A 72,089-nucleotide genomic window follows, 5' to 3' on the forward strand; every position below is an offset into this window, starting at 1 on the left:
ATCTGTTTCAATTCCACAGTTTTATTATTCTACATATCTTCTATGTTATATTTATTTATAGAATTATACGCATAACAGCTCTTTAGTTATGCTTCCATATCTGTTTACAAAAACAAAGCATGCCTCCAAGGGAAAAATGACATCATATACTGTTGTTCTGTGCCTTCAAAGCACTTCTGACTTATGGTGACCCTAAGGTGAATCTATCATGGAGTTTTCTTGGCAAGATTTGTTCTGAGGAGGTTTGCCATTGCTTTCCCCTGAGGATGAGAGCATGTGACTTTCCCAAAGTCACCCAGTGGGTTATATGGCTAAGCAGAGAATTGAACCTTAATCTTCAGAGTTGTAGTTGAAGATTCAAACCATTACACCATACTATATTTGTATAAAAATGGGAAAATAAAAATGATTTTGCCATGCCAGAAAGCTAACAATGTTGCAAGGCAGATTTGGGGAGTAGTTCCATAAACTGGACACCAGCTGCCTTATAGATGATGGAGCACTCTGAAAATGAAGTGGAAGGAGAGAAGAGGAAAACAGTACCAAACAAGCAAAAATAGAGTTGCTTAAAATGTTCATATTCTTCAAGTTGTCAGTAGAAAGTGTGATTGCTCAAAACACTTGAGGCATTAGTTTGTACTTCATACCAGTGACAGCTGGCAACTCCCATCTCTATGGAACATTGAATCACTCCAGATTTTAAGCCAAGCTTTAAATGAGACATCCAAGGTGCTTAATCCAGTTACTAAACCATTTCAGCACATTGGACAGCTCTTCTAAAGCGAACAAAAACTTGTAATTGACACACCACCTCACTGCCGTGGAAACCATCAGGCCCCACTGCTTCATGCAATTGTGTAAACCTATATACTTGCAGCCCCTAAAACTCTGGAGGAGATTTTCCGCAGGTGGAACTAGACACTCTTATTATTGGCCAAAGAAGGAATAGTCTCACAATATCAGTAAGCCTCTGATGAAACAAGGGCAACCACCTACAGAAAGGAGTCCTAATTAAGCAGAGATTCAAAATCATGAAAAGAAAAAGCTCTCTGTTGCAGAAGTTACCATGAGATGCCTAGAGGAGCTGTACAACTCCTGGATGGGGGTTAAACACAGCCTCCCTTTTACATATTCACTTATGCCCTGGTGTATTCTCGCACCAGAGAATGTTTTTGTGTGACTGTATGTGTGAGAAAGTAAATGAATATGTGTGAGTGTGAAAGAAAGAATAAAAGAGTATGAGTGTGTATTTGCATATCTGAGAGCACTGTCTTAAGTGCGTGTGGCTGTATAAGAGACATTATGTGTAAAATTTACATATGAGTTAAGTACTGAATTTATTTAAATAAAACTGTTCTAATTTGAACAATATTATTTCTTTATAAAATGTTAAAATGTGAACACAGATGAATGTACAAATGAAAATATACACACTAAACAAAATACTTTTATTCACATATTACATCAGGGTGTGTGTGTGTGATATCTGCATGTATATGTAAAAGGGTCACAAGGTAAAAAGACTGAGAACTACTACTGGATTAAAGTTGTAGTTTAATGTTTTAAAAATTTCCTCTTGCACTAAAATTATTATGGCAGCCAGGCTTCCCTCAGATTTTCCTCCAGCTCTCTAATTATTGTTAGTTCTCCTTTGAAAAGGATCATTCAGTGTTTGACTATGAGAATCAGATTGATCAGTCTGCACGGTCCATGCCAGAGAGTATCTGAGAGGAGGGAGCGGAGAAAGAGGAGGAAGAGGAGGAGGAAAGAAGAAGTATAAATAAGCCATTATGCTGGGCTTGTACTGCCCCAGTCTGCTCACAGGGGTTATAAAGAAAGAGAAGAAGAAACAGGATATTTACTCCTACGAAAAGATGTGTACAGGTTAATGGAACAATTGATTCAGGCCTCAAATTACAGATGGACAGTAAAATGCAAAACAAGACCCTCAAGTTCATTAGGTAATCGCAACCACAGTATACCCTCAAATATGGGTCAGTATGTATATCTAGCAAGGTGTCTAACCTTCAAATATATTTAAAAACAAGCCACGAAGGGAGGAGCTGAGCAAGTCTGGTTGGTGCCAGCCAAGCACAGCTCAAGGAATGGTGTCAAGAGTCCTATAGAGGAGAAAGGATACAAAACTGAGACTTGTCTCTGACAGAGGGCAGGTAGGGGAAAGATGGCCTTAATAAGGATTGCAGAGAGATAGGGAAGAGATGGCACAGAGATAAAAAAAAATTGTAACAGAGATAGGACAGTCAACCAGGGAGAACTGAGTAGGGCTTTGAGGATCTGTGGATGATTGAAGAATTTTTGGGGTTAATAAATGATCTAATTGTATATTGATGAACATATACTTGTTTAATCTTTTTAACAACTATGACTAGCTGTTCCTGCTAAATTCTGATAGAGAACCTGGTCATGCTTACCACAGTAAACCCATAGAACATCCACCCATTGGCCCATTTAAGGATCACCTTGAGATCCAAAAGGGGCAGGTGAGTGACAGGATTTGGAACTGCTGGGCCAGCCCAGAGAGAGGATCTACCACACAAATCTAAGGAAAGCTTACATTAATTAAGTGACATTTTAGAAGTTATTTCATAGGCTACCCTGCCACTAATCAAGATTCTGTCAGACCCTGGAAGCACAGCACAATGTGGAAAGAAGGCAGGGGTCCCTTGGATCAGGGCATAGGGGCAACACATGAGGCAGAAAAGCAGAAAGCAAGATTCAGAAGACTTTGTTGAATTATCACTGTAAAATTCTACTAAGGATAGATGGAAAATAGACACCTCCCTATCCAGGATCCCTCTAACATCCACTGTGCTATGTCTCCATATTCTAGGTCTCTGAAATAAACAAAGGAGAGCCTGTTGGGTCAAGCATAAATAAAATAAAGACAAGCACTGCATTATTTGAAAATAATACAATAATATATGGGTGGAAAATGAAATGTGACCAGGACTGCAAATCCAAGCTGGGTTGCAAATCTGCTTGTAATAACCTATTACAACCTATTTGAGGGATTGCCTGCTCCCATATAATCCACCCCGCACCCTCAGGTCCTCTGGGAGGAATCTATTGCAGCCTTTAAAAACCAGACTAACTGCTACCTCCCAGAGGGCCTTCTCTGCAATTGCTCCCAAATTATGGAACAGCCTGCCAGACGAGATCCGTCAAATTGCCAGCTTAGACAGCTTTAAAAAAGCTGTCAAGACGGATCTCTTCCGGCAGGCCTTTCCTGAATAAAAGTGCCCGGCCACAGAATTACTGCCCCACACATCATGTTTTAGCCCACCGCTCTGTCCTCATTGTATTTTTTATTGTGTTTTTAATAGATATTTTAATTGTAACATGTTTAATCCTGTTTTAAGGGGGGGAGGAATTTGGGACATGATTTGTAAATGTGGATATTAATGTGTTGTGAGCCGCTTTGATTGTCTTGTCACAGAAAAGCAGGATACAAATAAAGTTTTATTTATTTATTTATTTATTTATTTATTTATTTATTTAATACAGAAGAGAGAAACAGAGGGAGTCGGAAAGTAAGACAGGATAATGAAACTGGAGTTCTATCACTTGGTACCAGGCTGTAGACCTGAGACATAAGGGCATGGTAAGCAGAGAAGGGCAGCTTCTGGCAGTTGGCTCACCTTTAAAATGTCTTCCTTTACACAATAAGGGAGCAGATTCATCAAGGTAAAGTCAACTGTTGTCTCACCTTCAGTGATGTATAGGAAGGTGTCGTGTGGCCAGTGATGTGAGTGGCTGGCCAAATGTGAAGAGAGGATTGGGTCAGGTTCCAAAAGCAGAGATTGTTGATAGCCAAATACACTCACCACCTAGACCACAGAGCACAGATCCAAAGGTTCCTGCATTTAGCTTGGATATTTAATCTTTCATATTTTGCAAGATTGTTAACTGTGGAAGGCATCCTGATCTAGTGACTGTTACTGTAACAATCTTTAAAAGAAAGGTAGAAAGCACGTGGCCTTCTGAATGCAGTTGGACTACAGTTGCCAACAGCTGTACTCAGCAATGGTGAGGAATGATGGCAATTGAAGCCCAATATCACTCTGACAGTGGTATTATTCTCACCTTCACTTTAAAATGTCCCATGACCTTACCTTGATTCTCTTGAATATCACTGATTATTTAATAAGAAAAGGGCTTTTCTTCCTGGGCTGTACTACTTTTATTCTTTTTTCTTTAAATCATTGTTTTAAATAGTTTTAATTCTACAAAGAGTTTAATATTATTTTAGTCATAACATTTCCTATATATTTTATCTAGATGTGTTTTACTGAATTTCTCTCTTTTTTTTCTTATATAGTGTATTGTATAAAGTAATAGAACAGGATGAAACAGAAGAGAATGTTTATCTTTCAACAAAATCATTATGTGTAACTAGTCTTAGTAGAACTAGTTACAGTTGCCTTACAAATGATCTGCGATAGCTTAACACGATAAGAAGAATTTCTTTCTAACCAGTGTTCTGCCACTGTGATCCCCCTAATGGTGAAAACCCAAAACGTTAGTGATGAAGATAAGTATTAATATAATTATTCACGGAAGACTGAAGAATAAAATCAGAAGTCCAATTAGACAATAAACCAAACAAGATTATGCTCCCCTCCCCTTTCCTTGGCTGCCTGCTGGCTAAGCCTCCTTCCTCCAGATGACTGGGAAACAATAATACAAAGATCTTTCAAGAACTGCAGAAGCAGAGAAGGGGCTATGGTGAAGTGATATATTTCAGGCCTCTGACTTGTGCATGGTGTAAGTTACTCTTGCCACTGCTGACTGTTTATTATGTTTGTCTGGTTGCCTGGGGAACCAGCTCACGCCGTTTCACTCATTTTATAACGTTCCTGTAAATGTTAGGTAGGGCCGGGATTTATTATGCACTGTCAACACCTCAAATGGAACGCGCCGTTGAGCTCCACTTACTTGGCAAAGTGCCGTTGCTCAGTCCCTTTTTCTTAAAAAAAGAAAAGAAATGTTCTGGGTGGATTTTCGAATCCAGATTTCTATGCATGCAACCAAATGTTATCTGTGTATGTTTTCTCTTTGTTTGTGTACATCCCACTCCCAATAAACAGAGCCAGTGACCTTCTAAGTGGAGCCATTTGCCAAGGGAGAAATGATGTAGAAATGGGAGGACATTTATATCAAGGGAACAAATGAGTTAGCAAAACAACTAGCTTAGCCGACTGCCACTGGGTGGAATCTGTGACTTATTTGTAATAGGTAAATTTTAGGGGAGGGGGAAGAGAGGTGCGGCATGTTTACTGAGAGTGTTTCTCATCCCCAAGCAGTGTGACCCCATCGTCATAAGTGTAACAGCTTCTGTTCTCTTGGAAGATGAGTAATGAATGCTATTAAGACTGGAGCATGCTGGTTTTTCTTTCCTTCATGTGTTGCAAGCATGACAGAGCATATGTGACTGCAAAATTAGCTGGCACAAGGCACAACAGGCTCCTTTGGTATGGGTTAATTTAGCAGAGAAAAATATTGGAAGAGCAATAGCTATAGGGTAGCAAAAACAAGAGTCACTGTTGCCATACTAAATTTACTCGAAACAGAGCCACAGGTTGCCTTTCTCTCCCACAATTTCTAGAATTCAAAGGGAACTGAGTACAAGAATTTGACATAGCATCCTATGGGTTCCGACAGCACCCTAAATGCATATTTTGCTATCAAAACTGATACACAGACACAGAGACGCACACACATACACATTAAATCAATAAAATGTCTGCTTATAAAAATTTGGCTTCATTAGTTTTTCATTTGATGTGTAAATTAGCACATTCATTACTTCTTTTATTTGGCTACATTTCACTTCCTTTTATACTCACATTAATAAATCTGGTTTGCTTATAAATTCCTTATGAATTCACTTATGAATTCCTTACAATCATGAATGACAGGAATCAGTGGTCCAGTGATATACAGAGCAGTGTTACAACTGATTTTAAACAAAGATACATGCATACCATTTCAAATCCAGTATCCAAAAGGACTGTGGGATCAACTGGAAGAAAGAAGATGGTAGCATGAGCTTTTGTAGACTTGAGTCTACTTCCTTGAGTAAATGGAGAGTCCAGGATCAGACTTATATCCTTTCTGTGCATTTGAGAAAGTAGATTCATGTCTATGAAAGCTCATGCTACCAGCTTCTTCCTTTCTGTTAATCTCAAATGTGCTACAACATCCCTTTGCATACTGATTTTTTTTGACTGACATCACTATGTCATTTGAATACTTTCATATCCAGTAAACAATCTTATGATCATTACTTCTAGTGTAGCCTGTTTGCTGATGGTTAATGGACAGTTGAACATACATGTGCTGCATATTACACAGACATACTTAGTAAAATCTCTAGCCAAACAACATTTTAGTCAGTACAACTTTCAGTATGTGAGGCAACCACAGTGGCAAGACTGTGTCAGCAAAATCCCAGCTGCTCCTTTTAATTGCCTCTTAATTTGCCTCTGGAGTTGGCTAATTTGAACAGTTCACCTCTAGGATCCTGTGAGGTCTCCAATGCTAATTGATTTTGTCTTGCTTAATCAGAGCCGCAAGAAGCAGACCCCATTTATGCTGACTTCTTTCTAAGCTGAGTTCTGGCACTGGGTGATAGAATGGAAAGAAAACACACACATTGAAGTGTTGGAGCACTTGGGGAGGGGGGAGAGTCACCAAAGGACTTCTTGGCCAAAATCTGATTAAAAGTGCAAGAAGCCAAGGCTCTGTGCTGAAAGGTGAGATTCCACTATATATTATATAAATATATAGCTTTATGGCCCTCAAAATGCCTTATGGGGAGACCTCAAATGACTTTGCAAAGCCTAGGTATATTATACACACACATGAAACATTTTAAAAGCAAACTTTCAGGCTTGTACCAGAGTTTTGAAAATGTGGGTTTCAAACATTTTCCTTTCTTTCTTGTACTTGGCATCAAGATAAGATTTAATGTAAAAATAATAAAATGTCCTTTATGTACATAAAGAAAAAGGAGGAATGGGGTATTTCAATTTCTTTTTTTTTTTTAATCCCCCACAATTTACTTTACATACATAATTCAGGGGACATTCTCAGTCCATAAGCTGCATTATTGTTAACATATTTAGAAGATATAGGAAAAGAAACAGGGGAAATTGAGCACATTTGGCTAAGTTATACTATAAACCCAATCAAATAGGTAGATTCTTTTTAGCTGTAGCAGTGCAGAGACTGAGAGGGCTATTTAATCTGTGTCATTTTTCCAAGTAACGCACTTCCTTAACATCAAAGAGCCATGTGCCAATTTTGCTCTAATCTCATTCCCAGCAATGTGCGCACATCGTGTATATATGAACCTCTAACATTATGTATAGTCCATATGTCTAATAAGTGCGACTGTAATCCTTGAAAGTTCATGGTAATATAAATATGGCTGCATCTGCAATGCAATGCAGTTTGACACTGCTTTAACTGACACAACTCAGTGGTATGGAATTCTGGGATTTATAATTTTGTGAGATATTTAACCTTCTCTACCAAAGAGCTCTGGTGCAACAAGAAACTACAGATCCCTGGATTCTATAGCATTGAGCTGTGGCAGTTAAAGTGGTGCCAAACTGTATGATTTCTGTAGTGTAGATGCAGCATATGTTGTAACAGGACAATATCAGGGCTCCCTCTCCCCCATGAGGCTCCAGCAAAACTTTTAGAGAGTGTTATCCTTCTCCATTTTGCTTGTTTCTGATTTGCTGTGAACACAGGCAACCTAGCTTATTCAGCTTTTCCTTAGCAAGGACTATGTGACTGAAGGTGAAAGCAATCCAAGGCTGATAGTTGGTAACCTGACAATACAAGACACTTTGGCACCAGAGCACAGTTGAAATTATTTCCAGCACTGTGCAGGTGCAACAGAGGAAATTGTCTTGCACCTTTTTCGGTCCATCTAAGCAATCTACTCTGACTAGCAACTCTCAACCAAAGATTTCCTGGAGACATCAAGGACTGAACATTCAGCATGCAAATCATCAGCTCTGCCCTGTGCTTTGATCATGCCACTTCACAGCAACAACAGGCCTTTACTTTTGCCTTCCATCCAGGAGCTTCAGGGTGAAACTTACAAGCAAATATCATTGCCTCTGTTAATGGAAACCATGGGGAGGTGAAGTGGTTCCCTCCAGCTCTTGGGTATGTTAGTTGGTAGATAGTTACTGTCCATTAAAGTTTTCTGGAAACTCTGGCCTGTAATTGTTGGGTTCTGTTTACTGGCTTGCAGTACTGGTCAACCATTGGACTCATCTCAGAAAGACATGAAACTTTCCATATACTGTAGGCTAAAACAACAGGATGATTATTATCCCTGAAGTTCAATGCCTGTTTAATTTCAGGATCAGAACCACAGACTAATATTTCTCATACTCTTGATGGTTCCAAATTTCTGCTGTCCATGATCAACTTGCTAAAGATTCCTTTGTTGTTGTTGTGGTTTTTAAAAAGAAAAGCTAGAAATGGGTCATAAGACTGGAAAGATTTATAGGACTATTTAAAAATATTTATCATTTTAAATGCAGCTGTGTTGCCATCAACCACAGATAGACTGGTAAACTACTTAGAAAGAGAAAGACACATTACATAAAACAATATATCCAGATAGGTTTAAAGAGCTTTTGTCATGCATGGCCTAACGTCGAAACATATTTTACCAAATCCCCATTTATTTTCTTTCTAGTTTTTCTTTTTTTACTTCCTTTCCCATCATTTCTACTCACCAAGGCCCTTGTGTAAATAAAAGTATTCCCTCCTCCAAGTAATGACCTCCTAGTGCTGCAATGGGATTGAAATACTGAAACATCAGCAGTTGTCAGATTCTGCTTTATATCATTAGCTGGATTTGTATGACCTTTTTTTAGAGATAAGGAGCTTTCTTAAAACAAAAAAACAAAACAAATATGAAGCAATTGTTATCCAACTGCCAAGTGTAAGTTTACAGTTAGCATAAACAGCATCTACTGAAAGAACTTTGAGAAGATCATCTACATCTTCCGAGATAGGACAGGATATAAATATTTCAAATAAATAAAGAGACCAATGGGGCTCTAACCCCCAAATGTCTAACAATAACTCCCAACATCCACCACCAAAAAGAAAAAGAAAATTGTTGCTGAAATGCTGGAGAGGGGCTTGCTTGCCAAGGTATAGTACAAGTGAAGAAAGGTGACTATGTGCCACTAGGAGGCAGGAGACCAGTTTTTTAAGATTTATGGTTCCCTGGTATATTCCATATTTGAACTGTCTTGTTTCTTCCTTACTTATAGACAGATACTCTCAGTCAAGCCTGATGGTTTGACTTAGCTTCCTTCCACTTTCCTTCCTCTCTCTCTTCAACTTGTAGCTGCAGGCTGCAAACCCTCTATTTTCTCTCTCCTGCATATATAGATCATTGATGTTTATTGATATTTGCAAACACTAACTTGTTTCATGTATACTAACAGTGCATACGTTCCCTCAGCAGAGCTCTTGTTAATTGAAGAAAAGCAGAAAAACAAAAACAAGCAAACAAAAACTCAAAAACATTCAGGATGTAGCTCATTCCTCTTACATCAGGATGATCTGGCCCCAGCTTCATAGCTGGCTTATTATGGATATCAGCAGAAGCCATTAGATTGCTCTGTGGTAGATCAAGAGGATCCTATATGAACAACATGATATAGATGGGGTATATGCAATGTATTCTTAATGCATTGAGCTGAGAGAAACTATGATGTTTATCACACTATACTCTTATAGTGCTACTATTCCACTTTGACTGCTCTAGCTGCCTCCTGTTGCATTTTGGTATTGGCAGTTTTAAGGAAGGGTATTTAGAATTCTCAGGCAGAGATGATAAACATCATTAAAACATAGGACATTGTCATCTACAGAGTCAGATAATTGGTCCACCTATGTCTGTCTGTAGTGATTAGTACCACCTCCTTGGAGTTTCACACAGAAATCTTTACAAACTCTACCTCTACAAGCCATGAACTGATTCACATCTTCTGATTGGTTCATATATTTTAGAGTTGTGGTTTCTGCTATATGATCACATGGCTGACATGAACTGAGCAAGTATAAGTTTGGAAACCATGGTATGATGCTCCATCTAATCACAAAAGGAGTAGTATATACAGTTGCCACTCAGTCCGCAAATTCCCTAATGCTGTTCACTATGTACTTTGGAATCACAAGCATTTCTTGTGCATAAGACAGCATGTGCAACTGGAACATTGTAGGCTCATCACAGAGTACTAACTGTTCCTGGATGTTCTAAATCAGGGGTAGGCAACCTTTTTGAGCCGGGGGCCGGGTTGCTGTCCCTCAGACAACTGGGGGGCCGAAGCCAAAAAACAAATAATTAAATATTTTTTTAAATAAATAAATAAATAAACTGGGACAAATGTAGGACACAAATGTCAAATGGAGGACACTTTTTTAAAAAATGGAGGACACGCAAAAAATTGGCTGATTTTTAAAAAAATGTTAATATAAATGCATGTTTTGGAGGCTTCTATAGACAATTGCCCCCCTTGCCCGCCTCCTCCTGATAGGCCAAAGGCCCCACGCCCTCACGCGAGAGGCCAAAGGCTCCGGCGGCAATCGGCGGCAGGACCGGGCGGGGGCCGGTCCCAAGGCCTTGCCGGGCCGCATCCGGCCCGTGGGCCGCAGGTTGCCTACCCCTGTTCTAAATATAAATCTAAGGAACTGGGTCAATGGCTAAGGCTGGAACAATGCCAGCTGTTCAGAACTTGAAATATGCTTATTGATGTGTCTTTTAGAGTAGATTCAACACTCCTTAACTGCCAAGCTAAGTGTTAAGCAAAGTTGAAATACGAATATTCACCACAGTTGTTGGATCTCAGGGCCTGGCTCCATTTCTTCAACCCTCAAAGTGAAGGGAAGGAATCTCTGAGTGTTGCCTTGAAAAGTCTGTGTGTTTATTCTTCATTTGTTGAGCTTAGGGTTTTTTTTTATTATTTAAATGGCATGCTCTATGCTTGGTGCTTGATATATCATGCTTCATTGCATCACCAGAGGCTGTTCCTTGTGATATCACAAGGCCCTTTGATATCATATGGGGCTATCCTTAGGTCTCAGGGTTTCAGCCTAAAATCATAGAGCCTGGAATAATCCTAACCTGACAACCTTAGGATTCACCAACTGTTCTGAAGAATTTAGCAATATTAACAACAGCATTAACAACAACATTAACAACATTAGTAACAGAACAATATACATGCAAATCACTCCCACCTTTCCAGGTCACACAATATAAATACCTAATTCCTTTCCAGGCAAGCATTCTCTGAAGATGCCAGCTACAGATGCTGGTGAAATATCAGGAAGAAACTCTCCTAGAACATGGCCACATAGCCCAAAAACCCCACAAAAACTATGTTCTGAAGATGTCTGAAAATACAGCTGTCCCAGGCAGAGCCCACAGATCATACTATCTTTCACCATCACCAAAAGCAAATATCAGCTTTAAGTATAAAATGTAGTATCACCACATTCTTCGTCATAGCTCTTTCACATGGTAAAAAAAGAAGAAGAAATATTATTACTTTCATTCACTTTATGATTTAGACAAAAGTTAGGAATCATGTGTCCTGAAAAATTGTGATTTTCCTTCCAAACAAGGTACAGTTTCTTCTGCACTTTCTCCACCAGACTTACTCCAAAGCAAGTTTTCATTGGAGCTAGATTCTATACTTTTGCAGAATTCTCTACACGATTCTGTACTTTCAGGCACCTACTCTTAAGCAAGGATGTATAGAATTGTAGCCTTACATCCCAGGTTTAGTGAGGCCATTTTCACTGAATGGGCATAGAGAACTGGAGAGGCAGGAGGATTAGATAACTGTTCACTATGAAATAGGTTTGACTGAAAGAGAAAGGGGGAGGGATATTTATTTATTTATTATTGGATTTATATCTCATCTTTCTCCCAAAATGGGATTCAAAATTATCATTTGGGAGGTAATACCCTCATTTGGTTCCCATCATTACCCGCCCCCCCCCCCCATGCTTCTAACATCTAAGCAATACTCATTATGCATATTTATTCAGAAGAAAATCCTGCTGAATTCAGTGGGCCTTACCTCTGTGTAGAAATGCTTAGTCAATATCATTTGGAAGGTGGAACAGATGACTTGTGCTTATGATACCAATATTGTATCATATATTGTTGTGTGGAGAGTTGTGTTCATTTCTTTCTTTGCTTTCTCCTTTACGATCAATTCCTCCATGACTCAATATATGCTTTGCTGGCTACCAATTTAAATGTGTACCATCTATATATTGAATCCAATTGTCTGATGCTAAATGCATGCTGTGAAAAGTTACAGTAGATTCTTTTTAGCTTGCAGAAATGTCACAAGCTAAGAAGCAGAAAGAGCAAGCCCCAGGTCTGTGATCACATGCCTCAGAATTGACATTACACTGTAGCTGAAGCGCATGATTAACACATGCTCTTCTTACAGGGACACCAAAGATAAAGGAAAGTCCTGGCCCTTGCACTTTAGGAGGGGCCACCTTGCTTCTCGATTTAGCTGACATGGCAATTTCTTTGGATATCTCAGAAGAAAATGATGCAGGCCTTTACTGAAGACAGCTGATCCTCAACAGCTTTCTCCACTGAAGACAATACAGAAAATCACAGCATGTATGCAGAGTACATCCAGCAGGGTATGTTAGCTGCATACAGTCATCTTTTATTAAGTTTGCCCAGTGAAATAGAAAAGACTTACCATTAGCAGTCCTGGAGTGAGTGGGGACAGGAGAGATCTGCTGATCTGCCAGCCAGAGGCTCAGTAGATACAGATTAGACTTGTAAGAATTAGGCAGCTTCTTTTATTTTCTCCTGTTGTTATGTCTAACCTCTTTTGAAAATTATTATCTCCCCCACCTCCCTTTGATTCTTAAAATGTAGAATCTTCATTCAGCACAACCAGACATCTTTGAAAAAAAGATACAGTCTACAGATGTTTAGATTAGTTATTTTATCAATAAATAGCAATTTTTAACAGACTGTTCTGTTCACTGTTCAAATCTTTTTCTTTTTCCTTTATTGGTTATGTGTTTGTTCATTTACCTTTATTTAAATTCTAGGGATGCCCCCCTCATCTGCCTCCAATGGACTGAATGATAGAGTGTAAAAATATTGACATGAGAAGATAGCACGTAAACACACTCTGATGCTTTAAGAATGAGCTACATCCACAATGAATCAGTCCATATAAAATGGAAAATGCAGGATGGTTATTAACTTCCTTCCTCTATTTGAGTTCTTGTCTCTCCACCCAGCTACATCTGGTCCCTTTCCAGGCAGAATTCAAAGTGCTGGTTATAATATTGAAAAATATGTACAACTTGCAGCCAAACTATCTGAAAGATACTGTTTGCATCTCCCTATATAGGTCTACTCAAGTTTTAAGATCTCTGGGGGAGGGCTTTTGCTTGGTCTCATCACCAACATAGACATGTTTGGTGAGACACAGAAAATATAAAAAATGTGACAGGGTAAATGCCACAAGGGAAGGAGAAACATACAAAGATGAACCCCAGATTTTAGAAAGGTGAAAGATGCACTCAAAGGAATTGAGAAGAAAAAAGCATCAGATGACATACCAATAGAACTGCTACAATCCACGGAATCCAGTTCTAACTAAAATCTGGCAACATATACGGAAAACAAAGCAATGGCCCAAGACTGGAAACAATCAATATACATTCCTATACCCAAAAACAGATACACAAAAGATTACAGTAACTACAGGAAATTGCACTAATATCACACACAAACAAAGGGGCTCTCCAGATCGGCCAATAAGGGTGGGCTGGAGGCACCCAGTTTTCCTCTGGAGGGACGTCGCAGGAGCCAAACCGCACAGCGTACCTCCGGGCCAAAAAAGACACGGAAAAACTGGTTTCTTCTTGGCACACACAGACAATATCATCAGTGCACCATTGGTGCATTGTGACTTGTCCATGATGGAAGTGCAGAGCCCGGAGGTGCGGATGCTGTGCCGCACTTGCATCATGGATGCGCATGTCATATGGACAGCGCTGTGTAAAGATGGTGCTGCCCATACATGCTAGGGTTTTGGAACATGCAGATGCTGCACATTCTGGAACCCTAGACTTGGTCCCAGGTTGCTGCAAACCAGCAGTCTGTACTGGGCCAAAGTCATGCTCAAAGTTCTGCAACAAACACTCCAACCATATATGGAACAACAAATTCCAGAGGTGCAAACTCGTATCAGGATTGGAAAAGCACTAAATATCATACTGCAAACATGCAATTGATAATGGAGTGCACCAAGGAATTCCATAAGAAAATCCGCATGTGTTTTATTCACTACAGTAAAGCCTTTGACTGCACTGACCATTAAAAATTGTGGTGCTGGAAAAGAATGCTGAGGATATCCTGGATGACCAAGAAGAAAAACAACAGGTCATAGAAGAGATCAAGCCCAAATTCTCCCTGGACACCAGGATGACTAAACTGAGGCTGTCATATTTTGGTCACATCACAAGAAAGCATGACTCATTAGAAAAGACAATCATGCAGAAAGAAAGAGCAATCACATGGCATATGGATGGACTCAATCAGAGAATCCACAGGCCTTGACCCTGCAGTACCTGAGTTAGAGTAGTAGAAGATTGAGAGTCCTGCAGATGTCTCACCCACAGAGTCACCATGAGGCAAGGTTGACTTGAGGGCAGTTAAGAACAACCACAGCAGCAAGAATCCCCTCCTTTCGATGGCCTAATTCATGACTACAGCACATGTGGTTACCACAGTACTGGCATGAATGGCACCAGTGCAGCCTCATGCCAGTCTATTCAGCCCATCTGTTTTGGGTCTGTGTTAAATCAGTGCTTTTAATATAACTGGTTGTTTAATTGTTTTTTTAAAAAAATTAAAAATTTTTTAGCTAAACTTTGTTTTAATTTAATTTGTTTTGGGTCCCATCCTGGGACAAGCACAGGATATCAAATAAGTAGTTGTCCTCTTCCTCCTTATTTATATCATTCAAAATAAAGAATGAAATACATAGTGATTTATATCTATATCCCTAATGCAGCCTTTCTCAAATAGTGGGGCGGGCCCCCCGGGGGGGCGCGAGGCTCCGTAAAGGGGGGCGCGAGGCTCTGTTATGCAGAGGTGTACTTATAACAATTTTATAGACAAATGATACTATTTACAGTCGTGCGGGGCGTGCGAAATGTTTTCTTCTTCCTAGGGGGGGCATGACAGAAAATAACTGAGAAGCACTGCCCTAATGTATCCATCTATTCCCTATCTACACTGAATCGACTTACTGTTAGCTATTCAACAGTTTACATTCAAATTATAAGTTTTTAACTGTTAAATATTTATTTTTAGATGTTGTCTAAAACTCATTAGAGATAGAAAGTGCTTTAATAAAAATAATAAATAGTAAGATAAGCCATCAAATCACATCTTATTCTACCATATAACAAATGGTGCAGAGTAAGGAGAGAGAGACTTTTCCAAAGCTAATATCACAGAGCTGAAAGACTTCCCTCTTTAGTGCCATATGGCAACCAAGAATACAAAATGATACTGCTGAAAGTTGTGTGGGTGAACAACATTCACTTCACAAGGTTTCAGATTTACTGACATTTTCCTCACATTGATGGGCCTACGAAATCTGGTAAGGATGATGCTTTTTCCAAATGCTTCTCTCTACCTTACTCTGTTCTCTTGTTCCCATGCTAGAATGGTGTGATGACAAACTTATTCTTATTCCCCAATTATTTTCACTTCCTTGATACCTAGCTATGTTTTATAAAGCCACAGTCTATAGGTTAGGTTTATCTTCATTAGTTCTTATATTTATAAGCAAAAATCTGTGGAAATGTACATAACATTCTACACAAAGGCAATGGAAAATTTATAAACAATATTCTATGCAAGTGTATTTAATGTATATTAATGTAATACATTTAATATACTTGTTTGTGAATTCTGCAAGAAAATGTAATTCAGGGAGACTAACATGCCAGGAAGGAATAAAAAGACAATGGATGCAATACACAGAAGAGCTATATAAAAGAGATGACACAATTAAGGACATATGGAGCGAAGAGCCATATGAAAATGAACCCCAAATTCTAAAAAAAAAAAAAAAAAAAAAAGAGGTAGAAGCTGCAATAAGAAAAATGGTGAAAAGATGATATTCCAGTTGAACTGCTGCAACTACAGTGCTAACTAACATATGTCAACAGATATGGAAAACAGAATAATGGCTGACAGACAGGAAATGCTCAATATACATCCCCATCCACAAAAAAAGAAACAAAAAATTGCAACAACTATAGAACAATAGCACTAATATTATGCTCAAAATTCTACAACATAGACTCCAACCATTCATCTAGAGAGAAATACCAGAAGTCGGGGGGGGGGGTTAGGAAAGGAAGAGGCACTAGGGACCACATTGCAAACATATAATAGATAATGGAGCACACCACGGAGTTCCAAAAGAAAATCAGCATGTGCTTTATAGACTATAGCAAAGCCTTTGACTGCTTGGGTGATAAAAGGCTATGGAACGACCTTAAAGACATGGGAGAGCCAACACATCTGTACTCAGGACAAGAAGCTACTGTCAGAACAGAACATGGAGAAACAGGATGGTTCCCAATTGACAAAGGATTCAGACAAGGCTGCATCTTATCACCCTACTTGTTCAACTTATATGTAGAACATATTGTAAGAAAAGCAGACTTGGACACAGAAGAAGGAGGAGTGAAAATAGGAGGAAGGAATATCAACAATCTGAGATAGGCAGATGATACCATAATACTAGCAGAAAACCTCAAAGACCTGGAACAACTACTAAGAAAGACCAAGGAAGAAAGTGCAAAGGCAGGCCTATTGTTGAACATACAGTATATAAAACAAAAATAACAGCCATAGAGAACCTATACAAAGTTGAATTAGACAACAAAGAAATAGAAATAGTAAAAGCATTCTCAAGCCTGGAATTAAACCTTGGTAGAAATGGAGACTGCAGCCAGGAAATCAGAAGAAGATTAAGAATGGGAAGCTATGAAAGAACTAGAAAAGATCCTAAAATGCAAGGATATACAAATGAGCACAAAAGTTAGAATTGTACAAGCCATTGTATTTCCTATTGCAATATATGAATGTGAGAACTGGTCAGTTAAGAAGGAGGATAGGAGGAAAATCAACTCATTCGAAATGGGGTGCTGGAGAAAAGTGATAAGGATTCCACAGACAGCCAAAAAGACCAACAAATGGGTCCTGGAGCAGATCAAGCAATAAATCTCCCTAGAAGCCAAGATGACAAAACTCAGGTTGTCGTATTTTGGACACATCATGAGAAGACATGAATCATTGGAAAAAACAGTAATGCTAAGAAAGGTAGAGGGAAGTAGAAAGACAAGAAGGCTGCATGCAAGATGGATGGACTTTATTAATGAAATCACAAGTATGAGTTTACAGGTATTGAGCAGAGAAGTGGAGGACAGAGGGTCTTGGAGATGTATCAGCAGCACGGTCGCCATGGATTGAGATCAACTCAAGGGCAGTTAACAACAACAAAACATGCCCTAGTGCATGAAACGGTGTCAATAATGACAGGATAAGCAGGAAATCAGGTTGCATGTAAAGTCACCATTTAGTATCTGTAGCAATAGCAATAGCAAGTGTATTTCTACACCGCTTATCAGAGCACTTAAGCACTCCCTAAGCAGTTTACAAAGTGTAAGCTAAATGCCCCCAACAAGCTGGGTACTCATTTTAGTGACCTCAAAAGGATACAAGCCTGAGTCGAGCTTGAGCCCTTTTGCTGGTATTGAACTCGCAACCTTATGGTTTGTGAGTGAGGGGCTGCAGTACAGGCATTTAACCACTGCGCCACCCGGGCTCTGTAGGCATCATTATGGAGACAGATGATTCTGCCACTGGGGACTTAGGGAACCAGATGGAGATAAGGAACCCCTGTATGCTAGATTAGATCAGGGACCAGTAACAAATTTGTGTCCATTGGGTATAGTGGTTTCTTTCTCCCCCCTCCCCCCCGGAAACTTATCAGGGACAAACTCCCAATGATTCAAACTTCCAGCACTGGCCCAAACATTACCACTTTGGGTAGCAGTGACTTAGATCACACAACCAAAGTCTTTAGGCCGAGCTTTCTGTAACATTAGTGAAGTGGGGTAAAAACAAACAGCATACTGTTGTTGCCTCAGCCTTCATCAAAAATGGGGAGATTGCAAAGTCTTAGCCTGCTCCCACAAAGTAGTGACTACAGGATTAGATGGAATGCTGTTGTTTTGATTGCATTGACTAAAGAATAAAATGTTAGGCATTGCTTGACTTGGAATGAAAATTCCTAAATATGTGTGCAAGCAGGATCCAGGAACTTTGCTCATTTTGACATCAACCAATACATTTCCCAGTAACTTTCATTTGTTAATGGAAAATCACAAAAACAACATTCATTTTCCTAGTTTTCTTCATTTTGTTGGGTGGGCATATGTCATGTAATTAGTATTATGTCAGTTATGTCAATTAGTTTTATAATCAAAGGCCTTGGTTTAGCAATCTCTTGTGTTTATGTAGTATGAATGAATAATTTCCCCACCCTTATCATGCCACAACAAATTAAATTAAAATGAAATAAAAGTTGACATCTTGAGAGTAATGTCAGTTTCTGGGGGGGAAATAGCTGATCTTTTCAGAATTCTGTTTACCTCTTATATTTTGTGTGCAGATCAACCGAACCTAGTTTAAGATTCTCTTAGGCAAAATTCAATAGCAGCCATTGACTGTTGGTCTCTGCTGGAGTCCACGGGCACTTTAGGCAGAATAAAGAGTTCAGCAATGGCACAGGCAACTAGTTCTAGTGCTGTCTGTAGCCTCTTGTTTTGGGAGGACTCTAGGTATATTCACACAATTCTTTACAATGTGCCAAAGTAAGGAATGATGGTCTACTTTAACACAAAAATGCCACATGTTGTCATACATGGTTCTGTGTTGATAAAAAAAAGTTTATGGATGTCATCATTCCTTCAAGCTCCCATGCCTTAATAATACGCTCTGCTCATTGTTAAATGATGATGGCCTGAGCAATCTTGTAAAAAGAAAGGCACACAATGTTGTGATACTGAGGAAATGGGCCTGCACTACCCATTAAAAGTACACCCCCCCACACACACACACACAGTTAGGCATTTGGCCTAGGGATCTAGCTACATATCTTTTGGTCTGGGGGAGGAAGGAACAGGAAAATACTTTAGTTACAGTAAGAGCAATTGCACAGCAAGGTTCTAATCTATGCACTGTGTTATGGGCACAAGCCCCATTGAAAAAAAGTTGGACTCAGGAGAAACTGAAAAATAAAGAGTCCTGAAAACATGGGAATAGCCCAATGAGGACTTAGGATACACAGTGGATATGGGATGTTATGCTGCCTGATTGTTGCAGGATTAAGGGGTGAAGCTAGGATGAGGGCACATCTAGTTTTCTGGAACATGGAGCAGAAGCAGTCCACATTGCAAGCAAGTTCCCAAGATTAAATGGAGCTGGAGATAGCACAACAAAGGCTCAAGGTGAAAGTTACTTGACACAGGAAAAAGGAATGCAGGGGAGGGGAGTGTCACTTGATGAATCATGAAAGTGAAAAACAAATTGTATCTGATTTCAGGAAAACACAAAAGCACTGCTAGGCAGCACTCATGTTTGTGTGGTGAAACATTACGCAGAATTTTTTTTAAAAAAGAAACACTGGCAAAGAAGTTAGCTTTAATCCCGAGAGTGCAAAGCAGAGTGTTGGGGGAAGCCTGACATCCACAGCACAATACTACCCCTACCACCCCTATGAGCTCACATTTTCTGGTCCAATCAGCAAGGCATTGCACAGAAAGGAGAAACTGAAAGATGCCACACAAATTAAACTTAAAGTCACAAATAAGCAGGGAGGCCATCAGACTGACTCTAAAGGTCCAGCAGAAGCAACAACAGCAACCCTTACATAGAAAAGATCAACGGAGATGGGACTGAGAAATAAGAAGAAAAGCATATAGTGAAATGTGAAAATAAATGGGTGAATTAAAATACATTGGAAATAGTTTGATTATAACCCTCTCTTCACACACTCACGCACACGCATACATACACACACCCCTAACCAAATCACCATTTTTAAAAAAATTATTTAGGAAATATACTCCTGAAAGCATAGCTAATATCACTGTGCTCATTCGTGAAGTGCTGCTTCTTTCAAGTTGTATGTGCTTCCACAGAATTTACAGTCCAAAAAGAAAACAGAAGTTCTTGAAAAATAAAACTGCACCTCCCACTCATTGACCCATTTGTTTGAAAAAAGGAGAGAAACATTTTTAAAAAATCACCTCTCTTTCTCTCCTTCCCTCTGCTGTATTATTTATACTACTCAAATAAAAGAAGCAGGACTCTCTTTGCTCTTTCCAGCCCCAGTAAGAGTGAGACATAAAGCAGGAGTAGGCAAAGTATGTGGGTAAATTATGCTCCTCAAGCCCTATGGAGCCATCTAAAGGGGTTTTTGAACTCCCCACCCCTGGCCTTTCCAGACCCCTCACTTCACCCATTTTCTGGCCCAACAAAGAAGAATTCACATGTTGAAGAGTTTAAAGGGTCTCCCTGTACAGTTGGCCCTTCATATCCACAGATTCTTTATCCACAGAGTCAACCATCCAATTTGAAAATATTAAACATATAAATATATAAATATTTCAAAAAGCAAACCTTGATTTTGCCATTTTACATAAGGGAAACCATTTTACTACATCAATGTATATATAATGTCCCTTGAGCATCCACATATTTTGGTCTCCACAGGGAGTCCTGGAACCAATCCCAGTGGCTACTAAGCCCCACTCAGCTTTTTAACATATCCTCTTTTTTCTCAGAAGCAGAAAGTCTGGTTTTCTTTTTGCCCCTCCCTTTTTTTTTTCAAGCCTGTCCATATTTTGAGATCACCAGGGAGTCCTTTTTCTTGGTTGTGCCATCATCAGGGCCATATTTGGTGAGGACAAATGTTTAGGCTGCCTCCCTTTGTTGCTGTCAAGTAAAGACATTTCTTTATTCAAACAGACCTTTGGCATGTAAACTGTATTGCTCCTGGAAAGGCTTGAATGGTTTGAGTGGTATTATTACATTTTATTAATGCATTTTAATCATATCTTTAATCTATTTTTATTTGACTTATTTCTGTTATCTACCTTGAATGCTATTTTTCAAAGAAAGACAAAATATGAACAGAGGAGATCACCATTCCAATACATTGGCATAATATAAATGTCCTGTAATTCAGAGGGTGGAGTGCAGAATCACAGCAACCTTCAAAAGAAAAGCAATCTTCAAACCTCTCATCTATCTAACCTACAGGACTCAGGAATTTAGGAAGCTTTTAATGTTTAATTTGTTACCTGTCTTATGCCTCAGTTACAATCATGCTATAGAAAAGCTAGTGAAAATAAATCTGCCATTAGCAGAAAGCAATAGGGGAAAAACATAACAACAGAAGTGAAAAAATTTGCTGCAAATTTCCTGATCTGTAAGTCATAAATAAGATCTGCTAATGTAGCTTTAATGAAGTTTCTACCCCACTTCACTCCAGTGTTCACTGTTTAAAAAGTAGCAATTATATGATAACTGTAGGCAACATGGACTGCGTCTCATTACCGCTCATTTTGGAGGTGCCAAATCTATGTGGGACGCCGTCATTATTATGGCTTAACGTTGGCTAAGGTCACCCTGGTTCATCTGTTTTTTACATTGGTAGCCTTCTCCTTATTACTTGCCAAACAAACCTTTTTATTTTTGCACACGTTTATGTTGATTTTGTGGTTTCTGAAACTGGATTCTGGCTCCTACAGGCCTGTGTTTCCACAGTAACTACAGGCCTTATCTGCTACTGCTGTTTGGCAGACAGACAACAAGGCCTTTCAGTTTACTTCTCTCTCTCCCCCTTATTTTAATGTACTTTTTCTTCTTCAACTTTTTTTTTATTTTGACTTTTCCTTATGCATGTCATTTTAAAATCACATAATTAATTGAGTACATCCTGTGCCACATAGGGTTGCCATGGCTTTGAAGCCCCAACAGAACGTTTTATGGAACCATGGGTGCCATTTTTTTTTTCAAAACACAACACCTGGCGCCAGTACGAAAGCCTGTGGAATTTAGCATATCCTACTCCAGGTATGATAAAGAAACCCTGGCACTTTCTGTTTGTTTTTACTAATTTCCTTTCCAAACTGTCTTTTCAATATATACGAAAGGAGCAGGGAGGAAAAGTTTCTTATTTTCTATCCAGCGTTCTCTCTGCCCCCCACCCCATTACCCAAACCAGCTTAAACTGCTTCTTCATTTGTGGTAAGTTTTTCTTTCATTCTGGTTCTTTTTTTCCTCCCTCAGTGAAGTGTGGTCTGATTTAGCATCATGTAGCTTGGAGCTGTTACCGATCTTGCTGGAGCAACAGCGGCAGCAAGCAGAAAAACCAACAACAACCCAAAAAATCATTGACAGGCTCCATTAAAAGTTAAGAACAATAAATGATCTCATCACCTTCTTAAATACAGAGAGAAGGAGGGAAAATACAATCCTTTACTTCAGTGAGTGAATGAGTCTATGGGGACAGGTATAGTGGAAGGCATTTCTAATGGCACCAGTAAGGAAGAGCTGTTCTGCTGTGTTGAAATTGTTATATCTCTCAGTAGATAAAAAAAGGGATATTTATTAGATGGAATGACTAGGGCAAAGACAGTTGAGAAAATATCCAGAAAGAATAAAGGATTAGATAGCCTTGTAATCTACATGAAGGATGAGTTACATCTTTTTAATTCTATGGTATACTGACTGTTTTGCAGGGTTTTGTTTTAGTCTCTTAGGACAGAGGCAGTGAGCAAAGTTATCATGTGCTGGCATGAGAGCCAGATGTTGGATTAAGGAGGGAGGTTATTTTACCAGCATGAAACGGCCACACATTTGGAAAGTCCACTACAGGGTCTAAAACTACGGTTCTTGTCCAGCTGTGTGTACTCTTCTCCTCCCTGTTCCCCCTACCTGACCAGTGTAACCCTCTTTACCCCATCATTCACTTACTCATTTATGTAGCTATCGCATGCATGCCCTCACCATTCGCTCGCTCACTTGCATCAAAACTGCAATGTATGTTTGAGTTGGATGGGGAAGAGAATGCATACTATCTCTTCATGACATGACATGCAAACACTAAGGGTGATTGACTACTAGCTTCATGCATGCTGGGAAGGAGAAAAACAGTGCGTTCACCAGGTAAAAATGTGTGGCCAGTTGTGCTAGTGTGGTTTTGAAGTGCTTTGTATTTATGGACTTAATGGGGTTCCTATGGACCAGAAAAGTGCAAGGTAGCTTTGTTGTTTTCATCAGTGTAGAAGTGCCTTCTCTTGATATTTTTGTCCCCACGTCTACTACTTCAGCAACACTATTAGAGGACCTGATGATATAACCTCAAATACCATGGTTTTAATATGCTATATTCCATAATTTGTCAACAATGTCTAACTTGCCCCAGGATGTTGTTAAACTGCAAACTCTAGCATTTGTCACCTTTTGCTATGCTGGTTGGACTGATGGAATTTGCAGTCCAACAACAACTGAAGGTTTCATGATTGCCACCCAGAATTTAACATGAAACAACTGGGGGAGGGAGACAGTATTCTGAAAGGCAAAGGGGCTGCAGAAAATAGCCAAAATGTCATAGAGGAAACAAGGCAAAGAGTGCAAGGACCCAACAGAGGGAGACAAAAAACTTTGCACAGGCAGCATGTAAAGGGGACCCATGGTCTGCGATATCTTTACACTAATGCACAGAGCATGGGAAATAAGCAAGATGAACTCAAACTCCTGGTACAACAAAGCAAATATGATATAATATGCATAACTGAAACCTGGTGGGATGAGTATCATGATTGGAATGTAGAAATAGAGGGGTATAGCGTTTTTAAGAGAAACAGTCCAAATAAGAAAGGAGGAGGAATAGCATTATATGCCAGGGATATTTACACCAGTGAAAAGATCCAGGACATCCAAACTGGAAGCCAGGTGGAGAGCATCTGGATAAAAATTAAAGGGGGGGGGCAACGGGGATGTTATTGTGGGAGTCTACTACAGACCCCCAAGTCAGATGGAGGAATTGGATGATGTCGTTCTAGAACAGATGACCACACACTCAGAAAGGAGAGATGTAGTAGTGATGGGTGACTTCAACTATCATGATATTTGCTGGAATTCAAACTCAGCAAAATCCTCAAGGTCTAGCAAATTCCGCACTTGCCTTGAAGACAATTTCATTGTCCAAAAGGTGGAAGAGGCAACAAGGGGGGCAGCTATTTTGGATCTGATTCTAACCAACAAGGATGACTTGGTTAATGGAGTGCAAGTGGTGGGATCATTAAGTGGAAGTGACCATGTTCTGCTGGAGTTTGTTATACAGTGGAAAGGAGAAGCCAGGCATAGTCAGACATGCATTCTAGACTTTATGAGAGCTGATTTCAATAAACTTAGATAAATACTGGGGGTGATCCCATGGTCAGAAATACTAAAGGAGAAGGGAGTTCTGGATGGATGGGAATTTCTCAAAAGGGAAATACTGAAGGCACAATTTCAAACAGTTCCAGTGAGGAACAAAAAATGGGAAATGCCTCAAGAAACCAGGATGGATGGCTAAGGAACTTTCAACCGAGCTAAGTTTGAAACGGAACATGTATAAGAAATGGAAAAAGGGGGAAATCACGAAAAAGGAATTCAAAGAAATAGCAGGCATGTGCAGGGGTAAAGTCAGAAAAGCTAAAGCGCAGAATGAACTCAGACTTGCTAGAGAGGTTAAAGACAACAAAAAGGACTTGTTTGGATATGTCTGCAGCAAAAGGAGGAAGAAGGAAATGGTAGGGCCACTGCCTGGAGAAGATGGCAAAATGCTAACAGAGAAAAGGCAAAATTACTCAACACCTTCTTTGCCTCTGTGTTCTCAGAAAAGGAAAAGAGTGCTCAACCTGAGGATAATGGAGCAGAGGACAGAACAGGGGAAATTCAGCAGAGAATAAGCAAAGAGATAGTACAAGAATATCTGGTTAATCAACAATATTAAAAGAACTGGCAAATGTAATATTGGAGCCATTGGCAATAATTTTTGAAAACTCATGGAGAACAGGAGAAATCCCAGCAGATTGGAGGAGGGAAAATGTTATCTGCATCTTTGAAAAGGGGGGAAAAGGGGGATCCTAACAATTATTGTCCAATTAGTCTGACATCAATACCAGGAAAGATTCGAGAGCAGATTATTAAACAGAGAGTCTGTGAACATCTAGAAGGCAATGCCATAATCACAAAAAGTCAACATGGGTTTCAGAGAAAGAAGTCATGCCAGACAAATCTAATCTCTTTTTTTGATAACATTATCAGCTTGATAGATGAAGGGAATGCTGTGGATATAGTATATCTTGGTTTCAGTAAGGCCTTTGACAAGGTTCCCCATGACATTCTTGAAAACAACCTTGTAAAAAGTGGGCTAGACAAGGCAACTGTTATGTGGATTTGTAATTGGTTGACCGGCCAAACCCAAAGGGTGCTTAATAATGGCTCCTTTTCATCCTGGAGAGAAGTGACCAGTGGGGTCCCACAGGGCTCTGTCCTGGGCTCAGTGCTATTCAACATCTTTATCAATGACTTGGATGACAGAATTGGGGGCATACTTATCAAATTTGCAGATGCCACCAAATTAGGAGGAGTAGCTAATACCCCAGAGGACAGGATCATGATTCAAATTACCTGAATAGATTAGAAAGCTGGACCAAAGCTAACAAAATAAAATTCTTAGTTTTTTGTGGGTTTTTGGGGGTATGTTGCCGTGTTCTAGAAGAGTTTCTTCCTGATGTTTCACCAGCATCTATGACTGGCATCTTCAGATAATGCTTTCCTGGAAAGGTGTTGGGTATAAATATATACTGTGTGAACCTGGGAAGGCAGGAGTGATTTGCATGTGTATTGTTCTGTTGCTAATGGCAGGCCTCAGAGTAGGAGGGTCTGCCAAAGAGGATTAGTGTCTGCTTGATTAGTGCTCATTGTCTGCTGGGAAACCCCTGACCCTGGGAGATTTTTCATTTGCATTTGTTGAGTCTTCATCTTGCTATTTTTCAGGACTGGTAGCCAGGGGTGTCATATTGAGAAGGGAGCAAGCTTATTTTCTGCTGCTCCAGAGACTAGGACCCGGAACAATGGATACAAGCTGCAAGAGAAGAGATTCCACCTCAACATAAGGAGGAACTTCCTGACAGTAAGGGCTGTTCAACAGTGGAACACTCTTCCTCAGAGTGTAGTGGAATCTCCTTCCTTAGAGGTCTTTACACAGAGGCTGGATGGCCATCTGTCGGATATGCTTTGATTGTGATTTCCTGCATGGCAGGGGTTTAGACTGGATGGCCTTGTGGTCTCTACAACTCTACAATTCTATGATTCTAAATAAGCCTTAATCAGAAGGTTAATCTCTGTTTCATATGCCTTGAGCAGGGAATAAAGCTTTTTGTTAAAAGAAAATCAAGCTGTATTTGTTTGTTGGCATGCCAATGCAAAGTTTTATGTGTTACCGCTCAACTACTGTGCTCTTAATATCATTGTTAGGCTAATGGTAACTGTACCTTTTGCATTCCTTCTGATCTCATTGCTTACATTCCCTTGTCATGTACTCACCAGTCATGTGAATATATTCTTCCTACTGAGAATGTCCCTTCATGCATCTGATAAAGTGGACTATATCCACAAAATTGCCACACATCTCTTTGTTGTTTAATCCTTTCTGGTTTCTGACAGAAGTCTTGCTTTTTTCAGTTCTTATGCTATTTTGCTATTTTTCTCTTTCCCTTTCCCTTTCTATTTTATGTATTATATAAAGCACTATTCTACTATAAATGTGCAGAGTCCAACTGTTCAGACTATCTGGTTTCCATCCCAAAGAAAATTCTGCAGTTTCTCCTAGTTTTTTATCCATGCTTGTCACAACCCCCCTTTTAAAATACTGGAAATATTCATAAAATTAAGTGTTTTTAGGCCCTCTTTATTCAGAAGGACATGTATGTATTTTGGCTTCAAAACTAAATTTATTTTAAAAAATATTAAGCCAAATATTAATTATTTTGAAAACAAAAATATCTATTTTGAATTGTCATTTCAAATTAAGGTGGATGTTGAAGAGCCATTGTTCAGCCAACTGTATATCCAAAATGGCTAAATGCTGGCACTGGAGTAGGTACAACATCCTAAGTAAGAGCGGACGTGGTGAAGCCTGTGACCAGTCTAAGTGTTCTGGAAGTACAGTAAATGGCTGGCAGAGCTATGCACTCTCTACCTCCTATGAAAGGCACTATTCATTTCAAAGGAAGAGGTGGTTTAAAAAAAAAAAAAAAACTATTGAGTTTGGATGATACTGAACACCTAACCTGCTCTTTTTCAGCTACTAGGGCTGGTCAGGCTAACCCACTCTTTCATATTCTAGGGATGAAGTTGTACAGTTATTTTACGATATCTACATCAGAAGATCCCAACTTGATAAGAGACAAAATGTTTGGTGGCTGAAAAAAATGTAGTATTGCTTTATCAGAAACGTTAACTAAGTGACTAACAAGCAATCAAATGAGCTAAGCATTTAGTTTCATCAGTCTCATTCCCTCTCCCTCCAGCCCCCATAAAAAGACGTGCAAGGAAACTGTAACTACCACTGGTATTTTAATTATTGTGCTAAATGCTTCCTGATCATATACTCAGTTTTTTTAAAAATGTGAATGTGTTTTGTCATAATTATTTTATTCAGCCCCAGAATAAACAATATTTCCAATCTGCTCTTGATAAAACCACAAGATACAAGAAATCTAAGTATAAATTTAGCCAAAAATCACAATCTGGCTTTTCAGAACTATGTCATTGATGGTGAAGAGTATAATTATTGGTATGAGTCATACTTTGGAAAAAAAAATTCTACAAGAAAGCACAGAACCTCCTCATACAAAACACTCAAATACCTAGCAACCACAAAGCAAACTCATACCCTTAAGCAGCATCAGGTCACCTGACATTGACACCATTTTCTTCAGATTACAGTTGAGTTAACAGATTCTTCTATTAAGAAGAGAAGCTACTTTTTGCAAGGGTACCTGTGGAGTACCTGTAGTTAGAATGCAATTGGAAAGAACTATACAACATTTTGTACTGAAAATAAGACTTGTTTTACCAAAAAGTTAAAGTTTAATAAAGCAGTGAAAGATATATCTTGTTTTCTATAGTTTTCATCATATTGGCCCCATACAGACTGCCAAAATAAAGCTGCTTCGGGTCACTTTGGAGGTACGCTCTGTAAATGATGCATGTGTCCTAAGATTCTGGAAGCTGTGCCAAAACTACGATCCAGTCCTAAGGACTGGAGTGCAGCTTTAGCATGACTTCTGGGCTCTTAGGATACATGCATCATTTAAACAGCATATCTCCAAAGTGACCCAAAGCGGCTTTATTTTGGTAGTCTGTATGGGGCCATTAGCACAGGATGAAATAGAAAGATGTCTTCAAACCCAAGAGATGTTAAGTTGTTATCACATCACATCCATTGCTTATAGGAGTTAGCTGAGCCTCACCACCTTCACATGGAAAACAGCGATCCATGTTCTGATTGTCTTTGGACCACTTTGTGTTTGTTTTTTTGTCCCTTCATTTTTAACTTACAGGGATTGTAAGATGAACCTATCATGAAGTTTTCTTAGCAAGTTTTTTTTTTGGGGGGGGGGTGCCTTTGCCTTCCTCTGAAGCTGAGAGAGTGTGACTGAGCAAAAAATGTTGTAAATCAAGAGATTGTTTCTTGGATTGTTAAAAGTGAGTAAATTTGTTAAATACTCAAGAGTCAACCGAGCCAAAAATAGTTCACTAATAATTTGTTAAAAGAGAAACAAACCACAGTGATTTTTAACATTTTCTTAAACTACTCAACAAAAAAGTATCACATTAAGTATATAACACAGTGGAAGAAAATTCCCCTGCCTAAGTCTTATCAACAGATTTTAAAGAAACCAGAAAACATTTAATTTTTTGTTTTATAGTTACCATGTGCACAGAATATTTTCAATATATTTCAATATCTCTTGGCTTCAACAGGGAAGAAAAATATAAAGTTTATTTTTGTTTTAGAAATTCTCTCTTTTTCTCTCTCAATACAGAGAGTGAAGGAAGAAAACGAGACGAGATCCAAAGCAAATATTTGCATGCCTGATATATTATTGTCTTTTATATATTTTCACCCTCAGGATACGTTTATGTTGTGATGCCTATCAAGCAACACTTGGAACTGGTTAAGGAGCCAGGGAATAGCTTTTCTTTCAGTTGTCCTTCATTACGATTCCTATTAGATCTTACTCTTTGCTTGTTGTATTTCAATTGTTCAAAAATATATTTTTGGCTGAAACATACCCCCAGTGGCAGAATTATGACTTTATGTTCTGGTTGGGGGGCACCCCATGGTGAAAGAACTTAAAAGACTCCCTATTGTTGTTGTTATTATTATTATTATTATGTGGTTGTGGTTGTGGTTGTTGTTGTTGTTGTTGTTGTTGTTGTCGTTGATGTTTGAAGTGACTGGAACATCACTTCTGGTTGCTGCCAGAAACCACTCTTTGGTCAGTCAAGGGTATGGCAGACCCAAAATTCACCCACTTACCTTCAGCATGTGCCCAGCCCTGACTTAACAGAAAAAGATCAGATGTCTAAAACAGTAAGCTGCATGTACAAAAGATACTCCTCCCCACCTTCTACTGGAGTTAGGGCAAAATGGTGTGTGAATCTGCAACAGACACAGATCCATAACTGAAAAGTCAGGCCCGAAGGACAATGATTTCATTTGTAAGTGTCCATGAGTCCTGGGTTTTGGGAAAAGCCGGTATATAAATGATGATCATGATCATGATTATGATCATGACTGATAATGGCAAACTGAATAATTAAAATCCACCCAACCAGGTCATGATTTGTTTGTATTGTGTTTGATGATGATGGTTTAACTGTAATTGTAACAGTTGAGGTTTTTTAAAAAAGATATTCAGGTTGTGATGGCGTGGTACAGACTGCCCAAAAAGGACGGCCTGCCAGTGCCTGTTTTTTCCCCAGAGGGAAGCCTCAGCCCCTAAACTGAAAGGCTTCCCAACGGTGAAAAAAGTACCCGCGGTGGTGGCGTACCAAGTGTGCCACTGGCGCACTCGTTATGTAAGTGCCATGCGGCACTGTGCAGATGCTGCACGACACTTACATAACAATGGCAGCACCCATGTATACAGAGCACCGCCATTGTTATGCTCTTGTCACATGTAAGGGCTGCAGGGTGTGTGGGCAGTCCGCCCTCAGCCAACCCCTAGCATATGACGAGGGCGCCTAAAGGGCCTGTATGTACCAGGCCTACGACTGTATGATTTAGATCATAATTGCCTTTGTGCAAACAAAAATATTTCTCTTTCTGACTAGAGCACATTTTGGGCAGTAGAAATGGGGCTGAAAGGAGAACTGGTGAATACCATCAGCATTGTTAGTGAATATCAACATCATCAAAGAAAGAAACAAGTAATTGTAACCATTTTCCTGCAGCTGCTAGAAAGTCCTTGAAAACCAATCAGTTTGTAAAGCACATTCACAATTTGGGATTTATTCAAATCAAAATGCAAACATATTGGCTTTGCACAGAAAAAAAGCATTTTCTATGTAGGAAATGGCATTTTCTGCACAAAAAATAATGGTTCTACTGAATACCATATCCATGCAGTATCCAGTGTCATATCTATGCAGATGACATAGATGTGTTTTAAATCAATGGATGCTACTGTCTGGAAGTCCATCATGGACTGCCTATCAAGTATTTCTGTGTGGATGGCCACTCACCATCTTAAGCTGAATATGGGCAAAACAGAGATTCTAGTGTTTCAGCCTGACTACCTGGTAGCCCCACTTTCATGCCCTTCATTGTGTTTATAGGGTTACACTCTGTCTCAGTTGCTAGAGTTCTGCTGGATAATCGTTTCTCCCTACACCCCTTTATTGGGGCAACTATTATGGCATGCAACTTCTATCTTTTGAACATTGGTAGGATCCATAGGTTTTTAACTGCCGAGACTGCCCATTTACTTGTCCAGGCCTTGGTTATTTCATGTCTGAAGTATTGTAATAGCTTACTGGCAGATTTGCCTTCCTGCTCTCTTACTCCTCTGGTTTTAATCCAGAACAGTGCTTTCTCAGTTGTCTTAAATCTCCTCAAATACTCATGTCTCTTCCTCTCATAGATCCTTCCACTGGCTTCCAGTTCAGGCCAGGACTCATTATCAGCTTTTGATCAGAGTATTTAAGGCCCTGGGCTTTAAACTCCCCTCCCCCACCGTATTTGGCAACTTGGCTAGCATGGTATGTACTATCTCAAAATTTAAGATCCGCAGACAAAGGATTATTGGCAGTTCTGCCAATGAGTATGACTTTGGCAAGGCTTCAAGCCTTTCAGGATCTGGCTCCATGTTTCTGGAACGGCCTTCATTTGCACCTCTGGCTAGAGGAGGATCTGATCCACTTTTATAAAGGATTGAAGACCTTTCTCTTCGATGCGCTGGATTAAGTTACTTAGCATACCTAAAGTGGCTGAGATGGATAGTGACTGAGGTGGATTTTGTTTGTTTTTTCTTTTAGCATATTAATATTTTAGTATTTTATCATTTGTTTTTTATTGTATATCTTCTGAAATACTGCCCTTTGGTGGAAAGGGTGATATAAATAAACATTATTGTATTATAACTGGAAAAAGAAATCCTGCTCAGAAATAGCTGTTTTCTAAGCAAATCAATCATGTGTGAATTTTGCATAGAATAAATCCTCAACTGCAAAGATTCTTGTTCATCTAAAATTCTTCACACCACAGTTATGGGGCATTCTACCCCCTCATATTTTCAAATATGATTTCCATTCCAATGAGGGGGAAGCTCTATGAATAGAAGTCTGCTCAGGGGATATCTAGATCTTTTTGTATATGAAATTTTAGAACTTTTTTTAAAAGAAAAACTAGATGAAAGTGTTGCTGATATCAAACATTATACCTTCAGCCCAGGACTTCTTCTGCCCAAGACATAAGATTTTGCTCTTCAATGGCCCCTGCATGGACTTTTTGCTGCATGGCAAGACTAGATCCTCTTTGTGTGAGTATCCCCCTTCTGCAGTATTTTGAAAATGCTTGCCCTTTTTTGAAGGAGGAAAGTGATGGAGGTACAATGGTGGCTATCCATTTGATGGAGGTACAGTGGTGGCTATCTGCTTTTCTCTGAGTAGCCAGTATTTAACAGCACTACAAATATGATACTATCAATGCTTCTGCTTCACAGTGGTTACCCTAACCAGTTGTACACACCACTTCATGAATAATTCGTCAGTAATTGAATTTATTGGGTTTTGTTCTTCCTTGTATGTGTTTTACAATATGAATTCCCTTATGGGTTAGATTATTGCAAAAAGTTGCAATCCTTGGCTCTTTCCCCACTCCCCAAGGCAACTCTTTTATAACTAGGGACCAGTAGGACTCTGAACAGCATCAAGTCTCTGTTTTCTCTGTAAATACAGAGCTACAAAATTTCGACAAGTCAAGCCTTGTGTGCCCCACCAAGAGATTGATAACAAACCACATTATTTTTCTCCTCCATATAACACTCCACAAATATAACTTCGTCTGTCAAAACACTGACATGTTTTGTCCAAGGCAGAGGAGGTCTTTCTACTAAAAGAACTGATCTGAACTGGAATTTATTCTTCTGTTTGGTTCTCACAATAACAGAAAAGAATATAATTGCCAAATTCAGTATTAGTGTCATAAGAAGTAGACTTCTATCTGTTCAGCTCACAGCATTGCTTGAACTAGCTCAGCTCCCTACAAGTTTTTTGTTTGTTTGTTTGTTTGTTTTGGGTGTCCCCTCCTTACCTGAATATACCAGAGATTGAATTAGGCATAGTTTTTTGTGGGGTTTTTGGTCTATATGGTCGTGTTCTGGAAGAGTTTATTCCTGATGTTTTGCCGGCTAAACATCAGGAATAAACTCTTCCAGAACACAGCTACGTAGCCTGCAAACCTCCAAAAAACTATGGATGCTGGCCATGGAAGACTCTGACTACTCATTGAATTAGATATGTTTTGCATCTTTTCTCACAAATTTAAAAATAAAGTTAAACAAATTGTAATTATGGTAATGCTTTTTAATGCTTATTTGATTATCAGAATGCTTTTAAAGTCACTTTATACACAAGAAATCTTGAGATTATCTTAGTCGGAATGCACCTTGCTTGAATGCACACTTTATTCTGAAAAGCCTCTATTGAATAAGAATGGAAAGAATGTTTTAAAAAAAAATTTGAAAAAAGATAGAAAATGATAGAAAGGTTTTTAATTTAAATGCTGGGAAACCCTTGGAAGAAGAATCTTGGACTTACTAGTCACAAAATGTTAAAGTGTGTTTGTTTCTGTTTCTGTTTCTGTTTTTGTTTTTGTTTTGCATATAAAACAGTATTTTTTTTGCACAGGAAACAACATTTTCTGTGTAGAAATTATATCTGTGTTAAAATGTTAAAATATTACTTTCTGTGCAGAAAATGATGTAGTTGTAGACTTCTATTCAAATGTCAGAATCCTTGCACAGAAAAACAGCATTTTTCTGCATAAAATAATGTTTGTGCTGAGAGATACTTTCTGCACAGAAAAAATGATTGCAGACTCTGTGCAGAGTACAGCCCACCTTACTCAGTTTTGCAAGCAGTTAGAAAATCACTAAAATTACCTGATGTATAAAGAAATTGGCATACATATATACAATAATGTGTATAATGTTTTGTGTGAATGTAAAAAATTCTCAGTGTTTGTTGTCAATTAAAGTTTAGATTGGAAAATGAGAAATGATGAAGAACTGAAATTCATGGATTTTCCGATCCCAATGTAGAATTTGTTGATAAATGTAAGTGAACACAGACATGCATTTCATACATTACCTGAATGGACTGGTTACTGTTCTCTGCACCTGTGGTCAGGACAGCAGCATGGCAGCCCATGGTAATCTGGTAATTCGAATTAGGAAAATCAGATGGTAGCAGATCAAGTAAGATATCAATATCTCAGGGCAGCACACCTGTGAGAACCAGTAATGGTGGCAAAGTGACATCTGACGGAATTAACTACAGGAAACTGTAGATTATATGGTAAATTGGGTATATAATAGACAACATCAGCACTAGTCTTACAGTCCTCTGCTTAGATATATTCTTAGCAAAAGGTATGTTTACTGTGCACAGCAGTTGCTAGAAGACTTGTTTTTTCTTGTTGTGTGCTTTTAAGTAATTTCCAACTTATGGCAACTCTAAAGTGAAGCTATCATGGAGTTTTCTTGGCATGTTTCTTCAGAGGGGGGGGGGGGGGTTACTATTGTCATCCTCTGAGGCAAGTGTGACTTGCCTAAGGTCACCTAATGGACTTCATGGCCAAGCAGGGACTTGAACCCCTTTCCCCAGAGTCATAGTCCAATGCTGAAACCACTACACTATGCGGGCTCACATACTGTTAACATTTAATAAATATGAAGAAGTAGCTATTAGGCATACAAACCTTCCATTATTTCATTTTTGTATGCAAAATGTATGTAATCAACCAAAGGAGATTGTCAGAGGTTTGTGTATTTTTATTATTCTTCTCACTCTGTGACCTTTATAATGAAAACATCATTAGTATACAAATTTGAGATTTCTGCACAGAAATGTTTTTGTACAGAGATTTATGCATTTTGCCCCCCTAAGTGCACAAACTGTTGCTTTAAAAAAAAAAGGTTCATAGATGGAGCACACAGAATCTACTATAGAGCACAGAAAGAGGAACTGGAATAGTTGTTGCTGTTTAATAGGCAGTCAGTCATAGTGCAGCAGTTGCATCTGGAGGATGGTTTGCAGGGTGGTTTTGGAGGGCCTCTTGCAAGATGACATAGTTGAAGCTGTGACAGAGCAGAGTATGATGAGTTGGGAAAGCAAGGTGAAAAGGGGGATGAGCCAACATCTTATTTCTTTTTCATAAAACAGAAAGAAAGCAATAAAGCAAAAGGCATTTCCTACAGGTAGCCATTAAATCATTTAGTGTGCAGGTCTCCAGAGAGAGATAGCAGCCCTTCTTTCCTTTCCAGAATGGGCTGTTTCTGATCATTTCTCATGCAATGCTCAGTGTCTTCACTTGAATCTCTCAGGATTGTCTAACTTCAGCTCATGCTACAGTTCCTTTGGAGATGGCCCTTCACCCATGCATCACTTTCAAGGAATTTTGAATGAGTCTCCAGTGACACTGTCCAAGGTTTCTGTTTTTCTCGTGATAATGTGCTAATGGTCTGAGACCCAGAATATATTCTCTCAGCACACCATCATTTGTCAAACACAGTACATGATGCTGAAAATGGGGTGGAAGAAAGTGGGGGAGACAAAGGAGGGTGGATATGGCTCTGCTTTTCTTTTCTCTCTCATTCAACTCTTCCTTAATCTCTTAAACATTTGATTGGACACTGGAAACATGAACAGCATTGAACATTTTTCCCCTCCACTTCCACAGTGGTAGATCACTGATCATCTTTTAAAACAACAATGTAAAATCAGAACATAAAAAAATAAAAATTTCACCACCTATAAGGTAAGAAAATTTGCCATAACGTTTGGGCAGCTACCAGCTGATTCACATTTAGTCATCAGTTTGATTAATAATGTAAAATGTAAAACATCACATTAAGTGTATCTAGTGACAGATCTCTCTTGTGAACAATTCCTGCAGGCTACATTCAGAAACAGTTTACAAATCCTAAGCAAGGATGAATAAGTTGCACAACAGCATGCCTGCATATTTATTGACATTTGAAAAAAAATGTTTTTAGATGCATGGATCTACTCCTACCCTAAATGAGCCTTCTCAGTGGCTGCTCCCACCCTGTGGCACTCCCTTCCACAGGAGACTAGGCTGCTCCCCTCAGTGCTGGCCTTTCACAGGCAGGCAAAGACATTTTTGTTTAAACAGGCCTTTTGAGATCTGGCAGGCTTGGTTTTATTGGGGGATGAGGGTCTTGAATTGTTAATTTTAACTTTGTATGTTTTAAATTTTGTATTTGTAATTTTCATTGCACAAGTTTAACATTTGTGTTTTATGTAAGTTAGCTGCCTTGGGTCCTACTTTGGGAGAAAGGCGAGATAAAAATAAAATAATAAATAAATAAATAAATAAATAAATAAATAAATAAATAAATGTGTAGATTCAGTTGCAGAATGAGAAATTAGAAAAGCAGTGTAGCTGAGGTGCCGTGGCTATCACACTCTTTTCAGGGCGCAAAAAGGACTCGCTTTTTGCGGCTCCTTTTTGTACCCTGGAAAGCCTGGATTGGGGCTGTGGCATGTGATCCAGCTAGGAAAGGGACAGTGTCTTAGGTCACCATTGCTGCTCTCTCCTATTTATGTCTAAATGCTCCTTTTTTGTTCCCTAAAGTGTTTGTGTTATGCTTATGAATGAATTTTAAGCTGCTGTCAGCAATAATTGATGCTGAGAACTCCAAACCTCAATAGGGCAATAAGCTAAGGTTGCATTACCAGTAGTTATGTGCCAACATTACAAGCCAGGATAGAATGTTCAGAAAACAGATTAATTCTGCCCTTCCTGACCTTTTTAATATTCATGAAGCTCATAATTATAGAGCCAATTCAGAATGAAGCGAAGTGGCATTCCCAAGTCACCTGTGCTCATTTTTTACCCACTTGTATAATCTGCCTGTGTCTGAGATCCATTTGGCATATGAACTACTGGATTAATTAAAGCCTTGAGAACTGTTATTCCCCTTTGGCTAAATTTAAAGAAGAAGTATAGCAGTAAAAAGGGAAGGGTGAAAGGGATTAGAAGAGTATTTGGTAGATCTGTTGTGGTGCAAGAAAAAGCTATGGGAGGAGGAAGAGGTCCACACAATTTATTTCTTCTTTGTTGTTTGTTTTCAAAGGATTTGCAGGAGCATGAAGAGCTGGTGTGATAAATGGGAGTCCCTCCATTAATCGGACCTTTTTCCCTGGGGGAGGGATACTGTCATATGAGGAGTGAGGACATCACTGGGGGTATGAGGGCAACCTGCCATTCAGAGGGAAGTTAGAAAAGAACCTTCTGTGCAGGGACCATGCTAATCCTCTCTGTATTGTTTCAATTTCAGTATATGTGCTGACAAGCAAGAACTCGGCCTATGGGCCCACCTCACTACTAGTCAGGGAAGTCGGGTTTGCAGTACGTTAAGATTTAGCTGACATGATTGTGTTTTGAAACTGATACTTCAGGTTTGTGACTGGAAGGCCAGTTGTCCTCCATATTGTTTTCTTTCTTTAATGTTCTTACTTTAGAATAAAATGTTTTCCTTCAGTACTCTGCCTCTTCCTTTATTGCTTTTCATGGTCTCAGCTCAGCTAGTGCTTTTCTGATTGTCAGGTAATAATAATAATAATAATAATAATAATAATAATAATAATACAAATAATAATAGTATTTATTTATACCCTGCCTCTCCCTGTTACCAGTAGAAGGCCCAGCAACGTCCCAATGCATTGCTGGGGTGTAACAGGTTAATCATTGGGGAGTGGCAACAAATTGTTTTTGGGGTTAAGGTCATCTCAAGGGTCCCATCCAGCTCAGCAGGAGTGTAGTGGGACCATAGAGTACCTTCCCATGTTGGCATTGGGTCCTCTGCTCCTGTCTTACTCCCTGGGGAGGGGATTTAAGACAGGGTAAGAATGAGAGAAGATCATCACACCTTGGATACCTTCTTTAGAGTGGTGGACAAGTATAATAACCTAAGGAAGCTAGAAATGCAACAGTTCAACTCTCTTGAGTTAATAATAAGTAAAGATTCCTGCACACAACAATTATGGGTATTCAAGTCAACTTTAAGATTCCTAACTTCACACAGCAGCTATAAAGAAGCATGATAAATGTGGGCTGAGCCTTATATGTCAAGAAGGAATCATATGACTGAATGCTGCTCATGTACTTAAAGGTACAGGTTTCCCCTTGACTTAAATGTGTAGTTGCAACTGACTGTAGGGAGAGGTGCTCATCTCTGTTACTAAGCCAAAGAGCCAGCATTGTCTGAAGACGACTCCGGTGGTCATGTGGCCAGCATGACTGCACTGAATGCTGTTACCTTCCCACCAAAGTGGTACTTATTTATATACTTGCATTTGCATGCTTTCAAATTGCTAGGTTGGCAGAAGCTGGGGCTAGTGGCAGGAGCTCACCCCATCATGTGACACTTGGGCCTAAAAGTGTCAACTGTCTGACCTTACAATCGCCAGAACTGGCATCTTAACCACTAAGCCACTGCATCCCTTAACTGCACTATGTGCTTAACATAGTGTAAATCAGTTGGATTATGAATTCTCATTTTTAGCCAGATACAGCAACCATTAGGCATTCTTTTAACCCTTGTTAAATGAATGTATCATAATTGTGTGTATATGCTGTGGTTCAGTACATCTCCCCTTCATTCCTGTAAGTAAACATTATGCAGTAAAGCAAACACTGAGATATATAAAATATGCTGTCTGGTAGAGGGTGGCTGGATCAAGTCTATTTTATTTTCCAGCACCATCTAACCTCTACTTTGCAACACATAATTTGATTTAGGCATTGAATAGATGAGCTTTGCAACACTGTTGGCAATCCCTGAGTTTCCTTAATGAATGAGAGAAAGAGGCTCAGTTACATCTAGCAGTTCATCTTTTCCTTTGTTGCAGGTTGCCATTTGATATGAGACTATGTTGTACCTTAAAATATGATATTTAACATCAATGATCTCTCCCCACCAAAGAGGCAGGTTTCCTCACCTCAGTTGATTGAACATGCTCTAGCATTTTATCTCCCCTTCCCACAGCCTGAACAGACCCATATCTAGCCTTATTTGAAAGCATGGCATGAAATCAAGCCCTTTTCTCTGATTACTCTCTAACTGTGAGCCACTTCACTTTCTGCTGGCAGCCCTTCCATCCTCTGGCATTCTCTTTCAATGGCCTGAAGTCAAATTAGGCTTCACCTCAGGTAACTGTTCAAAAGAAAATTCTAATGATTTTAATTTGATGGGTGATATCTCAGGGGGAAAATATAATAACCTTGAATCCGGTATTAACCTGTGGTGGAAAAACTAGCCAGGGGGTATTATTACCAGAAAGCTTGGAAACTCTTCAATGCATTGGGGAGAGGGGAGGAAGCCAGGCAGAGAAAGATGAAGTAAAGGAGATGAGGTTCTTTGCCAAGTTTGGCTTCTAACTGAATATTCATGGATGTGGTTTTGGGTTGCAGAACTCTGGCTAATAATTAGCTACACTTGATACTGGAAAGACTGGTAAGAAATTGATATACAGCTTTTCAATGTTCACTAGGACTGATCTCATACTAACTGCCTGTGTCTTCATTGGAAATTACCATGATCAACAATTTAGCCCCCTTCACACTGGAATCCTTTACATACTCTTCAACTTTATAAGTGACATCATTATCATTTATCTTTTATAGACTGAGAATAGATTATCAATCAATCAATAGTTTATTATAGTCATAGACCAGCATATCCAAAAAATAACATATTTTTTAAATAAAATATATAGGATAGGTAAGTAATATAAAACAGAGGGTCATAAAATGCAATACAATAAATACTGAAAATTCCCTTTTAATAATAGTGGTGCTAAAACTAATTATGAATAATCACTCATGTAAAGAATAGATTAGCAGATATTAAGGGCTCACTTATTCACACCAAGGGAGGCTCAAGAGGAGAAAATATTTGATTTTAGGATTTCTAGGTGTGAGAGCAATGCTGGCCCCATACAACATATTAGCTGCTTTCCATTGCCAGGTGTTAAAATGAAGTGCATAATGTTGCCAGCTTTATAGGTCTATTAATCTTGATTCAGCTCTCCTCCACACCATAATGCCAGGTTATGGTAAGAGAGCAGAGAATACAGTTTTCAGTGTTACGTGTCTGTATTCTATCCTAAGGAAGGAAACAGTGCAGACAGACAGACCGTTACGTTTACATTATGAAGAAAAAAAAATCTGAAAATAAGAATGCGTGGTAGTCCACTGGGGAAAAAAAGTCTTGCCTATAAAATCTGGAGCCTTGTATTCCCCAGATGTTCTTTTGATCTTCAGTTTAAGCAGGATTTGCCAAATTCAAATTGAAAATTTCCTCCAGGTAAATTCTTTTCTTTTCTGTCTTTATTTTATCCCCCTACCCTTTTGAGAAATATCCAATTTGGATATTTCTTTCCCATCCCACCAAGATGTTGAGAATAGATTCTTCACTCACTGTTCATTTATGTATGTATGCACAGACAGAAGGTAAACCATGAAGCATTCAAACTTGCAAAATATTTAAAATTATAAGCATATACTATATAGAATGTATTCATATAGGCGGTAGTGCCAAAACACATTTTCCATCAGTAATATATTCCATCCCATTTTTGGGCAAGGTACCACAGAGTGTGGTAGCTTCTCATCTCCAGATGTACCTGGATGAGATTATAATAGTCTATTTCCAGTCTGGTTTCAGGCCTGGTTTCATGGAATGGAGATAGCTTTAGTCACCTTGGTGGATGGCCTAGTCAAGGGGGAGTGTGACCCTATTGGTTCTTCTGGACCTCTCAGTGGTTGTCACTACCATCAACCATGGTATCTTTCTCAGTCACATCTCTAGGATGGAGCTTGGAGGAACAGTTGTACGGTGGCTCTTAAATAATAATAATAATAATAATAATAATAATAATAATAATTATTATTATTATTATTATTTATTTATACCCCCTTTGGAGGGGCACTCTCAGATGGTGGTGCTGGGGGGGAGTTCTGCCTGTAAAATACCTCAGGGTTCTGTCTTATCCCCTATAATAAATAACATCTACATGAAACCACTAGGTGAGGTTGTCTGCTATTTTAGGCTCAAGTGTTACCCAGCTCTATTATTCCTTTCCACCTAATTCCAAGGAAGCTGTTCCTGTGCAAAATCAGTACCTGTCAGAGGTAATGATCTGGATGAGGGCAAACAAACTGAATCTTAATCCAAACAAGACAGAGATGCTTCTTATCAATAGAAAGACAGATCTGAGAATAGGAATATGGCCTGTGCTAGATGGGGTTACATTGGTCCTGAAAATGCATGTTCAGAGTTTGGTGGTACACTTGGGAGCTTACTGCATGGAGTTCCAGGAATGCAAATGGCACTGAACGAAAGTAGGTGTTTCGGAATGGAACGAGAAAAAGACACATTTTACTACATGCCAGAACACCACTGATAACACTGGAAGTCCACGTTCCATTCAGTTCCATTCCGCATCTGTCCCAGAGGAGGTGATTTTCAAGAACTGTTCAGAATGGGGATTGGTGGCATTCCAGCATGCAATAAAATGTGCCCTTTCCCCGTTCCGTTCCCATCATGCCCTCTTTCATTCCATGCCATTTTTATCCTGAAACCCCATGCAATAAGCTCCTTGGATTCAGCTCTGAGCATGGAGGCCCACATTTCAGCAGTGAACAGGAATGCATTCACACAGTTAAAGGTAGTGCACCAACTGTCCCAGTTCCTGTTCCTGGAGAAGTTGGATCTAGCCACAGTGGTACAGGCCTTGATTACATCCCATTTGAATTAATGTAGTATGCTCTTTGTGGGGCTCCCTTTAAAAAATGCTCAGAAACTTCAGTTGGCCCAAAAGGTATCTATGGTGACCAGATAGATCCCTTTTTGCAACAGCTACACTGGCTGCCAGGCCATTTCTCAGCACAATTCAAAGTGTTGGTTTTGAACTATAAGACTATATTGCTTGGGTCCCGGCTATTTGAAGGACTGTATTTCTCTTTATGACCCAATTAGAGCCTATTTTTTCTGACACATGGTGACCCTGAGGCAAAATCATGGGTTTTCTTGGCAAGATTTGTTCAGAGCCTCCTCTGAGGCTTAGTGACTTCCCCAAGGTCACCCAATAGGTTTCCAGGGCCAAGTGGACAGTTCAACCCTTGGCTCCCAAAGTCCAAGTCCAGAAGTCAAACCTCTACATCATTCTGGCTCTGTATAGATAATGGGTACTGTCTCTTAAATTCACATGCAAGATTACAAAATAGTCTGAGGAACATTTATAATCATTCATTATTATCAAATTATGTCATTTATATGCTTACTGACACAAAACGCCAAGCAGAATTTATACCAAAAAAAGTATTCGATAGCATTTCCCACAGCTAATGAATGTGTTCACTCTCAGTGATCTTCTTATCTATTATGTATCACAGCAACAATTTATTTTGGAACCATTACGCTTAGAGGAAGTTATTAACATTAAAGAAAATTATCTGCATTATAGCAAATATGAAAAATGAGAAGTCTACTGGTCCTGGTAGGTTTCCCATTGAATGTTACAACACTATTCCACTCTGTCAGCACAGACTGTTAGCAAAGACTGCACCACCTTTACAAACATACCTTAGTATCCAGCTTCCTCTCTTCCTTGTTAAATTATGTTTATATTACACTGATACCTAAGCTTGTTAAAGATCATACTCGTTCTACTAACTAATCACCCTTACTTAATGTTGATATCAACATATTTACATAACAGATTACAAAAAGTCATTTTATCTTCAATAAATCCTGACCAAGAGGGACTGGTCAAAAACAGATATAGAACCAATAATATTTTATTGATTGTGAACATGAATGCTTTCAACTCAGAAGTGATCATCCAGCCATTATTTATTTTGATATTTTTTTCTGGTTGTTTATTTTCACAGCATTGGAAATTGTGGGTTTTCCAAAATATTTTAAAATGAATAAAAATTTCATATTCAGCACCAAGAGCACTTTTTTCTCACTTTTTAAAAACACATTGAAATGGGATATAAGGCAAGGATATCTATTGTTTCCTTTAATATTCAGTTTGTGCTTGGAATACGTCCCATTTGCTATTAGACAAAGTTCCAGCATCAATGGATTTGATCATGTTGGTTTATAATTTAAAAACTTTCTTTTCACAGATGATTTGTTGCTGTTCATTTCAAAGCACCAGTGGTTGATCCCGGATTTGATGCATCTGATTAATAATTTTTGTAAATTATCTGGATATTCAATTAACTGATCCAAATCAGAAATACTTCCAATGGGAGACAAGATGGACTCTAGCATCCCTAAAACACTGAAATTTCGGAAGCAACCAAATTATATTACTTATTTAGGTATAATTATCCATAGAGACTTATCTCAGATTATCAATCTTAACACAAGTAAGGACTGGAACAAACAACCCCAAAGGGATGGCTTGAAGCTTCCCTGGACGAAGATGGACTGGGGCCATGGCAAACACATGCTGCGGCCCCTATCCACCTTGAACCCAGCCCAAATAGGAGTGGAAAATATCTGCATTTCCCTGCCCTGGTGCAGCCCCAGGTTGGCTTATCCTAATCAACTATTTATATATATATAAATGTCAGTTATCTATAAATAAATATATGTGAAGTTTATAGCAAGAAAGGAATAGGGAACTAGACTGTCTAATTCTAACTAATCAATAACCATCAGCATGGGCCAAACAACATGGGTTCTGGCTACGTTCAGAGTGTAGCATTCTGATGATTCATGCCCTGAACATGGCCATAAACCATGCTGATGCTGCACCATCCAGGAAGAACCATGCTAAGAAGGAGCAATAGGTTCTGCTCCATCTGGCAGCCAGGTCCAGGACTGTGGTAGCAGCCTGGATTGGGGCCAGGTACGTGCAGTTGCTGCAGCCCTGGTGCCACAACATCTATTCAAGAAAGGGCTTTCCAAATCAGAGAATTGTTGGAGATGTAATATCAGTAATGCTTCATTCATGCATATGTTTTGTAGCTACATTTTGGAAGGAAGTAATCACATGAGTAAATTTGGTTGTGGAAAGTTCCATGATGCTCATGGATGTGCATGTTGCTTTGAATTATTTACCTTTTTTTAAAAAAAGAAATTAACAAATGGCCAATGGAAATGGATTTTCCATGCCCTTTTGACTGCTGAATCATTAATATCTCATTACTGCAAAGATAATTTTTTTCTACCTATGGACCAGTTGACAGAATATCTAACAAAACTTACAACATTGGAAAGAATGATGAATATAGAAAATTTACAAACGGACTTACATTTGGACATTTGGTCAACTTTTATATAAAGTTATGACTGATGTGGTTATATTTGCTCCATTTGCATTTTTGTGCTTCATTATACAAGAACATTATTGTTTGAGACTGAGATCCCTTTTGAATGTAAATAACTTCTTTAAGAAACTGTTAAATGAACTATGAAAATATAAATTCTCAGTAAATGCAACAGCTAAGAAATTGATTTTTTTTAACGAGAGAGAATATTCATTTTACTACTTAGATGGAAGTTTTTCAGGCTTCTAATCATATTATTATAAAATAAAAATCCATTCTTCCATCCTCAATATTGGTCTGATTCGTTAACATTTTCCCAGAAATGTATAGATTCTACTGAATGTTTATGCAGTAGTAAGTCACATTGACTTCCATCATGCTTGCATCTAGGCAAATATGCATAGGAGTACAGCTGCAGGCTGAATCAAAATGCCTAAGATTGCACTGTTGGTATGTTATTCAGTTTGTCAAGATTAAATTGTGAACATCCAAGGTTAAAGTAAAATGTGAATGAACATATTATGTGCCAGACAACAATGATGTATGATGAAAGATGAAACCAATAATTTAGAAATTGTATCAAGTGGAAAAACAGTACTATCTTTAATAAAAACCACTACATAAAATGGAAATCAGGAATTGTTTAGATGTCTAAAGCTGTAGCCATTCAAGATACAAGACATTAATGTAGCTAACTAAACATTCTTTAAAAGTACTATATTAGAAATTCTATTCATTGAGGAATATATTTCTCGCATTTAAAACACCCTGCAAGTATTTATATATAAGTTATAGGATATCTTGCATAGGGTTTAAAAAATCAAGAATAAGCGGAATCCCTCCACTTCTTTCTCAATGTTTCTGTTTCTGACATCAATAGTTAGCTTCGTTCAAGCATACAGTACAATATATCAGCACATATTATTTTTGCTGCAGGCTATTTGCACATTGGGAAGGAAGAGGTAGAGACATGCTTTAACTTTCTGACAAATAGTTTTGATGATCGGGGAGTCCAGCATTAAAAAAAGAGTGAAGACAGAGAAATTGTCCCTGGTGGAAAAGGCAAGGCTCTCCTCAAACAGCAGGATGAGTGAGCAAATCAAGGTAACCACAACTTTGCTACTGTAAGAAAAACCACAAAAAATGGGAGACATACAGATAGGAAAAAAGAGTATTTTACTTCCCATTGGAAATTCCCATTTATGTTTGTATGTCAGGTATAACTGGCCACAAATTTATGATTCTTTCCTTCTCTACCTTGGCTATTGATGAACTGATGAATTGTTATTTTAGAGAACTAATAGGAATGTCGGTTAATTCAGTATTAGTGTTTTATTGATTGTATTTTGTATTATTGTATCATTTTTACTGATATAATCCCACCTCGATTCTTGAGAGAGGCGGGAAATATAAATAAACTTTATTATTATTATTATTATTATTATTATTATTATTTACCTGCTTGTCTAAGCTTTCTTTTTTTCAAAAGCCTGGAAATGATCTAGAATAAATATTCTTAGCCAGGTACTTTTCAGATGTGTTGGCTACCTGTCACCCCAAACAAGATGATCATTGGCTCTGCCGGCTGGAGATGATGTGAATTGTCACTGAGTGCCAGATTCCTTTAAAACATATGATCAATGCATTGTATTTTTATCACCATTTATGTTATTAAAATCTTTGTTCATATAACCTGATCAATGTTTACTTTTATTAAAACTTCAGAAAGCAGATCTGGCACAAATGCCAGGAGAAAGTAATTGAAAATCACACCATCTTTCCTGTCCTATCTCAATTCCACTGATATGAGTCAAATGCAGACTCACTCTTATCAGAGCTCACAAAAAACTGCTGAAGTGTTAGCTGAATTTATGTTCAATAAAGTGAAATAGTTTTTTTTATTAAACAATATAATATACATACAATGAATACAATCAGCATACAGTACAAGCAATGGATATACAATAAACATAGGATAAATAACAAATACTGAATAGTACATAAATACCTAAAGAAAGATAGAAAAAGAAAAGAAAGGGAAAGAGGAAAAACAAAGAAACACAAGAACAAAATAGAAAGTAGACAAAGTGACTTCCTGGGTTTTGTTTTGATCGACATCAAATTATTTAGAATATTTCTGTACTTATGATTTTTTTATCTCTAATATATAAAAGACTTGGAAAATAATAAATAGAACTTACTTTGTTTTACGTTGATGAAGAAAGAAAACTCAATAAGATCCCAATATATCTTTGGAACAGTTTTCAGAAATCGCATCCTCTAGAACGGAGGTAGGATGCGATTGGAACACCCGGCAGCGTTCCCTTGTGCAGTAAGATGTGTTCCTAGCCCCATCCTGTTCCGTGTGCGCCTGTGCGTGCCCCTGTTTTGAAATGCAACGGGCCCATTTCAGTTCCCATGTGATCAACTTCCAAGTTTTAAATAACAATCTCCTTATATAATGATTAAGGAAATCCTTGTTGACTTGATGCTTCCCATAAAAAAGGTATGTGTGCCAACCAAATCGATTTCCGTAACCCTCCAAATCCAAAACAATAGGGTCATCCAGTTTAAACCAAAGTCGGAGCCACTCAAAACAAGCAACATCATAGTATAATTCAAGGTTGGGTAAAGCCCAACTGCCTCTTGATGTTTTTCAAATAAAACCTTCATTTTAATCCTAGGGTTTTTTTTTTCTCCCCACAGGAATTTTATAAGATCCTTATGTGATATTTTAAAATTTTTAAATTAGATAAAACTGGGATATGCTGAAACAAAAAGATGAGTTTTGGAAGTATAGACATTTTTATAGTAGCGATTTTACCAGACAATGATAAATTAATTTTTTTCCATTTGAGTAGATCCTTTTTAATCTCGAGCCATGTTTTATCACAATTATTTTTAAATAGTTCCACATTTTGACAGTGCTTTATGTGCTGTAGCTCCAGCCTATGAAATTCTAGCATTTGTGGTTTTACAAGATCATTAGCCTTCTCTGCCAAAGAGTGCTGGTCTTTTACAAAACTACAAATCCCAAGATTCTGTAGGATGGAACCATGACAGTCACAGTGGTGTAAAACTGCATTATTTCTACAGTGCAGATGCACCCTTTGACACCCTTGGGTTCCAATCACTTCTATGATTTCCTTTTATTTCCTGGTATATATTCTCTGGAAGAGAAAAGAAAAAGAAAGCCTAAAACAAAATTGAATAGGAAGGCACTTCACATTCAAAACATCATGCTCTCTAGAACAGCAGGAGTAGCAACATCAACACATTGTAGGGCATAGATAAGCCAGGTATTTGCTTCCCTCGTAAATCCTTTTATTTCTAATCCATTTTGTAAAAATGGTACTCTTTATATCATTACCTGGAAAATGCTATACATTAATTTCCCATTTGAAAGGGGTACTTTTTTCTGGTTTATATTTTTCTAATATAGAAAAGTAATTAGCATTATTAATATAAATGTCTTTGTTCCTAGTTCTAATTTTCATTAAGTAACCGGTACAATAGATCAGCTGAATCTGTAAATGTATTAGAATAAATTGGTTAGCATTTCTCATAAATTATTTCCCTGTAAAACCAGAGTGCAAGAACAGATAACATCACTTCTACCAAAATGTACAGAAAGAGAAATTCTGGTGTCAAAAAAGAGACCAGAGAACTCCCACATCAACCATTTCACCCAGGGCTGAGGCATCACTGTGGAGAATCCATGCACTGTTTTTGATATTCATTAATCATCTTCCTAATTTGTTTTCACATAGGTGCGCTGACAGCAAATGAATGTTATTGCAGCAAGAAGACAGTGCATAATCCAGACTATTATGGCAATAGCACTGATGAAAACGGCTGCTCTCCGTGTGTGTTCTGTGTACTATTCTTTGTCCAACTATAATTGTAAATATGCCTTTAAAAAAATCTGCTGAAAGACATAGATCTAACATATGTGGTTAGAATGATGATAAATTTCCTGACACTCATCTCAGAAACATGAGCTGAAAACTGGTCAGAGCTTTCCTAACTATTTAGACCTATAAAGTGTGGGATCTATGTAACAGTGATATTCATCCCATAAAGTTCCTTGTCCCATAAATCTCTCTGTCGTCTCTCTATCTCTCACAAGTTCTATCCATTATCAGTTTGATTGTGATTTTTTTTCAGGAGAGCCCAGGCTGTATAAACACTGCACAATTAATCAGATGCTACTTTAACTGTCATGACTCCATCCTGTAGAATCATGGGATGTGTAGTTTTGTGAATGAGTTCGAGGTGCACTTCAGAGAGCTAGTTTTAGTTTAGAGATGGACACTAGAGAATCCTAAATCACTTCAAAAGCCAGAAATCCCAGGACTCCATAGGATGAGGTTGATTAAAGTGGAAGCAAATTATTATAATTCTACAGTGTGGATACAACCTTACAAACTGTGCTGATAGTGCAAAATGCTTCCTACCAGAAAACAAAACTTGATTATGGTTTAATTGGGCCTCTTCTTCCAACGCACACTGTAAAGCATTTGTACTAAAACTAATACAAACCAATGAAATGGATGCTTTGGTTGTAATTGTATCAAGTGATGACCCTGTATTGTGTATAATCTGCATCTATGTGATAATTGTGTGGCTAGTGGGCTGTGTGTGGTCCTTGGAAGGCCCATGAAGGCCATTTGACATCCTGTCCCCTTTTACAGCCAAAACAGTTTTGGGAGAATTTGGCTTCAAAAAAGTACATTTAAACATTTTTTTAAAAAAACCTAATTGTAAAGCTGTTGCATGCTGTTTCTGGGTGCTCATCACCCCAAAAGACAGGAAAATGTTCCCAAACAACTGGATGGCTGATACCAAAGCAACACTACCATAGTGCAACTTCAACAGACCTCCAGAGGAACAAAACAATCCAGAGCTTCATTTGCTGCCTGAGCTGCCCATCCTTGATTTACCAGATTAAACATTTGGAGGATTCAAAGAAACACAGATGTGAAAATTAAATACTGCAAAGAATCCTAATTTCTACAGAGGATCAGGGTTTAATCTGAACCTGATGATACTTCAGTTGCTGAGCTAATGCATTACAGGAAGTTGGACTGAATGGACCAAGAATGAATCATTTACTACTTCAGGCATGCAAAATGTCTGTCTCAGAAAGCCACATGTAGTCAGCCAGGAATCCAGAGTTGATGATATATGGCAAACTACCTAATGCTTGAAAACTGTTCCCCATTTGGTACTCTTGGGTTGAGGAAGCAATGAAGAAAAGGCTTTCAAAATCATAGGTGGATCATGATGTGTGGCCCATTAATGCAGTGGGTTGTGGAGCACTGTTTATACAGGTTATCAATATGCCTTTAGACAATTTTTCTGAAAGCCCCCAAACCAGAGCTTTAGCCAGGAAAACACACTCACTTGGTCCCACTGACATGTGGCAGAAGACAGCAGAGGTGTTGAGAACTACTGATATGATAATCATACCTCAACTGAATGGAGAACAACCAGGGAAGTTGGAAATATTATATGAGTTTTTAGAATGAAATCTGTCACATAAAACTAAAATATTTGCAGCACTTTCTAATAGTGAGTGGGTTGATGAAAAAAAATACCACCCGAAGTAGTACAGTGGAACCTTCCCATCCTTGCGGGTTTGGTTGCCTCCAACCCATAGATGGGGAAAAATGTGGACTGTCACACCCCATATGATTAAATGAGCAATGACTTCTATGTGTCCAAACCAATGCATCCACATGCACATGCCACCAGTGAATCATATAGGGGTGTTGTCAGCTGCAGATGCTCCAATCTATGGATCACTAGCCCATCAATGTAGATGGTTCACTGTATGAGATCTAGGAGAAAACCCTACTACTATTATAACACACACCCTGATACGCTGCCAGATCCCTGGCTTTATCTTGGGGAAAAGAGAAGGAGTTTTGAGTGGTAGACGATTCACTTCCAGACAGGCAAAGCTTTGCAAAAGAAAGAGGTGACTGGACAGAAAAAGAATATAAAAGGAGAAGTTTGATTGTTTGATTGTCTAATATAGAACCAGTTAGGAATAGCAATAGGCATAAACAAGATCAAGATAGATTCAGATAGAAATAGAGATTTGGGTAGGTGGGAGCTGAGAATGCAGTGAGAATGGAGTTTAGAAAAAAGTTGTTACTTTGAGTCAGAGTAGTTGCATGAAACGTGTATGCTGCATGGCAGATGTTTAGCCTCTCTGTTGGTTCAGTGCTTCTTCAGCCATTTGTTGTAGAGGATAATGGTTCTCCCACTCCACTCCAATAGACCAGGGACTAGTAATATTTGTACTCATTGATTACAAGTGTTTTGTTCTTTCCTGAAAACTCTCTAGGGACTGGCAGCCAATGGCTCAAGAACTGGCACTACGGCAGTGCCCAACACTCTGAGTAAAAACTTTCTTTTTTTAAATTATTCTACACATCTGTTTGGAAGCCTTGTGTTTAACTTTTTAAAGGAGAAATTGGTTGTACCATTACCAATTGGAATCCAATGTAAATCACATCTACAAACCTGTCAAGGTTTTAAGATCTGCATGGGAAGGTTTTCTCTTGGCCCCGCAACTATCACAGGTTTGTCTGGTGGGGGCATGAGAGAGAGACTTCTTAGTGGCTGCTCCTTCTTCCCTCTAGGATTCACTTCCATGGGAGGCCAGACTGGTCCCCTTCTGCTTTCCTTTCACAAGCAGTCAAAGACCTTTTTGTTAAAGCAGGCTTTTAATGTGGAAGCAGGGAGGCTACTTATTATACTCATACATCCATTTTACACAATGCACTGGATATTGCTAGTTGCTGTACTGTGTGTGTATGCTCTGTATATGTTTTAATCTAGTTTTATTTTTTCCTCATTGTTTCTGTTTTAACATTTGTATTTTGTTGATTTTTAACAATGTTTTTTAATTATAAGCAGCTTTAAGTCCCAGTCTGGGAAAAAATTCAAATAGAAATAATAATAATAATAATAATAATAATAATAATAATAATAATAATAATAACAACAACAATATCACTACCACTATCATCACCACCACCACAACAACAACACTTTATTTTTAAACTTTTGCACGCCTTTAAAATGATTTTATACTATTTTAATGTAGTGATTTCAATTGTTTTGAAAATTTTATTGTCAGATTTTTAATTGCTTCTTTATGTGAGCTGCCTTGGGTCCCACTCTTGCACATAAAGAAACAAAGATATAAGTAGTACTTATCCAGTGTTGAATTGGAGGCCCATTTAGTGAGAAAGGTGGGGTATCAATCAATCAATCAATCAATCAATCAATCAGACTAACAAAATTATGTTAGGACTCCAGTTATTAAACCCGGAGACAGGTTTAAAGTTGTTACGCAAGGTGAGTGACAGAAGTCCAAAGGCAGGCATCTGAGTAAGCAACCTGGAAAGGGAATTCATCACTAACTTGGATTAGTTCGGAGGGAAAGGTATGATCTTCACAAGCCATAATCAGGATCTAGAGAAGGACAGAACTGGATAAGATCACTTGGCTAGTTACTGCTGTATGGCAGTTCATGTATTCTCTGAGCAGCTTCTACAAGGGATTGTGTGGTTCATGTGATGTCATGGCAGGTGGAGTTATGTAGCTATTACAGGCTCTGTGAAGAATCTGTGAGGTATGTGAGTGTTGTGTTTTCTGCAGAATCTTAGGTTGAGTCTTGTTTGTTTTCTCCATACAGAAGAACCTTTCAGAAGTTGTGTCCGTGCTCCAGCATGAGGCACAAACTTAAAATATCAGTCTCTCTGTAAATATATGCCCTTATTAATTTGATGAAAATATTTCATTTTTCAAGCACTGACAAGGTTAATGATCTTAATGGTCATGATGTTTACATACCAATGTCTTGAGTGATTATTAGTGATGTTATTTCAAATTTGGGGCCTGCTCCTTGTCCTCTTGACCCCATTCCAATGCACCTTTCCGTGCCTTGTCAGTGATATTAGGCCATCAATAGGTTCTATTCTAAACATCTTGCTGACTGTTGGTTGTGTTTTTCCTGCTTTTAAGACAGCAGTTGTTTTTCCTCACCTTAGGGAGCACATTTCCCTTGGAGTCTGAAGTCTTTGGAAAATGCAGACCTATTTCCAATTTAGCCCTTTCCTTTGGCTAGAATTTCACAATGGGAGGTGGCTATGGACAGCTTTGGGGTTGTTTATCAAAAATTGTCTTTGGTATAAAGCACATCTTGCATGAGACATGTTCATTCATGCATTTATATATTAATTTATGTATTTAATATCCCATTTTTCTCCCAATATGGAACCCAACATATATGGAATGATATAAGGTAATATAGAACAATGTAAGCTGAAGCAAAGCACAGCTAAAACAATGGAGAATATAACAGTTTTAAAAACTTAAACCTACTGTCCAAATAAAACATTTAGAACAGTTAAAAACACATTAAGAGTCTAGTAAAGATACATCACTCTATGCTCTGTTTCTGAATATTACAGAATTCTTCTTTACAAGAAGGAAGCCTGCATACTCACAATTTTTTAAATTTTTTTTAGTGCTTTTGATTATTTATTCCTTCAAAGGGGTTAAATAAATGTGATGGTAAATGATTATGCCAGGTTTATTTGTTTGATTAATAGTAAGATGAGAGGGATTTTTATTAGGACCACCCCCCCCAACAAAACCATGGAGGGGAAGTTATACCCTTCTCTCCCCAGTAACAATATCTTCTCTGTGGTACAATTAGCAGTGAAGATGGTGGTCTTCCACCGATAAAAATGGAAGCTTTTCTCCCATCACTAAAGCATTGTTGTTGTTGTTGTTGTTGTTGTTGTTTGCTCTCAAGTCAGCCCCCAACTCATGGAGACATCTCCAAGCCCCCTTATCCTCTACTGCTCTGCTTGATTCCTGTAGATTCATGTCTATGACCTTCCTGACTGAGTCTATCTGGTGTGTGGCCCACCTCTCTTTCTACTGCCCTCCACCTTTACAAGCATTAGTGGTTTTCTGAGTGAGTCGTGCCTTCTCATCATGATGTGGTCAAAATATGACAGCTTCAGTTTCATCATCTTGGCTTCCAGGGGGATTTCTGGTTTCATCTGTTCAAGAAACCATTTGTTTGTACAAACAAGAAAAAAATATACATCTCATGTAGTTATGACTGAAGTGTCAGAGGAATTTTCTTCCAATGCAGCTTCAGCTCTACTCTATCTACCACAAACAAACTGAATGACTCTGGATTGTGTTGTCTGCTTGTTGTGATGATCAAGACTTTGCAGGTCCATTCCTGTTTCTTATTTCACATGTGATGAGACCAAAGGCCCAAACCTCAAGTGTCATTTGCCTGGGAGGCTGGCGCTATAAACCACAAGAGACCGTGTTGGAAGAAAGGCCACAACTTTATTAACATCATCAAACCAGAACAGTAGGGTTGGCACAAAGCATAAGGTCAGGATCTGAAGCATCGACTAACCCCATGGTTAATCAATAAGCAGCATGCCTGGTGACCGCCAGGCGTTGGGATGACCTAGGGTGTAAGGAATGCCAACCGGCCGCCATAACACCAGGCTCTCTCTAGTTCTCAAAGCCCCTAGTCACCGGGAGGCATAACCAAGTTGTGGCCCCCGCAATGGCCACAACGCAAGCCCTGCTCACCCCCGGGTCCCTATTGACTCCCAAACCAGTGCTCCATAGCCCTGGTATCCAAACCAACCAGATCCTGGCCTATGCTGCTGACCCAAGTTGTGACAAAAACCAAGCACCCTGGAGGAGGGTGGGTGGGAGAGCCGAGCGGCAAATGGCTGCTGGGCCTGGCCGCATGGCCCTTTTATAGGCCAAGGCCCTGCCTCCTCTCCAGATGGTGAGGCTCCTCCTCCAGGGCAGCCCAGCCAATGGGCTGCCCTGGAGGACCAGAACCCCACCATAAAGACTTCCTCCGCCCGTACTAGAGCAGCGCGGGTGGAAGGGGAGGGTCCTTCCGCCCTGCGTCACCAATCGGGCAGCTGCTTTTTAAAATAAAATTACCAGCTTGGTAGATCATAGAATCATAGAATCATAGAGTTGGGAGAGACTGCAAGGGTCATCCAGTCCAACCCCCTGCCATGCAGGAAATCCCTATCAAAGTATCCCCGACAGATAGCCATCAACCTCTGTTTAAAGAGCTCTAAGGAAGGAGACTCCACTACACTCTGAGGGGGTTTGTTCCAGTATCGAACAGCCCTTACTGTTGAACTGGAATCTCTTTTCTTGTAACTTGCTCTGGGTCTTAGTCTCTGGAGCAGCAGAAAACAAGCTAGCTCCCTCCTCAAGATGGCATCACTTCAAGTATTTAAACAGGGCTATCATATCACCTCTTAACCTTCTCTTCCCCAGGCTAACCATCCCCAGTTCTTCAGGCTAAACATCCCCAGCTCCCTTAGTCGTTCCTCATAGGGCATGGTTTTCAGACCCTTCACCATTTTAGTCATCCTCCTTTGGACACATTCCAGTTTGTCAACATCATTTTTAAATTGTGGTGCCCAGAACTGGACACAATATTCCAGGTGGGGCCTGACCAGAGCAGAATAGAGTGGCACTATTACTTCCCTTGATCTAGACACTATACTTCTATTGATGCAGCCTAAAATCGTATTGGCCTTGTTAACTGCCACATCACACTGTTGACTCATGTTCAATTTGTGGTCTACTTGGACTCCCAGATCCCTTTGACACATAGTCTTGTTCAGCCACGTGTCACCCATCCAATATCTGTGCATTTCATTTTTCTGCCCAAAGTGTGGTACCTTACATTTCTCTGTGTTGAAATTCATTTTGTTAGCTTTGGCCCAACTTTCTAATCTATTAAGGTCATTTTGAATTTTGATCCTGTCCTCTGGGGTATTAGTTACTCCTCCCAGTTTGGTGTCATTTGCAAATTTGATAAGTATGCCCCCAATTCAGTCATCTAAATCATTGATAAAGATGACAGGAATGCTGTGGACACAGCATATCTTGATTTCAGCAGGCCTTTGACAAGGTTCCCCATGACATTCTTGCAAACAAGCTAGTAAAATGTGGGTTAGACAATACAACCATTAAATGGATTAGTAATTGGTAAAGGGTGCTCAACAATGACTCATTTTCATCCTGGAGAAAAATGACAATTGGGCTACCACAAGGTTCTGTCCTGGGCCCAGTTATTCAACATCTTTATCAATGACTTACATGAAAGAACAGGGAGCATGTATATCAATTTTGCTTTGGTCAGACCTCACCTGCAATACTGTGTCCAGTTCTGGGCACCACAATTCAAAAAGGATGTTGAGAAACTGGAGCGTGTCCATAGGAGGACAACTAAAATGGTGAAGGGTCTGGAAACCATGCCCCATGAGGAACAATTTAGAGAGCTGGGGATATTTAGCCTGGCGAAGAGAAGGTTAAGAGATGATATGATAGTCCTGTTTAAATATTTAATGGGATGTCATATTGAGGAGGGAGCAAACTTGTTTCATGCTGTTCCAGAGAACAGGACTCAGAACAATGGATGCAAGCTACAGGAAAAGTGATTCTACCTAAACATTAGGAGGAACAACCTGACAGTAAGAGCTATCAGTGGACATTGGAACACACTCCCTCATAAAGTGGTGGAGTATCCGTCTTTGGAGGGCTGTAAACAGAGATTAGATGGCCATCTGTTTGGGATGCTTTGGTTGTGATTTCTTGCATGGCAGGGTTTAGACTGGATGGCCCTTGTGGTGTCTTCCAGTTTTTTGATTCTATGAGATGAGATGAGGCCTTGCAATGAAAGGCCCAGCTAGGCTGCTTGTACTGTGCCCATATAGGTAGTGGTGACTGGTGGCTTCAGTATTTAGTGGAATGGTGAAGGTACTCTGGCATTTGCTCTGAATTTAAAATGAGCTATTCAAAGTCCTTAATCCATTGGGGGATTTTGATCAGCACCTTCAAAAATGCATTAAAGTCTGACTAAAACCAGACGTAGATTCACCATCACAAAGATACTGAAGCCATGTCCCTCCACTACATGAACAGTGGCTCCCTAGAGGTCTTAAACTAATTTACAGAATTATCATCACTTCTGAAGTTATTTTAATTGAACCTCTCATGTTGATTCTGCAAGCATATATGCATTGATTTGAAGTGGACAATGGTAGCTATAAAAACAGGTAGGAATAAAAGAAACATTAGATATTGGCTCCCTTGTGTATCTTATTGGAATATGGAAGCCACCCACAAGGTGAATTTGCCTTGGAGGGTTGCTGCCAAATAAATCCAAGATCTGAGATCGGAGGAAAGGCCATAACTTTGTTAAACAAACAGCAACAATGTTCGGTTGGTTCAAAACATAAGGTCAGGATGTGGAATATCAAACAGCTCCCCAGTTGTTTGATGAACCAAAATGCCTGGTTGCAGCCAGACTTTGGGATGACCTAGGGGCTAATCAAAAGCCATCTCACAGACATGCAACCAGCCGATTGCATGTTCTCACTTAAGCCCCTAGTCAACAGGAGGTGCTACCGTGAAGTGGCCCCCGCAATGGCCACAACACATGCCCTCAGCACACCCGGGTCCTAAAGGACTCTCGATCCAGTGCTACGCAGCTCTGGAAACCACACCCACCAGATCCATGACCTTTGCTGCCGCCCCAGCAGCTGTGACAGACAAAACCACTAGGGAGGGAGAGTGGGAGATCTGAGCAATAATGGAGCTGGTGCTCTGCACCACGTGGCCTAATATATGCTTGGCTGTGGGAAGGGCTGGGAGGGAGGGAGCCCACCCCCAGGCAAGCCTATCAATTGGCTGCCTGGAGGGCTGGGGCTTACCATCGAGAGGTCCTCCTAGACAAACCTCCTGATTCCCTCTCGGCTGGGCAATAACGGGCCAGCATGCTGGGGTGCAGCTGGGCTCACAAGAAGTGGCAAGGCAGTGCAGCTCCCGACAGCAACACGGCCTGCCTGGGTGATTCAGGCGATCGCTTTTTCTTTCAAATTTTCACCCACTGTGTGGAGGAAGCCCTTGATTATCTAAGTAGTAAATGGCAAAAATCTATGGATATACTTTTGATGAAATATTGATGTTACACTTCTATGAATATTTTTAGGCTTACTATCCAAGGAGCAAAAGGGGACTGATGATAAAAGATAATAGGATTTGAAGTCAATTTCCTCTTCAAATTAGCAAAAAAAATATATGAAATATTCACTTAGCAATGCAGCCTTCTCGTTTCTCAACTACAGCTTTCATTTATTCACTGTTAAGCAGAATTGGTGAATCTGTTCTGTACTTCATCTCTGACTGCCAGCCTGTCTGCCTGCTTTATCCCACCTGTCTCCAAACATAATACCCAAGGCAATATTAGACATTTTGCTAGGTAAGAGACACAATCTCTGCTCACAGAGCTAACTTTGCCACAGTCATCCATGCTCTGCTAACTCTCCAATTAGATGATTTCAATGCTATGTGCATGAGGATAGCCTTGAAGATGTCTCTTCTGACTGCTGAAGAAACCATATAAACTCAGTCTTAAAGGATTTGCAGCGGCTGCCTATACAATTCTGGTGTGAATTCAAAGTGCTGGTAATGACTCTTTGGGACCTCCATACCTGAAGGAAAACCTCCTCCTACATATGTGTGACTGAGGTTTGAGTACCTCTTCTTTGTCTCATTAGTCCCAGTAATATGCTATGTGAAGATATGAGAGAGGGACTTCTCTGTGACTTCTCTCCCCCTAGAAGCTTGATTGTTGTCAATGTTGCTGTCATTCCAGTGTAAACTGAAAACTTGATTGTTTACTTTCTGTAATTACCTGGTTGATTACTAATTAGTCTTTGTGGCTAATTGGCTTCACATAAATCTGCACATGTACATAGTTTTAAATCATTTAAAACAATTTTATCTGGTTTTAATCTGTCTTCTTTTAACATGTTAGAATCAATAAAGAAGTGGATGTTGGTGCATCCAAACTAACACATATGTGTCTGGAGGCCATTCCAGGAGGGAGCTACCATCCCAGAGAAGGCTCATTTCCATGATGCCACCAGAATTAACTTTATAAAGATATTTGTTTTACCATTGTGGCTCTTGATCAGCACGTTGATCTTCATTTATCTCATGATAAACAGCATGCTATTTTTTTTTCTTTTCCCCCCTTTGTTTCCTCAGTTGAAAACAACAACCACAACCAAAATGGCAATACTGATCAGCTTTCCCCAAATCGAAGTGATTAACATTAGTCAGGAGAAGTGAAGGAAGGAGACTAACAAATGCTCCATAAGAAGTGGAATTATCAGCCTTCAATGTGAATTGTTATACCAAATATTCCCTCCCACCATCATGAGAAATTTGAGAACCTCTTTCATTGCAACTGACCAAGGAGAGTGTGAAACAAGCAAGCAGTCTCTATGGAATGGTAGCCTTCCATTGGCTAACCTGTTTCAAGACATTTTGATTCAAGCATACTGTCCTAGATTATTCTCTTCAATGGAGAAGAACTAAAATTTTGCATGCAAGCACATACATAATAATCTGTAGCCACATTCATCTGACAAGCTAGTAGATTATTGTACGCCTACTTGGTGTTTTAGTTGAAATGCATCCCACAGAATAGAAGGCAGAGAGGAAGGTGGGCGATGCAGTTGGTTTATATATATATATATATATATATATATATATATATATATATATGCAGTTCAGCTGAGCATGCACTTTGTAGGACTGCTCACTGACTGGTGTTAATTAGCACTGCCAAACCCCAAGAAGAATTTGCACATATAATGAGACCAGGCCTACACAGAAAATATGTCTTGGATAAGAAAGTCTGAAAGTCTTGTGGTCTTCCGATGTATGAATGAATGAATGAATGGTGAGTGGTGTATGGATTTGGCACCATGTGTGATCATGCTGGGAGTCAGAACAAATAAATAAAACAAATAAATAGTGTCAAAGCTGAGAATGAATCAGACAAAGTTGTCCAGTGCCTAGTTTGAACTTGGTAAAGCAATAAGGTAAGTAACCCCAGTGATGTTTGAGTATTGTTTCTCACTGCATATTGCAATACTATATTTGAACTCATATTTTCCGGACTTTTAAAATTTTATTCAAAGTTTAAAAAACAAAAGTGTCAAAATTCAGATTCATATGAAGAACTATGGCCCATTACAAACAGGCCTTAAAGTACGCGATGAGTGCGCACTAGGGTTAGAAAGGGGCGTCCATTCCACATGCCTGCCGCCATCACTACGTCACGACTGCACCGACTCCAAACAAGGTGGCGTGGTTGTGATGTATTGGGGCCACCCCAGGGCGCCTAGGGCGCCCTTTCCAAGGCCCCGGAAGGAGCTCCGTTTCGGAGCTCCTTCCTGGCTTTGTGTCACTGGGCGCAGCCTTCAGACTGCTTCGCCCAGCGACGCAGAGGAGAAAGGGGCCAAGCAGCCCCTTTCTCCTCCTCGCTGCCGTTGCGGGGTGTCCTTGGGGCTTGGAGACATCGCTTTCCAGGCGGTAGGGAAGCGGCGTTTTGCCGCTTCCACACGGCCTGGAAAGTGGCGGATTGGGGCCTCAGCGGCTGCCGCTCTAACTACTGAGGCCCCGATCTGGCGGGGAAATGGGCGGGTGCAGGCTGCAGCTTTTCGGCGGTCTGTAACCCACCTATAATAAGCTGATTGGTTCAAATCATGGTATTAAACACCCATGACTGCCCCCATTTTGCTCTAGACCTCTTTACACAGCATGGGGGATATATCTTTATATTAACTTTCTTAGCATGTGGAAGGAAGACATATGTCTGTGAACATATAGTACTTTATAAAGTTGAAGTGGCAGAAATTCTTGAAAATATCTTTCTAGCCTGTTTTGAAACAAGTGTCATCCCTCCAAACACCACACAAGTGACTGCTGAAGCACATACTACGGAATGAGAAATAGTTCTCAAAGTGGCCATGCCACAGTAGTGTACTATTGAGGGGTGGAGGGTAACATATTAGCAGAAGTTTACCTTCTTTCAGCTTCAATCTTTGATTTCTCACTTCCCTTTGAACCCTTTGTGATTCAAAGGAAGGGCAGAACACTCCGTAACACTTACTGGACAGGAAAGGAAACCATTCAGAATGGGGATTTGGCAACAGTTTGCCCACTGTTCTCCCCCCTCCCCTCTTAACTATACATGTAACATTGACTGAATCAAGGAAAGGAGCTACAGAAATATTTTAACATTCAAGTCCTTGAAAGTCTAAAGCTTTCCTGCTTAACAGCAAACGTGTTTTTCTAGAATTGAATGTTAGTCTGCAAAATCATTATACAAAGGGAACTTGCAACACCTTTGAGACTAACTGAAAGAAAGAAGTTGCTGGCATGAGCATCTGTGGACTCCAGCCTAATTCCTCAGAAACATATTTGGAGTGGAGAACCCAAAGACAAACCTATATAAGCCTAGGTTTTCCTAGGTTGAGTCTCCTTGCCTCTGCCACCTATCATTTTCTTGGCGTCTAATGTTTTAAAGCACACATTTGTCCACTGGTAAGCTCTCTGCCCTCTTAACAGTACAAATACAAGTACAAATGGTATTTTTTGTCCTATATAGTTTGGGAGGCTTAAAATATTCCAGCCTACAAGTAGCAAATGGAGTTGAGCAAGGAGAGGTGTACCATGTTTCACAGTACTGTGCTCTGCCATCTTTCACTTGTGTCTTTCTAGCCTTTCCATGTTTCCATCACACTAATATTCAGTTCATCTGAATTTTTTTTGTTATCCTCAAGTACAGGAGACCCACTGGATCATTTGCCAAATAATCAATCAACGCATAAGTAAATCTGCCTGAATCGGTGGGTCTCCTCTTCTTGAGGCTGACAAAAAAGATTCAGACTAATTAAGTTCTACTTTAGTTGGTACTAACAATAGTTCTACTTTAGTCAGAACTAACAAGAGGTTTCACATATTGCATATTTGTGTGTGAAGCTTCACTTCAGGTAGAACCTATGGCACTTTAAGAGATAAAACTATCACAGCTGGTTACAAAGAAGAAATCAAGCCATTAATACTAATGCAGTTGTGAAATAAAAATCCAATCTGTCCTCCTATGCAGCATGCTATCTCCTAAAAGTTAAGCTCAGTAGCACAAGTGTGTTTGAGGATCCTTTTCCAAACTTCTTTAGGGGTTATGTAAGAAAAGCTCTTTGGCTCCCTCTACAGGGAAAGTCCATGCACTGAAAGTTAGTAATGGTTTCCAGAATGATTTGCATATGGCTTTCTTTGATTTCAGATAATATTCTACAAAATTTTCCTGCAGGTAGTGCTAACTCGTGCAGTGCACTAATGTATCCTGCTAAAAGCATACCAGACTGTACAAATGGAAAGTAACAGAAACAATGCTAAAATGTGTGTGTGTTCTATTAGTGAAGACTGGAGTATCTAACTGCATAGAAGGGATGGCATCAGAAAGTGAGTCAGCTAAAACGTAAGCCAAAAGAGAGCAAAAGAAGGAATCAAGGTATCAAGATATTCAGTATTCCATCACAACATTAGGGTAGATTTTTATCAACTGCAGTGATAACAATAGAGTCCTCTGCAACTAGCCTAAAAGAACAAAGGAGGATTTGGTAGTTTTGTGTGTGCAGGTGCCTTCAAGTTGTCTGTTGTATTATTGGGACCCCATGAATTTCACAGGGTTTTATTGCAAAGGATTTGTTTCAGTTTTGCCTAATACCTAATGGCAGCAACTGAGCTAATATTCCTTAGCAACAGGTCTGAATTACAGTGTACATCCCATTTTCAATTTACCCAGATATAATATTACTGGAGTGTGTGTATCATATATTTTGTAAGGGTAAGAAATGAAGGCCGATTGGGGCCATGGCCCCAATCCACCTTGAAGCCGCCTGTAAAAGGAGCAGCAAAGAGCCGCTCCTTTTTTGGGTGGCACGAAGCCAGCTTTGCGGCTACACTGCCACTGGAAGCTGGCTTCATGACACTCCAGCAACGTGTGGCATGGAAACGCAATGGTGCCAGAGAATCGTGAAGCTGCCCCTGTGTAAATGGCCAAGTGGCTTCTGGGTGGCTTCCAAGTGGTTTGGGAGCATGCGACATGTAACTGCCGTGCTCCCAAGCTGCCCAGAAGTTGGTGCAAAAGAGCCATCTCTTTTGGCCCTAAGGGGCTCAACAGACTGCCCCTGGAGCTGCCCGTTTTTACTCCCGATGGAGGCTGTACCAATCAAATACTGCGGCCTCTGCCAAGACTAAAAACAACAGTGGGGTTTTTTTTTAGTCTTCATGGTGGACGCCATAAGTGCACCAATGGCGCACTTGCACACAGTGATGATGCATGCACGGCACTGCAATGTTTAGATGCTGCATCGCACTTGCATCATCATGGCAGCCCCATGTGGATGGGGCCTCGCCATGATGACAACACTACCATGCGGTAGGGCTCGGAAGCATGTGGTTGCTCCTCAATACTGAGTCCTAAAATCAGCCCTAGACCATCACTTTCTGGCAGTCTGTACCGACTCTAAGAGTCTAATTTTAAGCTGTTTTGAAATATACTCTTGCTGAATATGAAGCAGTTCAGTTGCTTTAGCTAACTGTGGAAGTTATTTAAAACAACATGTGCACCAAAGTGTGCAACAAATTGAAATGAAATAGCTGTGATCTTGTAGAACATTGTGTATTATGTCATCTGAAGTAGGGACTACTAATGTGACCCCAATCCATAGTGTCAGGGACCATATTTGTATCCATTGGCTACAATTTTTTATTACCTGGAAACTTACTGAGGGTCAGCAGCTGACAGCCTGAGAACCAGCACCTGTCCACAGACCACCATTTTAAGTATCACTGATCTAGAATACATCATGTTACCTCTTGAAGGAACACATAGAACTCTTAGTGTTTAAATCCTTAGGCTGCATCTACACAGCAGAATTGATGCAGTTTTGTGTTGTTTTAACTGCATTTAACTTTTATCTGTGATGCAGCTCCATACCTTTGAAGGCTGATGTTGTCCTGACAAGCTTCTTCAAGCAGTGAATAGCCAAGAACAGCATAAAAAGTTGCCTTTGGATTCAAACTTTGCAAACACATGGCATGGCCCCAATCTGCTTTGAAGCCGGCTGAAAACAGAGCGACAAAGAGCTGCTCCTTTTTAAGCTGGCAAAAAGCCATGGCTGGAGGCTGGCTTCATAACGCTCCAGTGTCATGCAGCATGTAAATGCCATGCCTTCAGAGCAGCCACATCTGGGCAGCTGGACAGCATAAAGCCAGTTTCCAGGTGGCTTCAGAGGGTGCATCGTCAAAATGCCATGCCCTAAAGATGCCCAGAAGCAGGCTTTCTTTTGCTTGTCTATTTGGGCCCTTTGTGTGAAAGTGTCACTACTTTACACTAGGCCCTTTAAATCTTAAAGGAAATATATGTATATTGAAAGTAGGATGTTTGTTTTAATTCCACCAGTATTAACCTGCTGTTTAAATGCACTACAGTGCTACATAAAAACACTCACAGTTGAAACTAGCATGCACATTCACAAGAATGCTGCTGCTGTATGTCTTTAATTCAATTCTAATTTATGGCAACTCTAAAGCAAACCTATAACAGGGTTTTCTTGGCAGAATTTGATCAGAGAGGGTTTGCTGTTGCCTTCTTCTGAGGATCAGAGACTGTGATTACCCAGCTGGTTTCCCATGGCTGATCAGGGATTCAAACCCTGGTTTCCTAATCTCCTAATCCAGCACTCAAACCATTACATCATGCTGACTGGTACAATTTCTTAAATGGCCTATAGTATTTTTATTCCCTATTTGTACAGAGTGGGATCTTGTTTAGAATAATTAACACTTCAATGAAATCCTACCACCAGAAAAATATCCAGAATCTAATAATGGTCAAAATAATTTGGGACAGCTATCTGCAACTGTAAAAAACAAAACAAAACAACAACAAAAAACATTTCAGTACAAAACTTTCTGCTTCAGTTTGAAAATAGACTTACTAAAATGTTGGAAATGAATTATAAGTACATATGAAATTATGACTATTTTTATTACTCCTGCTCCCAGGCTGCTCTCTCTCTCTCTCTCTCTCTCTCTCTCTCTCTCTCTCTCTCTCTCTCAAATTCAAATTCTCCTATATCTTCTTCAGTGATTTTTTTCTGTAGTCTTCAACTATTTGATTTGATTTGATTTGATTTTCCTCATCACCACCTTTTCTGATGCCCTGTAAATGGCTTCTTTATCTTCAGTCACACTCTCTCTTTCTCTCATCTTCTTCCATCCCCATTATTCTTAAGGGAACTCACCCAGTTTTCACCATGTTGTTCTGTTTGACCACTTTGGTTTTTCTTTTCCTTCTTCCATGTGCTTTCTTCAACATTCCATGTTTTTCTGGTTCTGTGTGATCCCCTTTATCTGCTCTTTCCTCATATGTTTCCCTGCCTCCATCCCTTCTGTCCTTGTCTTCCCTTGTCTTTCCACTCCTGTCATTATTACTCTTGAGCTTCCTTTCCCAAATGTGCTCCAACATCAGGAGACATTGCACTGCTTGCTTCCTCTTCCTGTTTCTTGCTCCTGTACTTTCTTAACCTGCCTACTTGCTGCCTTCTAGGGTGACCAGATATCCTCCTTTTTCAGGACATACCTTACATTTCAACTTTCTGTCCAGGAGGAATTTCAAAATGTTCTCCATTTTCAACAAAATTAAGAAGCATGAATTTATATTTATATTAGTGTTTTTAGCTTTTATTTTGTAATGTGCTACATTTTTCTTAAATGTTCTACATTTTGCTGTGCCTTGTCCTCCTTTGTAGTTAGAACATCTGGTCACCCTGCTGACTTCCCACTGCCTGACATATAGGGAACAATGTAGCCAATGAAATGTCATGTTCTATATCATTCCTTCCCCAAAATAATAGTTTTGTTTTCAAAAATGTGATTTAATATAATAAATATTAATGCATCAGTACAAATCTCTGACAAAAACACAGGCAGATTCTTCTGTGCCCAGCAATGAACTATTTATCTTGCATCACTTGTCCAAACAGCAACAGTTCCAAGTAATTTTAAGGATATACTGTATGTATCCAAACTACAGCCAACTCCAGTAATTTTAAGGATATACTGTATGCATCCAAACTGCAGCCAAGTCCAGCTAAATCTCTGGTCTCTGCTTCCTCTCTTAATTCAAACCACAAAGCTGGCTTCAACCAATTCCACTGTTACTTCCTCTAGCTGGCTCATGCCACCTTCCCAAATTCATATAGGTTGGAGGGTTCAAAGGCTACAAGAATACTGTAATTGACCCTTTTATGCCCCTGACAATACAGTTGTTTAGTGATGTGCCCATTTGCAGTAAACTACACTAATGCATAATAATCTTCCAAGCTCTGTATTCATTGTAAATGATTGTAGTCTTAAAGAATAAGAAAATTACTACAGCAAACATTGAGTTATAAAGTACGAGGGAATTACTGTTAAAACAAACATGAATCAAATAGAGGAAACCTTGTAGAAGGTAAAACAGATCTTAGTATAGCCTACTGGGCTTGGAGACTTACATATGAGCCTTTGAAACTGAGGGCCTGGGCATTCAGCCACCCCTTTAATGACTGGATTGGTGCTGCAGCAACCACATGCTGTGGCACCTATCTGGCCTCTCGGGAGCAGAAAAAGGAGCTGGAAAAAAGGCTGTTTTTTGTGCCCACTAAAGGGTGTCATAGCCTGACGCCCTTTTGGTGCAGCAGCATCATTGGTCTGATGCCTCTGATCTGAGAGACCCTGTGTTGTGTAATGGTTTCAGCATTGGACTATCACTCTGGAGAACAGGCTTCAAATCCCTGCTTGGATATGGAAAGCTACTAAGTGGCCAAGTCATACTCTCTCAGCCTCCTGGAAAGGCAAAGGCAACCCCCCTCAAACAAATCTTGCCTAGAAAACCCCATGATAGATTTACCTTAGAATAGCGTAAGTCAGAAATGACTTGAAGGCACACAATAACAATAATCAGTCCAATTCTGTTACATATTTCTGCTGTAAAATAAAAATGCAACTGTATTTCTAGCTGTGGATAAATTTTGAGCAGTAGCAATGAGAGTTACAGTGCAAATAGTTCATGCTGGCGAAAGGTTTTTGAGGGACTGGATCAGTATTACCAGTTCTACATCTGCTTATTATGGTTCTTATTATGTATGACTGCTTGTATTTGGTCTGGTCTGCTGATAGTAATAAATATTTAACAACCATCACTCAAGAAATATGTTATCAGTTTTAAAAGCAACAGAAACATTTGCTGGGATTGTAATTGGCTACTCTTTTGGAAAGAAAATATTATGGAATATTATGGAATGTTTGGTTGCTTCTGCATGATAAAGATTTTAAAAAGACTTAAAATGAAGAGAAACAAAACACTGAAAAGAAAACAATGGCATGGTACAGACTGCCCCTAAGGGGTGGCCTGCAGCCATCCCTGTTTGTGCCAGATTGGGGCCAGGGCAACCTCACCAGCAGCCCTGGTGGGCCCAGTCCAAAATGCCACTTCTCTTTGGACTGGAAAAGGGGTGCCCTGATGCCAGTGCACTCTGGCAGGGGTGGCACTACAAAATAAAAAAAGGGCAGCCCCTTTAACCACTGTATCATTGGCATGGCAGTTTGCTTCTCATGCCAATGATGTGTGCACCGAAATGGAGCTCTGTTTTGGAGCTCATTTCCACTCTGTCTCCAGGCTGCCATAAGCACAGAGACATCATGCCTGCGCTGCTCCATTTGGATGAAATGTGTGTGTGACATCATCATGGCGGTGCCCTTGTGGACAGGATGACACCATGATGCCACCGGCAGCACGTTCTAGGGTTAGGGACCGTGTGGTTGGTGCCTGGTCCCTAACCCTAAAATCACCATGGCCACACTGCTTTTAGGCCATCTGTCTCGGCCCAATGCTATTTTTTAAGATGGTTATTAAAATATTTTGATTTTCTCGTACATGTACCAAATGTTAACAAGATTTGGTTAGTTTTGCATAGCATGTTATATAAAGGGATCAAGATTTCCAAGATTTTCTAGCTGGCTATATATTCTAGTTTCCATCAGAGTCAATGAGAATTTTAATATTAACTATTTACAATTCCATAATCAATAATCCATAGTACCTCAATGATAGGGAGTGGAAGGATAAATACACATATATCTAAACTATGTAATGACAACAATAATATACTATGATAAAATTATATTAGACTGAATCAATTTTGTATGAATGCTCTTTAGACATTTACATTTTATTGTTCTATTTAATTGCAAAGCTTTCCTGGGTTTAAACAGCAAAATACATTACACCATTCCCATCTGGGACCGATACTTAGGACAAGAGACGACTGTTAAAACAGATTATGGAGAAACAGAATGGTTCCCAGTTGGTAAAGAAGTAAGGCAAGGCTGCATTCTATCGCTCTACTTGTTCAACTTATATACAGAAAACATCATACACAGAGCAGGTTTAGACATAAAAGAAGGAAGAGTCAAGATAGGAGGAAGGAACATCAGCAATCTGATATGTGAATGACACATACTAAGAGCAGAAAACATCAATGACTTGGAACAATTACTAAGGAAGATAAAGGAAGAAAGTGCAAAGGTATGCCTGTTGCTGAAAAAAAACCCAAAATAATGACCACAGAAAATTTACATAAATTTTACCTAAACAATGAGGAAATGGAAATAATGTTTTCCCACACCTGTGATTAAATATTGATCAGAACGGAGACTGAAATTAAGAATTAATTAATTAATTAAGATCTTCACTGGCTGCCCATTGGCTTCTGAGCGCAATACAAGGTGTTGGTCACTACCTATAAAGCCCTACATGGCTTGGGCCCGAGTTACTTGAGGGACAGCATCTCCCCATATGATCCTCCCCGCACACTCAGAACATCTGGGAAGAACTTACTGGTAATTCCACCTTCCAAATATGTTGCCACATCCCAGATGGCCTTTTCAGTGGTGACCCCACAGGTGTGGAATGATCTACCCAAGGAGCTCCGTCTGACAACCCCCCTTAAAACTCTTCTTTTTTGTGAATGAAGTTATCTACCCTGTTGCCATTGATTCCCTGCTTACCCTTGAAGGCGAATGATTGTGCTTAGAGTTCTGTAATTGTATAGTTTTATTATGGGATTTTATCCTTTTATGAAATGTCTGTATGGTTTTAATTGTCTGTACACCGCTTTGATCTGTGGAAAAGTGGTATATAAATAAAATTTATTATTATTATTATTATTATTATTATTATTATTATTAAATCAGAAGAAGACTAAGAATGGGAAAGTGTAGTGATAAAAGAACTCAATAAGATATTAAAGAGTAAAAAGTTAGAATTGTCCAATCCAGTGTATTCCTCCATTACCGTGTAAGGATGTGAGAGTTGGACAGTGAAGAAAGTGGATGAAAATAAAATCAGTGCATGACTCATTAGAAAAGATAGTAATGCTAGAGAAGATGGAAGGTAATAGAAAGAGAGGAAGACTGCATGCCAGATGTGTAGACTAATTAGGGAAGTCACGGGCCTAAACCTAAAAGACTTAAGCAGATCAGTGGAGGATAATGGGGCTTGGAGATCTCTCATCCACAGGGTCACCATGAGTTTAGATTGACTCCAGAGCAGTTAATGCTTAGGGTTTTCCTCACCAGGATGTCCAAACTTTCAAGAAACCCATATTTACCATTTTTTGTGGGAGAATATTTTAGAATTTTCTTTCCATTTGTACTCCAGAGCATCCATCCTTCCAGGTAAATTTCCTGCAAAGTTAAAATTCCTGATGAAAGAAGTGGCATGGAAACAGCAACAGGTGTGAGAGAAAACTACATAAACACCAGTCTCATTCCTCACAAACTAAAATAAATGCATAAATCACCATTTACAGATGATGGAGTTTAGACTAAAGATTGCAGAAGTATTATTTCACAGTGAGATGTGGTGCTGAACCTGTTGTTCCTCCAGCTATAGAAGAGCATTCTAAGCACAAAGGCTCCATTAGATTTCCATAATACTTTGTGCTTCCATATAGTATTTCCAAGATTGTCAACACTTCCTGATATCCCTGTAACAGAAATTTCAGGAAACTTAAATTTCTAGGATTGGCAGAGCAATAGGATTGGCAAGAGGACCTAGTAATTGAAAATCCATAAGTTTATTTCCAATTGTCGACAAAGGAAAACAATGAACTCAGTGGAATTCAAGTTCCAAAAGCTGAGACCCCGAACAAGACAAAATGGCTCTTTTTATATTATTTAAGACAAAGAAGCTTCTTCAATATACCTGATTGGCTAATTACAATTTAAACATACAGAATTCTTACAATCAGAACAGAAATACATGCATACATTAAAACTGCATCATCACTCCTTACCCCCTCCTGTAGGAATTTAGTAGCTTTCCTCCTAACCTTGCTTCTGAACATCAACAATGTATCCTTATCTCAGTAGTTTATGTTATGTCTTTTTACTGGTGCCAGCTTCCATCCAGGTCAAGACGCACTCATTATTCCTTTGCTCTAGTTTTTCTAAACTCCAAGCCTTTATTTCAAAAACCATCTCTCTGGCTGACAAAGGTGACTCCATCTTTCTATAGCTTTTTTATTTCAACAAGGAATTTCCACCACATCCCAAGGCCAAAATCTGAGACAAGAGACAGTCACAGTGATGTAATAGATATAGGTTCTTGTGGTGGTTGTAAGGTGGACAAGAACTGCTGCTTGGTTAGTTGATTGTTGAAATGGGTCCAAATTTGGATAAAAGCCAGCTAGTGTGGTGATATGGCAACCTACAGCTTAATGAGGGAGGCAGTTGTGCTCAGCAGCTACAGGTGCTACTGCTATCCCCACTATGGTTCACATCCTACAGCTTTCATAATATCTGAGGAGCATTACCATGCCCAATGCTATACTGTGGCTTATGGTCCATGCCCTGCCAGTAGTCCTCTGTAGTTTTTCCCATTCCCCACATCACTGATGTACTTTATAAGTCATGATCTTGCACTCTGCTCCTTGCCTTGATCCAGTTAGCACAATAAGGCCAAGCCCATGCTGGGTGGCCCACGGAGGTCACATGTGGCACACATGTCTCAATTTTTCCATCCCTATATACTGAGTATTTTTTTTCCTGTATAACTAGTCTTCTATTGTTTGAAACTTTGTAACTTGTTTCAATGTTTTTTGTGAGCCATCCTGAGAGCTTTTATGTAGGGTGGGGCATAAATACTACTACTGCTACTACTACCATTACTATTACTACTACTAACAATAATGACAACAACAACAATGTACTCACCATCTCTCCCTCCCTCCCTTCTCCCCCAATGTTCTTGTCTTGTTCGTGTACCATTGACACACAGGCACATACACTTTTTTTGATGCGCAACATAGCCATAGTGCCAACTGAAAATGGATAGGAATGAGTTCCCCAGCCTTAAAGACAACTTGTATACAAACAAACAAACACATCATTTTTTCCTTTGCCTAGAACTTTATTACACACTACATGAAATCTGGAGAATTACATTAATTTATTGAGACTTACATGTTCCTTGATACTTGACAATCCTAATACTCCACATTGGTGTGTACTCCTTTGCTGTGTATGAAGGACATAGAATCATAGAATCATAGAATCATAGAATCGTAGAGTTGGAAGAGACCACTGGGGCCATCCAGTCCAACCCCCTGCCATGCAGGAAATCCAAATCAAAGCATCCCTGACAGATGGCCATCCAGCCTCTGTTTAAAGACCTCCAAGGAAGGAGACTCTATCACCTTCCGAGGAAGTGCATTCCACTGTCAAACAGCCCTTACTGTCAGGAAGTTCCTCCTAATGTTCAGGTGGAATCTCTTTTCCTGTAGCTTGCATCCATTGTTCCGGGTCCTGTTCTCTGGAGCAGCAGAGAACAAGCTTGCTCCCTCCTCAATATGACATCCTTTCAAATATTTAAACAGGGCCATCATATCACCTCTTAACCTTCTATTCTCCAGGCTAAACATTCCCAGCTCCCTAAGTTGTTCCTCATAGGGCATGGTTTCCAGACCCTTCACCATTTTTGTCGCCCTCCTTTGGACACGCTCCAGTTTCTCAATGTCCTTTCTGAATTGTGGCGCACAGAACTGGACACAATATTCTAGGTGGGGCCTGACCAAAGCAGAATACAGTGGCACTATTACTTCTCTTGATCTAGACACTATACTTCTATTGATGCAGCCTAAAATAGCATTGGCCTTTTTAGCTGCCGCATCACACTGTTCACTCATGTTCAACTTGTGGTCTACTTGGACTCCTAGATCCCTTTCACATGTAGTTTCATTCAGCCAGGTGTCACCCATCCTATATCTGTGCATTTTATTTTTCCGCCCTAAGTGCAATACCTTACATTTCTCTGTGTTGAATTTCAATTTGTTAGCTTTGGCCCAGCTTTCTAGTCTATTCAGGTCATTTTGAATCTTGATCCTGTCCTCTGGGGTATTAGCTATTCCCCCTAATTTGGTGTCATCTGCAAATTTGATAAGTATGCTCCCAATTCTGTCATCCAGGTCATTGATAAAGATGTTGAATAGCAATGGGCCCAGGACAGAGCCCTGTGGGACCCCACTGGTCACTTCTCTCCAGGATGAAAAGGAGCCATTGTTGAGCACCCTTTGGGTTCGGCCGGTCAACCAATTACAGATCCATTTAACAGTTCCTTTCTCTAGCCCA

General features: G+C 39.4%; 1 long non-coding RNA gene and 1 pseudogene across 1 annotated transcript; one reads left to right on the forward strand and one right to left on the reverse strand.

Annotated features, from left to right (window-relative positions):
• The first annotated feature begins 22,249 nt into the window (after positions 1-22,249).
• On the forward strand, positions 22,250-48,369 carry LOC149322360 (uncharacterized). Its single transcript, XR_016279864.1, has 3 exons — positions 22,250-22,297; positions 32,239-32,331; positions 48,161-48,369. It is a non-coding gene; the product is annotated as an uncharacterized LOC149322360 (long non-coding RNA).
• Positions 37,333-37,400, reverse strand: LOC149322361 (U6 spliceosomal RNA; annotated as a pseudogene).
• Positions 48,370-72,089: the final 23,720 nt, after the last annotated feature.

The sequence above is a fragment of the Sceloporus occidentalis genome, unplaced genomic scaffold (genome assembly GCF_023333645.1).
Source record: "Sceloporus occidentalis isolate IW3139 unplaced genomic scaffold, rSceOcc1.0.p SCAF_1, whole genome shotgun sequence".
Taxonomy (NCBI): domain Eukaryota; kingdom Metazoa; phylum Chordata; class Lepidosauria; order Squamata; family Phrynosomatidae; genus Sceloporus; species Sceloporus occidentalis.